The 70155-nt window shown below is 34.8% G+C and overlaps 9 protein-coding genes across 14 annotated transcripts in view; 4 read left to right on the plus strand and 5 right to left on the minus strand.

Annotated features, from left to right (window-relative positions):
* LOC137741408 (CRS1 / YhbY (CRM) domain-containing protein) overlaps positions 1–2992 on the minus strand; it is a 5359-nt gene extending 2367 nt beyond the window's left edge. The window contains exons 1-3 of one of the 4 annotated variants that reach the window (XM_068481130.2): positions 2702–2992; positions 698–2184; positions 1–459 (exon numbers count right to left, since the gene is read on the minus strand). The exon at positions 1–459 is cut by the window's left edge and continues 22 nt beyond it. In XM_068481130.2, the coding sequence (XP_068337231.2) occupies positions 1–459; positions 698–1990 (1752 nt within the window). In that variant the 5' untranslated portion in view covers positions 1991–2184; positions 2702–2992. The remainder of the gene's footprint in view (positions 460–697; positions 2185–2701) is intronic. The other 3 variants (XM_068481148.2, XM_068481141.2, XM_068481136.2) reach the window with 3 other exon arrangements.
* Positions 2993–7404: 4412 nt separating this feature from the next.
* LOC137719622 (cytokinin dehydrogenase 3-like) lies at positions 7405–10452 on the minus strand. The gene is made up of 5 exons (XM_068458658.2): positions 9817–10452; positions 9192–9319; positions 8521–8796; positions 8088–8356; positions 7405–7843 (listed from the first exon to the last, which is right to left on the minus strand). The coding sequence occupies exons 1-5, from the start codon at positions 10403–10405 to the stop codon at positions 7552–7554; spliced, it is 1554 nt and encodes a 517-aa protein (XP_068314759.2). The 5' UTR covers positions 10406–10452; the 3' UTR covers positions 7405–7551.
* A 15416-nt stretch (positions 10453–25868) lies between these two features.
* LOC137747098 (cytokinin dehydrogenase 2-like) lies at positions 25869–29288 on the minus strand. Its single transcript, XM_068487146.2, has 5 exons — positions 28688–29288; positions 27135–27262; positions 26768–27016; positions 26395–26663; positions 25869–26183 (listed from the first exon to the last, which is right to left on the minus strand). Exons 1-5 carry the CDS (start codon positions 29286–29288, stop codon positions 25889–25891), a joined length of 1542 nt encoding a protein of 513 aa, XP_068343247.1. The 3' UTR covers positions 25869–25888.
* A 1805-nt stretch (positions 29289–31093) lies between these two features.
* On the minus strand, positions 31094–33928 carry LOC137746950 (translation machinery-associated protein 22). The gene is made up of 7 exons (XM_068486955.2): positions 33670–33928; positions 33436–33525; positions 33060–33109; positions 32833–32914; positions 32668–32735; positions 32494–32577; positions 31094–31540 (listed from the first exon to the last, which is right to left on the minus strand). The coding sequence occupies exons 1-7, from the start codon at positions 33815–33817 to the stop codon at positions 31484–31486; spliced, it is 579 nt and encodes a 192-aa protein (XP_068343056.1). The 5' UTR covers positions 33818–33928; the 3' UTR covers positions 31094–31483.
* A 4269-nt stretch (positions 33929–38197) lies between these two features.
* Positions 38198–41033, plus strand: LOC137748559 (LOB domain-containing protein 22-like). The gene is made up of 3 exons (XM_088685017.1): positions 38198–38605; positions 38751–38887; positions 40976–41033. Exons 1-3 carry the CDS (start codon positions 38207–38209, stop codon positions 41031–41033), a joined length of 594 nt encoding a protein of 197 aa, XP_088541143.1. The 5' UTR covers positions 38198–38206.
* Positions 41034–43251: 2218 nt separating this feature from the next.
* Positions 43252–43906, plus strand: LOC148690834 (LOB domain-containing protein 22-like). Its single transcript, XM_088685018.1, has 2 exons — positions 43252–43551; positions 43796–43906. The coding sequence occupies exons 1-2, from the start codon at positions 43252–43254 to the stop codon at positions 43904–43906; spliced, it is 411 nt and encodes a 136-aa protein (XP_088541144.1).
* Positions 43907–47398: 3492 nt separating this feature from the next.
* On the minus strand, positions 47399–48590 carry LOC137724768 (pathogen-associated molecular patterns-induced protein A70-like). The gene has a single exon (XM_068463486.2). It carries the CDS (start codon positions 48480–48482, stop codon positions 47577–47579), a length of 906 nt encoding a protein of 301 aa, XP_068319587.2. The 5' UTR covers positions 48483–48590; the 3' UTR covers positions 47399–47576.
* An 8351-nt stretch (positions 48591–56941) lies between these two features.
* Positions 56942–60993, plus strand: LOC137734219 (zinc finger CCCH domain-containing protein 64-like). The gene is made up of 10 exons (XM_088686846.1): positions 56942–57136; positions 57230–57506; positions 58187–58314; positions 58461–58582; positions 58731–58848; positions 59028–59473; positions 59579–59864; positions 59941–60034; positions 60155–60300; positions 60396–60993. Exons 1-10 carry the CDS (start codon positions 57062–57064, stop codon positions 60522–60524), a joined length of 1821 nt encoding a protein of 606 aa, XP_088542972.1. The 5' UTR covers positions 56942–57061; the 3' UTR covers positions 60525–60993.
* Positions 60994–65483: 4490 nt separating this feature from the next.
* Positions 65484–70155, plus strand: part of LOC137734209 (receptor-like serine/threonine-protein kinase ALE2) — a 7375-nt gene continuing 2703 nt past the window's right edge. Inside the window, exons 1-13 of one of the 3 annotated variants that reach the window (XM_088686101.1) lie at positions 65484–66002; positions 66621–66746; positions 66822–67442; positions 67498–67694; positions 67779–67916; positions 68004–68093; positions 68200–68289; positions 68665–68784; positions 68874–68975; positions 69393–69464; positions 69563–69664; positions 69779–69874; positions 69990–70155. The exon at positions 69990–70155 is cut by the window's right edge and continues 206 nt beyond it. In XM_088686101.1, coding sequence (XP_088542227.1) covers positions 67625–67694; positions 67779–67916; positions 68004–68093; positions 68200–68289; positions 68665–68784; positions 68874–68975; positions 69393–69464; positions 69563–69664; positions 69779–69874; positions 69990–70155 — 1046 coding nt within the window. In that variant the 5' untranslated portion in view covers positions 65484–66002; positions 66621–66746; positions 66822–67442; positions 67498–67624. Of the gene's footprint in view, positions 66003–66620; positions 66747–66821; positions 67695–67778; positions 67917–68003; positions 68094–68199; positions 68290–68664; positions 68785–68873; positions 68976–69392; positions 69465–69562; positions 69665–69778; positions 69875–69989 lie in introns of all 3 variants that reach the window. The other 2 variants (XM_068473513.2, XM_088686099.1) reach the window with 2 other exon arrangements.

Consider the following 70155-nt stretch of genomic DNA (forward strand, 5'->3'; position numbering starts at 1 on the left):
AGTTCTAGCAAGCCTACGGAATTTTGTCATGTCCTTGTTTCTTAGACCAGGTCTTACCCCATAAGGGAGAAGTCTGAAAGGAGTTTTATATCCAGGAATCACGGGAGGAAGCAAGTCAGCATCAACAGGCAAAGGCTCACGGCCTATCCAATCCTTAAATCGTGGACCCAACTCATCTAACAAATGGTTTAGGACACTCAAGTCCATGAGTTCGCATTGAGATAAATCCTTCAAATACTCTGCAGACTCAAGACTTGGAAAATCTGAAGTCCTAGACACATCCTTTATTCCTACTTTGTGCATCCCATCCCTTGTAGCATCTTCTGTGTGGTGGAGCATATGTGAATTAGTCTGACTCTGTTTAGCATATGATTGTACACAAGGAATGTTATACGTCATTCCCCTGTAAAGCACTACCGAACTGCCTGATCTCCATATAACCAAACCTCCGGTTTTACTCTGGCAGAGAACAAATGATCAACTAAATAAGGTGCTAGCGGTAACCAATTCTTGCAAACAACTAAACAATATAAAAAGAGAGAAGAGCCTGCTATGATCAACATGATACATGAATCAATCTCCAATTTAAAATAGTTGAGCAGAAATTAATCATCAAACAGCTAAAGAATGATTCAATAACTCCATAGATATATTGGAAAGGGATAACAAAGAAAGTAAACAATGTACCAACACCAACCTCTAATATCTCATGGGTCCTTTTCATGTTAAGGGAAAACGGCTCTTCAAACTTCAACTTGACCACTTCATCGACCTTCCACTTCTCATGTATAGTATCCACCAATGCCTGTGTGATGCCAGAAACTCCGACTTTTATCCTCTCCAACATCCTCAAAGAAACATTTCTCAGCCTCTTCAACTCGTGATCCGGAAGCATTCGCTCCGCCAAATCTGTGTTGCTCCTCCTTTTCCTTGCCTTATCACCTTCCTCAGAATCCAACTCACTTTCTCTCTCCCAAGGCAACCGGATAGAATCACAAGAACCACTATGAATATGCACAAAATTTTCAACCTTTTCATTTTTAGCACCATCTCCAGATACAGTCTCATCAAAAGAAACACCATTTAAGCCTTTTGAAATCATTTTATCCTCTTTTTTCGAAACCCCAATTGAAGTTCCACCATTTTCCCCAATACTTTTACTCTCCAGCTTCCTTGTACCATCAAATCGTTGCTTAATGCTCTTCTCTTTTTCAATCTTTTCATCGTTTCCACCATCCACGGATAGAGTTTCATTGAAAGAAACACCATTTGGGCCATTTGAAATCATTTTCTCCTCTTTTTTTGAAAACCCATCTGAAATTCCACCATTTGCCCCAACACTTTCTCTCCCCAGTTTCTTATTACTATCAAACCGTTGCTCAAGTCTTTTCTCTTTTTCAACACCACCACTTGTAGTATCAATCTCAGAGTGCCTAACAAACCCACCAAGATTTTTCCCTTGTGCAACACTGTGTTGTGAGGTTGCAGACTCATAATCAACCTGGGGCTTAATGGGTTTGTTTCCATGAGACCAAGGAGCATAAACTCCACGGTTTGGCAAAGAAAAACTCACTGTCTGTTTCACTGGTTCAGAAGCAGAAACTCCAGAAGATTTCTGACCTTCCTCTTCCTCCTCCTCCTCTTCTTCTTCTTCCAATACTACATTTTGTTTTTGCCATGGAAAATTTTCTCTTGGGGAATTGACTTTCATAGACCATTTGTCCTGTATTTGCTCAAAGAAGCTTGGCTTGGGCTTCCTCTTCTTCTTTGTGGGCTCAAAAGCTACTTTGGTTCTTTGGGGTTGCTCCTGCGTGTCAATTTGGCCAGTCTTACACGAAACTCTGAACCTGAGAGATCTGAAACTTTTGGAATAATGGGCTTGAATCGTTTGATACGGTTGAAAAAAAAAGTAGCTAGATTGAGATGCATGGAAACTGCAAGCACAGGAACTAGTAGTAGATGGATTCACTGAGACCAGCAGCAGCGCCATGGTACTGGATGTCCCAATATCTTTAGTGTTCTAGCTATATATTATGGAAGGCATAACATGATAGTTTCCTGACAATGCAACTAGTTTGTATAACTTGATAAGATAACCCCAGGATAGCTAAGCTAGATGACAAACCAAATTGCAGCAATTGCCTAACGCCAAACACGATGCATTTGCCTTCTTTACTGCTGCTACTGACAATAGGAAGGTTGTAAACAACAAGGGCAAAGAATTACAAAATAGATAAACAAAAACCGGAATGTAAATAAACCCGAATCCAAAAGCAACAAAGATAGCTATTTGGAAGCAAACCCATCACTGCCATCCTATATTCCACTGAGATATGTTTCCTTCTCTCAGGAAATTCCACAAACAGAAAGTAGACATAAAACACTGGAACTTTTGTTACTATATATTTTGCACATGAATAAAATAAAAATTGTAACTACTGAATCAAGCAGTAAAAACTCATATAATTTCTCTATCTAATTCGACCCAATAAAACATAATCAATTGGGATATCCAATTGGCATTCAAATTTGCCACTACAAGCAAAGCTGAATTAAAGAAACAAAAAAAAAATGTAAGAAAATGATCCAATCTAACACAGAAAAAAAACTTGAATTAAATGAAATTAAATTGTGATAAATCAGATTAAATAAGTTTGGAAGAGAGGATGGAAGAGAGAAGGAGGAGAAAAGAGAAGAATACCTCAGGCTCAGGGCGGGAGAGGAGAAGTGTCTGCCAGTGAGAAACGAGTGAAGCTGAAAGTTGAAACTCTGTAGATAGCGGAGGGTCGATAGTGTCAGTAAAGCGGGTACTTTCAGTGAGGGGTATTTTTGACTTTTTACTCGGCGCCGAGTGCTAAACCTAAACGGGCTGGCAAATGAGTTTGGGTTGGGCTGATCCCATTCTATCCAAAGTTCTGGTGGCAAACGAGTTTTGTTCCATAAAATTTCTTCATCTAATTCGAATTTAGCAACACGTGAAAAAATGAGCGTAGGATAGGATTAGGAATAAGGATATCAGAGGTAAAGTAGAAGTTGTCACAATTAAAGATAAGATAAGAAAAAATTGGTTAAGGTGGTTTGAACATCTGAACTAAATTACATATGCTTCGGTTAGAAGATGTGACTATGGATGGAGGGTCAAGGCAAAAGGAGTAAAGGAAGACCTAGGAGAACTTTGAAATAGACCATAAGAAAAGATGTGAAGTACTTGGAGCTGAAGGAAGACAATGCAAAACCGAGCGTAGTAGTGTTCTAAGGTTTATGTAGCCGGCCTCACTTACTATAATAAAACGTAGTGGTGGTTGTTGCTGTTGTTGTTGTTAATCCGTTAACTTGTTATGTTGATTTCGTGTAAGAAATTCGTCAAATTTATCTTTTCATAACATATATTGTGCACGTTATCGTTTCATAGAAGACGTTAACTCATTAATTCACGAATATTCTTGAATTGGAGCAACTTTCTAACCATAAGAATGAAAAACGTGATGTGGAAAAAAACAAGGAATGAAAAACGTGGCTTGGGAAAAAAACAAATACTGCTACATAAACAAAAGGGGAGTGAGAGTTAGTTGCTTTCATTGGTGCTTACCATTAAATAATGACACGAAGACTAAATTTATAGATAAAATGATAAATTCAATGATGTGTCATTGATAAAAAAAAAATGAACATATTTATCAACACTTAAGTATTAATCCAATCACTAACTTCCAAGTAATTTAGTTTACAAATTTAATCTACAAATTTAGTCTGCTAACATTACCTTACAAATAGGGATGGCAATTTAACCCGTCAAATACAATCTCCGCAAGTAACCGATCCAAATGGTTCGGTTTTGGACATAAAATTTTGGGTATTTTAATGTTATGGGTAACTGTCGGGTAAATTTTTCGATTTCGGGTTCAGTTATGGTTATTGGGGTATCCGCCCCTAATCCATACCCAAAACTGAACCACTTCATCTATGAAGAAAACAAATATAAATATTTATTATATGAAAAGGGGTTGTTAATAATCATGCATTATTAAATATGAAATTAATTATTTGCTTTTATATCATTAATAATAGAAATTATATGCTTATAATTTCACGAGTGTAAATTTTTTCTTAGTAATAATTTTTTAATATTAATTATTAAATGCATTGTATCAATTGCATTAATAATAGCAATTTATTTAATATCGTTTTTTTAATATTCTTCATTTAGTTAATAATATAAATAAATATATAAATATCAAATGGGGAAAACCGTTTCTCAATCAAAAATTCGTCAACCGACGGGTTTTGTTATGGGGAAAACCTGTTCAGTGATTCTACAAGTTCAAATTTGGAGAAAATAAACGGGCTTGGATATGAAGATGACACATTCATACCCAATCCGCTCCGTTGCCATCCCTACTTACAAATTCTTTATGGAGCGTTTTGTGTTGCTTCATTTTCATGGAATAGCATTTTATAATGCAGCTGCCTCGAAGCTATGGAGAGGACAAAGTCATCATCTGTCTTTTTTTAATTATTATTATTATTATTATTTTTTCACTTTTAGTTCGCACAGTGTGTGAATGTCTGGATCCTGTCTAACAAAAATCAACGAAGACAGCCATAGAACACCATGGAAAAAGCTAACTTGATGACGGCCCTTTTGATGTCTCCTAGTTGCCTGCAAGCTGCAATTGAGTCGTACAGGAGCTTTTACACTGTGGGGTTTTAGAATATGAATTAATGAGATAATTGTGTACTTAGCTCATTCTTTAAGCATCCCGAAGTCTATTAATTGTGTTAATTATTGTCGGTTTTTGTCACTTTGCTTCAATGACGTAAGGGAAAGCAATATCATTACATGTTTCATCGCTTCTATGCTATTTTAAAGAGAAGGTTGTCATCAATTTTGACAAAATGTCAATTGTTCTTCTATTTATTTTCCATTCAATAAAAAATGTTAAAATAATACCAACAAAATAGTAATTAACAATTAACTTTTTATTAACAAACGATATTTTACAGTTATCTACACTAAAGTGAAGGGGGACGTTGAATTCATGAAGCAATGAGTTGAAAAGAAAAGTTCTAACCACCTGAATAAGTCACTACTTGCAACAAGTATGGGTTCGGTTTAAAAGTGTTTTTAAAATGATTGACATGTTTTTTTATGAAAATGTTTTTTGAACCAATATTTAGTAAAAATACAAGTGAATCCTAAAAAAGTATATGAAGTGCTAGAAGCACATAACTAATGCTTCTTGCAAGATGCACTATAAGTGCTTTTATAACCCATAAAACATTTTTTTTCTTCTAAAAACACTTTTAGTCATTTTAAAAGCACTTCTAAATGAGCCCTATTATTTTAGAAACAATATATATACTCATATTTTTCTCTTTGACTAGCCTGTAACTTCTCTAGCAAAAAGGGGTGTGATATCCACACATCCCATTTTACTTCTCACACACCTTTTTCATTTTCGACCGTCAGATCAGATGAATTGAAGAAGATCAACAGACATAAATTATCAAGAGGTGTGTGAGAAGTAAAATGTGGTGTGTGGATAGCACACCCCTAGTAAAAATTGTCCTGCATGTATAGCATGTCCAATATGGCGTTGTTTATTGATTAAAACGACAACATCAGAAAAATTATTGTATGTGCCGGTTACACCTAAAATTTCTAGATTGAGCTTGAATAAGGGACACTCTTTAGAAGTTCATTATGATAATCTAAGTAGTTTATTTTTAAGTTCACTCAAAATCATCTCCACAAAAATCATTCCAAATTGGCAATTATTCGACCATTTAGTTAAGTGCTTTCTGAAGGCTTCAGTTTAATTAGATGGCTCAATGGTTTCACAAATTTCTTTTTTGTTTCTTTTTTTTTTCTTTTTTTTTTTTGTAAGAATGACGCAAGGTGCAAATACAATGTGTGGTGAGTATAAGAAATCCCTGTACGTATGAACTTAAAATTACATAATGATAGTGAACTCCAGATATGAATGTGGAAACAAATTATTACAAAACCGACCATGCACATTATAAAAACTTTTGTGAGATATGATTTGCTTTATTGATTAACTAAAGGGGAAATTAATTAGTGCCTTTCTTTTTAGAAGTTTGTTTTATGTGAACGTGCGGATCGCAGAGCATTATCGAGTGCAAAGGGAAGGGACGGTGTCCTTTTTCCAAAAACGGAGCTTTAAAAAAAATGGATTGATGCATATTCTGCTAGCAATTATGTGCTTTTTCTTCTTGTCTGGGAAATTTAGTTGTAATTAAGTAGTTCAGAAAACATCTTAATTATATTGTTACTACTCATTAGTTAAGCATTAGCAGAGGATGCAAAGTCCAGATTTTATGGTGGCTTCTACTTTAATGTCTCCTGCTTGCCAGCAGGCTGCAATGAGAGAGTTGGAAAACAATCTAATTTGCCCTTCATTAACAAAACCCTAGCTGTCTTTCGGCATTGCAGTACTATAACTTTATTAAAAAAGCAGCATATATAGAGTTCTCAGCCAACAGTTTTGTCCAATTTTGGATGGGGAAATTCCTGAAAATAGTCACTCCTTTGTTCTAAATTGCTGTGTTGGGTGATTTTTACTTTTCTGGGCAAGTGACTCAAGTCATCGAATTTGGTTTTTTGGGTGATGAATGTGATATAATTTTTCATTATCCTGCTTCCGACACTGCATTAAAAGCTTTACTAAAGTTAGTCCAGCTTAGTTCCTAATTGTTTGGTACAACAAACACACCCTAGTTGTCTTTTATCACTGCAGTACTATAACTTTACTAAAAAGGCAGAATATCTAGAGTTCTCAGCCAACAGTTTTGTCCAATTTTGGATGGGGAAATTCCTGAAAATAGTTACTCCTTTATAATGGATTCAAATAGTTCGATGTGAGTGTATAGTATGTATACGAAAATCTCACTAAATTAAGCATTTAGTTTGGCTAAATGATTTTGATGAAAGGTTAGAAAGGGGATATTGATCATTCAGTCGAATAACTTATTCTTAGGTTTGTAAATTAAGTCATATTATGAGTTTTAAGGATGTATTAAATTTTTTGTTGATGACCATGAATTAATATAGTTTTCTTGTCGTTTTGGAGGACCATTTCGATGGAGCTGTTTAGAGGGGTCCCATGAGGGGTTGGCATGTTGACACTTAGCACTGTCTTGTTCCATATATCGTCCATTAAGTGCAGAAAAAACCGATTATCCTTTTTTGTATGTGAACTTCTATATTATTGACTACTAGATGTTAAATAGGGTTTCCGAACCCAGCCTGTTTTTCACTTTTGTAGGGCATACGTGGCAGGAATCTAACAACTACTGGGGTTACAGATAGCATATTGTACTGCACAACTTCATCTACATTCTCCAACATAATAAAAGAACAAGATCTAACAAATTAATTAGAAATGCTAAATTCATATTTTACCATATCATAACTAAGTTTACAAAAACTACTAGTAAAACAATTAAATTAAGATAACTTTAATAATTAATTTTAACAAATACTATAGCTAGCTACCTTAGCTTACTAAACGAACATAATATATAAGATTAATTATTGAAAATTCTTTGTCCCGGAGAGAGTATCCTCTTGGGGTCGAACAAAGCTTTCTTCTTCAGGAAGGCTTTCCATTTAGAGCCAAAGTGGTTTATCCAACCTTGCTGTGTTTTTATGTGAGGAAGGTACTGCTTAACCTCTAAACCAGCCCTGTCACAAAACCCTAATATCTCTTCGTTTTGCTCCTCAAATGCTTCCCAATCGTCAAACCCACTTGAATGCAAAAATCCTACGGTGTAGAAAACATCTTCTTGAGGTATAACCGCTGACATCCTATCATCCCATCTGCAATTTAAATAACATAAAAAGGTTAATTATTAATTTGTGTAAATATCAAGGCAGCGGAACTTACGATTTAATTGAGTAACACTTCTGTATGGACCACATTTATTTACCGGTCATTTTACTTGGCCTCTTTAAAAAAGACGAAGGTGTTCACTTTGTGAGATCACGAGGAAACCCGACCGTCTGTAAATGTGGTCCTAAATAATTCTATTCATTTTGCGTGCATCTTAGAAATTAATCTTACTTGGTCCGGTTCATTGGATAAACGAGGACTGGTCCTGTGGTAATGTTTCTCCTGAGAACAATGTCCTTGAACACTCCTGCATCAAAGTCCGAGATGCTACTTTTTGGAATAAAAAGATTCAGCCATGGATGAGGGACATCCCATTGTCCTTGTGAGTGAAGCTTTTCCTCTCCACTTCTAACTCTATTCAGAAAATCGACATAAGACACATCCTTCTCAAACAAAAATCCAGGAAGAAAGCTTAACCCTTTGAATAGAAGTTCAAGTTCCTACATCAAAACAAAATTTAGAGTCACTAAAAGTAAAATTTGGGTCGCGCGCACTTAATTTGACACATATATTTACTATACAAGGCATATATGAAATTATCACAGTGAACCATGTACTTAATATCGCATAATCTTTTATTTTATTTATTAAAACATTAACGTACCTTCTTCACGGTCGTTTCAGTGTGCTCGTCATAGTATTTGGATACTTCCAGACAATAAATGATGCCCCGTTTGGTTACAAGAGAAATAATTCTTGAGTGAGAAGATTGTGGAAAAAAGGAGGATCTCCAATTATCCGGAGGACCCTGGTTCAACATAAGTGAACCTTCCAAATAATCGAGGGCGTTGCTTTGTTTTCTTCCGTTGAGAGAAATTAAACGTTCTTGGTCTCTGGCAAAGGTAGAGAAGTCACTGTAAAGCATTCGTACCCACTTGACCTACAAACAAATTGATCACCAAATTTAATTGATTGAGACATATAAAATATAAATTATAATCAATCATGTAAACAACACTTTTATGTTAGGAGAAATGGTGTTAATAGGGTTCCACCACTAAACATAAAAAGGGAAAGAAAAGGGGATTAAATTAAGAGGTTAATTTAACTTAATTACGTGATGGCTTTGATGATCATGTCTCTAAGCAACATAGACAAGTCATTTTATATTGAAAAGTTGAAAAGTGCAATATTAATTTATTGAGTTCATCCGCATCACAAATTGGAATTCGTTTACTTAGGTGAAAGTGGGAACAAAATATATGACTAGGCTAGAGAAAGTCTAAGTCAATATGAATATGGCTGCAGCCGGCTGCTAAACTAGTATATACTTACCCTCTTAGGTGCTGGCTCTAGGGAAATTCTTGCCCTAGTTATAATCCCAAATTGACCTAATCCTCCGAGGACTCCAAAGAAGAGCTCGGAGTTTTTTTGTGGGGAGCAAGTCACAAAATCCCCTTGCCCTGCAAGACAAAAGAAAAATACACACAAACCTAATTAGTGCTTGCATGCAAAGTTACAAATTTGCATTAACTTTTATTCAAAAAATTATGCAGTAAGTTAGACTTAATTTTGAATGATTCTTCGATGCAACTGTCACACAAATTGTAAATCATTAATTGATAATAAGGATCAAGCTGGTGGTGTGAACTTATCCCTAACGTTTTCCAAACGTGTGGGACCATGGGACAAGCTTCAAACGTTAGTAAAATGCGTTCAGAAACAACTGTACATTCATGTTTCTTAACAACCATATTTTTGTATCTTAGTATTCCACAATGTTGTTTTTATGCTGTAACACATTAATATTATTACAAAAATGGAGATAACAATTAAGGAAACGATAATGACCAAAAACAGAAATTAGAAAATTAGCAATTACCAAAAAAGGATTAAGAAAACAATATATAAGTTAATTACCAAAAAAAACAATGAACAAATAAATTCACATAATTCATACCAGTGACAACATCCATTTCATAAACATTGGTAATCTGAGGACCAAACCGGAAGGCCGAGCCGCTGATGCCAGCGTTGGAGAGAGTCCCGCCAACGGTTAAGTAAAGGTAGTCGGTCCACGAGACCGGTGTAAGTCCATGTTCTAATGTGGCATGCAGCACATCAATCCAAAGCTGTCCACCTCCCACATCAGCATAATTATCATTATTATTAATATTAATACCCGAATTTTTAGAAGAATTAACACTAATTCCAGATACATGTGGACGGTAATTTTTCAGTGAGGTCATGTCCACCACAACACCGTTCGGGGCCATGGCCTGTCCTCTGGTGGAATGACCATGGCCTCGAGCAGCTATGCTGAAAGGAGTCGAAACTTTGTTTGAGAATTTGATCAAGCTTGAAATGTCGTTTATGGAAGCTGGGTACAAAACGGCTGCTGGGTTGTATCTATGAATGTGACCAAAATCACTAGAAGCTAATTTAATGGCTTCTGGATCGTCACGAAGTTTATAACCCATGGTGAAAATCAGACCGCTCAGAATGATCAAGAATATGAGTAATGTTGGGAAGGGAAAACTCTCAGCCATTTTAGGTTTTGTTGAGAGAGAGAGAGAGAGAGAGGTTTGGTTTTGGAGATAAAGGCAGAGGTGTGCATATAAATAGACAAATAAAGCTGCATGAGAACCAGGATAGAAATTTCGCAACGACGTCGTCATGGCGTAACTACTATATACCTTTTTCTTTCAAAGATACGCAAGGACGAGGCCTTGGATCTCACTGTTGTTTTTCCTTGCAATCTCACGAATTACTCGTGCAATGGAATCATGAAAATAAAACGGATAATGTTATTTAAATATATAAAATTAATATATTTATTGATACACAGTACTCTAATATAGGTGAAACCCGTATGCATATAATTATAATCATTGTGTCCATTTCTATTAAAGAGTACCAGTCAAATGTATCTAGATAGTTTTATTGAATTGCAATACTGGAGAAAATTGGAATACTTGCCTTTCAAACTTTTTATTTTGGATGAAATTTGTGATAGTGTTACTCAAAATTATCATTACTCCACATTGTAATATTTAAAAATAATTACTTTTGAATTTTTAGTTGAGAACTAATGCTCACATATCTGACACGTTTGTTTACACACTCCATAATAAACGTGAACTATACCAAATCTATCTATTTCAGCAACGCATATGAGTTTTGAAATAGGAATAAAAGTTTTCACTCTTTAACGTTTTGTATACGTTTTTTGAATGCATCAAAGAGCATGATGGCCACCCACAGAATTCCAACTCCATTAACCCTGTGGGCCATTTGGAGGGTTCAGATTTCTTCATCTGTGGGCCAATTGGAGACCAAGTTAGCTGCGTTTTGGCCGTTGGATTGTGATCTCTAGGTCAAGAAATGTCAAGGTTGGTCAATATATAATGGTTACTCAATCGTTATTTGTGTATTTGTTCTCTCTCCCCCTCTCCTTTTTATTAAGGATGGATGGCGGTCAAATTTTGGTAATCATCAAAAGAATCTATAAGATTTTCCATTCGGGGATACAGAGGAACTTTACGAATCAAGGCATCGATGGATTTTGTGATTCATAGATTTAATTTTAACAAAAACAAAAGTGGGAGACATAAATCAAAGTTTTTCTTCAATGAAAGATTTGTTGTGTGTATCTACAGCTACAAGTTAGGGGAAAAGTCAATTTGGGCATAATTACATGCAGCCCGTGTTTGTCTAATATGTCATTCGAACTTCCTTTGTGTTTCAATGCATATAACTATATAATCTCAATTTCTCAGCAAAAACACATGACATAACCATGCATGCTTATTTCTTGGCATATTAAATTAATCAAATTGTTTTCCATCATGAACGAGCAATGCTAAATATACCATAAATATAATGGCATAAATACTGTGCAAGTTCCAGCTCTATTTAACAGATGCCAGTAATAATTAAAAGGGTAAATTACACTTTCACACCTCAGGTTTGGGGTCTATTCAATTTCATACCTTAAGTACTATTTTATTTCAAAATAATACCTCCGTTACATTTTTCATCCATTGATCTGTTAAATGCTGACGTGGCTGCCACATATATGCCACGTGGCTGCCAAATGTCTGCCATGTGGCAATAAAATAATTTATTAATTTTTTTTTAAAAACCTGAATTTTCTCAGAAAAAGAAAAAAAATGAAACCAGTGTCTTCCCCACCCCCCCCCCCCCCGGCACGACCCTAACCCAAAACCCAAAAACCTGCAAGAAGAAGAAGAAGAGGGAGAAACAAAAAAAAAAAAAAAACCCAGTTCGTCCCACCTGAGCCACCCCCCTTTCTCCATCCCCCATCACCCCTCCCAAAAATCCCCCATCACCCACAAAAATTCCACGTGAGATTAGGTGGATCTACCACAAAACTAGTCCAAAAATCATCTCAAACTCAAAGTATTTTCAAAACCCACCAATACTGAAAATCATGAGATCCTGACCCGCGCGGGGGCGGGGAGGGGGAGACGAACTAGGTTTGGGGTTTTTTTTTCCTTCTTCTTCTTCCTGCTGCTGTTGCTGCAGGGTTTTTTTTGTTTTCAATTTTTTTGAGAAAATTTAGGTTTTAAAAAAAAAATTAAAAAATTGTTTTATTTGCCACATGGCAGTCATTTGGTAGCCACGTCAGCATTTAACAGATCAATTGATGAAAAATATAACGAAGGTATTATTTTGAAATAAAATAGTACTTAAGGTATGAAAGTGAAATGTTTTGAAGATGTTGTAAGAAATTGAAATAGACCCCAAACCTAAGGTATGAAAGTGTAATTTGCCCTAATTAAAATGATAAGATAATGTGTTCGACATGCAACATATTATAACTTTATTAATAAATTAATAACTTTTCAGCGTCTTGCATGCATTCATAAAAATAAAAAAAAATAAAAAAATAAAAAAATAAAAAAACAGCAAGAAAACAATTGCATGCCATTCACACGAGAGAATCTGATGTATAAAATTCACCAGAACTTGTCCCTGCCTGTTTAGTTATATCATAGAGTACAAGTTTATACATTGATGCTACGCAACAGAAATATACATATTATTATCATTATTCTTATATATAAAAGAATAAATCATATAGTAATTTATTTGTGTTCTGGGCAATTGTATTTTTGGGTCAGCTTTTTTACTCTCGCACTGTCGTGTTTGCATGTCGGGTGTGCTATCTGCACGTTCATTTTTACGTCCTATATACTTTTTGTTAATTTTTGTGATTTGACCTTCTTTAATTTATTCGAGTCTACGGTTGGAAATTAAAAAGATGTGTGAGAAGTAAAAAATAGTATGTGTATGACATCACCCTATATATAGCCAAAGATACTTCCAGATCGCAAAGATTTTCATTAAAAATGTGTGTTGGACTATACTCTAACAAATATATATCCTCATTCAACGGATAATCTTTGACCTATAGATCTCACAGGTAGGATGACCTATCGGGTGGCAAGACCTTCCACCATTCTCTGGTCCATGCATGGTACCATGCATCCATATTCTATTAGTTCTTTTTTTTTTTTTAAACAACCATATTCTATTAGTATTAATCATATAATTAAGAATGTAATCTTGAACACATATGCATATGCTCACCATGCTTGATGTCTAATCATATATTAGTACTATTCGTATAATTAAGAATGTAATCTTGAACACATGCATATACATATTCCTAATTATTGAAGCTAACTAAATTAATTTATAAATTAAAACAATAACTAATAATTAGAGAATCTATAGAATGTGTAGATATAAGTTGATAGATTGTCAGGTTAATTAGGTTATTATAGTGAGGAGAAATTTATAAAATCGCGAAACTTAATGGAAAAAACCAAGTACACCTTATCACATGAATAAACAGTGATAGTTAGGTCTTCTGCCTAACAAAAAGGGATGGAAAATATGGCAGAAAAGGTTGGTTGTATTATATTTCTCTTTTTTTATTGGAGCTATATATAGGCCAAAATCTATTATATACTACCGAAATAGTGATATTTAGCCATTACTTTAAGAATTCATATAAAGTTGAGAAGACAAATTAAAAATTTTAAGATCAATCCATTGCCAATACTTTAGGATTTTAAATATTGTAGATTACATAATATCTGTTGTCAAATGTAATCATAGTACAGGAGCTTTTCGAATGGAAGAGAGTGAGCATTATTAGATACGACTATACAACCGCTTACACTTGGTGCTCTTTGTTTGTTAATAACTTAATAGTGTGAACTTCACATTGAAAAATGAAGAAATTTTATAGTAGTGGAGCCATAAATTCACGTTAGGATTGAGGGCTCCTTTATACCATGTAAAATCATAATATATATATATATATATATGTATATGTACGTGTGTGTGTGTATATATATATATATATGTATATATATGTATATATTGAAAAAAGAGAAAATGGGAGAGAATTTCAGAATGCATGAATATCGCATTTTTTATTGGCAAGTTTGGTATCATCTTACCTAATATGCTTCACTAACCAAAGGTATTCAAAATTATTACTTAAGAATATGAATTTCACATTGGAGAAACAAGAGAAAGTAGATATTTTTAAAAGTAGTCGGACTAATCTTTATATTGTCAATTGATTTTATAATGGAATTTCAATCTTCTCTATGGTATCAAAGTAGGTTAGCCAACATGTGAAGCCTAGCAGTTACATGTGCTTCCCGTCATCAAATTTGTGTTAGTCACGTATTAGGTTTGAAAATTTGCTACACATGAAGGGAAGTGTTGAAAATATGAATCTTAGGTATGTTGAGAATATGAATCTTACATCAGAGAAATAAGAGACCTAATATACTGATAAGAATTAATTAAACTACTCCTTATATTATTAATGAAATATTACGACGAAATCTCAACATCTTTTGATGAATTCTGACTAATATACTCATATTAATTAAAGAACTATATGTCAATGAGGAAATATTGTAATTACATCTCTAGAAACAAAAATAATAATAAGCAAAAGCGGAGGAGGAGGTCTAAGGTTATGTTTGAATGGGGAAGATTTTATGTTAAATTTTTTATTTGGGACATTTCTTCACATCTTCATATGCCTTTTTACATATGACAAAGTTCAAACCTAACATGTAAACAAAACAAATTGGATGATGTGAAGCATGTGTGGTTGTTGGGTTCACATTTGCCAACCTGCTTTGAAGAAGTTGCGGTTTTACAATAAAACTAATTGACAACATGAGAAGTAACCCAACTCCTCATAAGCACATGCAAGGCTTACCAAACTTCCAATGCAGGACATTTCTTCAGATCAAACAACACAAGAGCTTTAGGCCAAGTGAGGAAGATATACACTATAACACTTTATGTCTTTGTAATACTCATGTGGTGTATTTCTATTCCTTCCTATCGACATTTTATGATCTATTTGTTACGAACTTGATCTCTATCTTGTGACTTGGAAGTTCCTCACCTAAACATAGCCTAAATTTTTTAAGGGATTTAGTTTTCATATATGTACACATGCAAAGACTTTGAGAAAAAAAATTCAAAAGGGTCGGAGTTTCCCCTTGTGGCTCCATGATTGGCTTTCATGTGCTTATAAGGATTTGGATTACTGTCACTCCAAAATAGTCAATATGTACTTCTCCTATATATGCAGAAATTTTGGATAGAAAAAAAGAGAAATTAGGTTCACATCCCTCTTTTTTCAACTCCATTAATTGAAACCTTATTCATTTTCAAATTTTAATCAAGGTCCCTTCGTTTTAATAAACATCATTAGTTATTTCAATAATAAAATATTTTATACATCAAGATAATTAAATTTTATTTCTAAATTATTCATTTAGTGTTAGAAACGTTACATTTGATATATTTATATTTATGGCTAAATTTTGTATCATATATTTTTATTTTTAGTTTGTACCCATTTTAATTTGCAACCCTTTTTTTAAATTGTGCCAATTTTCTATTCAGTTTTAGTTTGTACCCATATATTAATTTCTCTTTGTGTCCATATTTTTCAAACTTTTATTTGTACTCATATTTTTTTGACCTTTTGTTTGTACCCATAATTTATTAATAATGTACCCATTTGTCTTTAAAAAGGTACCACTTTGTTATATGTATAATGTACCCATTTTTTTTATATGAAATGTACCCATTATATAAAACGTATCACCTTTTTTTGTATAAAATGTACAAACTTTTTGTATGTAAAATGCATCGTATAAGAATTATCAATTTTTTGTATGTAAAATGCCATTAATATAAGTAATGAAAAATCATGGGTTTTATTTAAGTATAATTTCTTTTAATATTTTCAACAAATTATGGATTCAACAAATTATAAAATCTCATTAATATAAATAACTACAAATATCAAATTTTAATTTTAAAAATTATAATAACCTACATAGCAATGCATTATTGTATTAATTTTAGGGACTTCAATCAAACATAGAAAACCAATAAGGTTTCAATCAAATAACGTTAATAAATAAGGACCGCATCCAAAGTCACCCTAGAAAAAAAATACTATGGATGACTGTAGAAATCCTTAGTTTCTTCCTTTTTATAACATATAATCTCATTAAGTACTTTACATTAGAAATCCTTAGTTTAGTTTTGTTTATGTATAGAATATTTAATATAACTTGGTTAAGTATAGTACCAATTCACCTGCGTGATTTCAAAGCATTCAGGTGAACTTTGAGCTCATTTTGATCTCAATCAATATCAAGCAGATTTATCATGGAACGCACTCCATTGACCCAAGTCAATTCTCAATCTTGAACAATCTATGGCGACTTTGACGGAGTAGTTACGTTGATTAGTAAATTGGTGACAATTATATTTCACCCAATATATTCACTAATTTATTTGGTTGTCGAGCAGATATGAATCTGGACTAACCCTGTCAAATTGTGGACTTTGAGGGGATCTCAAGATTTTGCCTATCAGTTCTAACAACGAAATGGCAACGCAAACATTGAGTTTGTGGATATCTTTACGCTTCTTCAGCATTTAAACTCAAAGACTGAGTCACAGAGAGAGAGAGAGAGAGAGAGAGAGAAGGGTTTGTAGACAAAGATGTATATAGGCCTCGTGGAGGGGACTGTCTAAGATTCTGAAAATCTTTATCGGGATCTAAGTCAATTAGCACACAAGATCTCGTGGTCCAAAGAAACAAAAACCCATGGCATGCACACCTACCGCCAAAATCTACTGTCGTATTTTTTTGATTTTCTCTCACGTACCATACATTCATATCCGTCCATACGTGCATGAACCATGAAGTTCGAGCAGGACAGTATACGTAGTATATGATGTATGTTGAACAGGGGCTCCCACTAACGCAGTGAATGTTCATATGTACGGTCCAAAGTTAAAAGAAAGAAAACGGTAATTTTATGACCCGTTTGATAACCAAAATTTTTTTTGTTTTTTATTTCACTTTTTTGTGATTGAAGTATGAAAAGAGTATACATATAGAGAAAAACATAGATGAAGAAGGATAATGAAAGAGAAAGGGAGAGATAAAGAAGAATCAATGAAAACAAACATAGGAAGTTTAAACACCTCAACATTTGTTTTGGTTTTTGGTTTGGGAAGTGTTATTTACACTTCTACATTCCTCACAAGTGTTTTTTCCTTTACAAATATAGAAAATTTGAAGTGTAGAATAAGATTTTTGGAGTGCCAATAACAATTCATTTTGATTTTTATAATTTTCTTTTTGTGTCCTTGCATTTCTTCTGCATCTCTTTCACCATCCTTCATCCACTTTTTTCCTTTCATTTATAAATAAATAAATAAAAACAAAATGATTACTAAACGAACCTTCATAGTCTAGAAAATTATTTCTTAAAGTAGCAAGGTGATGAAAAGTTTGGAATGTGAGATCAAATGAATTGTAGCACATTTGGGCAGAAAAAGCAGAAGGGGAATGGTTTTATTGTTAGCTAGGCTTGTACTTTTATTCAAATTATCTTTATATAAAGCGAATTTTTGTCATGATAATGTAGTGTTTTCTTACCAATAGTCCGACAATAGAAAATCCTTATTTTGTTCACATTTCAAGAATCTAATCAGTGGTTTGTATCCATAGTAGTCCAACAAGATCAAGGAACATTTCGATCATATATATACACGTTTGGTTTAGGGTTTATAATTTTGATGTGCGTATAGAGAATAATGATTGGTTGTGGTTATTCAAAAAAATTAGGCCAAGCAAAATCAAACTGAACAAAGAATGGCACCCAATAGGGCTCCAGCAAAAACAAGACGAAAGTGCCGATGCAGAGAACATACAAAATCAGAACCAACAACGCCAAACAGGAGCTATAAAAACTTCTCTAGTACATACATTTTTTTTAAGTATGTGCATATAGAGAAGCTTGTATAGCTAGCTTATTGAGTATAAGTTGGGTGCACATGCATATACATGGTGTTTTACGCTTAAGTGATGGAGGAAAATAATCTTCAACAAATTTGACAAAACACAGCCACACGAGCAACTTGCTCATATAACTACATCATAGCTCCCGTACTATGAATACTATCTGTATTATACTATTATGGTGGTGTTGCTTTACGAAACAGTGATAATTGAGCGGCCAACATCGAGAGTATATTCTTTGTAAATATGGACCCCCCATATCCTCCTCTAGATGGGACGTGAGATGACCTGCACAATTGAGAATAATACTTGCATCTTCTCATAGAATCTATGTAATTCATTCTTGCGAATAAAGTATTTTTATTATATAAATTTTATGACTGGAATAGTTCGTTTTGTTAATTTTCATTTAAAAACAATCTTACAAAAAAATTATTTAAATCAGAGTATACATCTAAATGTATGGAACGTATAAATGATGTAAATATCAATTACCAAGTAACATATTCATGATAAACCATTTTTTTTCTTTTATACTTTTGAATTACTAAACGATTAAAAAATTATATAGTAAAAATACATTAACTATAAGAGGGGAGATTTGTGCATTTTCCATATGCGAGATGCAAGTATTATAATACAACTTTTAAGTCTTTTTTTTTTTCGGTAAATAAACGCAACGGAAATTCAACTATGATTTGGTGTAGGTAGGGCACACATCAGATAAATGAAGGATTGGAAATATGCAATTGATGATCCAACGCTAAAGATTCTGGTATGTAATTAATCGGTGTATTCATAGATTTTTATTTTATTTTGCAAGGTGAGGTGAACTTTGCTTGGTGGAGGCTGGACTGTAAGGCGTTCAGATGTTAGTTGTGGAATTTGCTTACAAAACATGTCAGTCAATCTATTGGAAATCAGAGTAGTCAGTTTGTATAGGAGAGTATCAATCCAATGTAGGATATAATCCAACGGTCCCCTTCAAGCAGTCCGATCGAGAGAGATTTGTTTCTATCAAATCCATGTACTTAGATACTGTGTGATCTTTTAGTGTGCCCTCATGTGTTCATGTCATGCATTTATCTCTATGGCCTACGTCTCTCAGTCAGTACCTTTGTGTTTGTTGTCTTGTGATTTTTCTACTCCAGTACATGACCTGATTTCAAGTGATTTGCTTCAAACCTACACTTAATGTACCTCAGTCTTGTTCTTTTGTGGACAAGTTACTTTTTTGGGTCCAGAGTAATATCTATCTTGTGTACAAAATATGTGCAAATCACTTAAGTGGTCTTTCTTGCTAGTAAAGCAAGAAAAGTAAAGGTTGTTGCACCAACAAGTTAAGGGTCTATGAGGTATTTTGAGGAGCAAATCTTTAACGTAGCCTGTTGTAACAACTGAGTTTATTTCTTTCATCACGCATACAAGTTATTTGATAAAAAAACTTGTCACCTTCAAGTGAGAGTTGTATGAATACAAATTAAACAGGTATAACATGCTTCTTATCACTTATGTTCCCATTTGCATGGAGTCTTTGGTTGCCTATTGGAAATTTATGTTAGATTGACTGGCCTGTCACAGTCCTTAACTGAGAAGTTTCCAGCTGACAACAAGATATTTCAAAATTGAAAGCTATCATTATTCAAAGATTTGAAGGATATACGAGTAGACTCTGTCTCGATTTACTTGGTCCGAACTGTATCTGGTCCCCAAGCCATAGAAGCTTCTCTTTTCCCTGGTCATTGGTGCGGATAATCCAGTTTTAAACAAAAATCACCAGTTATGTCAAGTGATTTCCACCTAGCGTAGAAAGAAAAGCAATTTTTGGATATTTTATATGCGAATATAAGACCCGATGTGTAAACATTTAATATGATTAATATTATTTTATTAGTGAAATTATAATTTTCCCCATATTTTATGAATAATTTGGGTTAATATTATTATGTTACTAACCTCATGCTACACGCGTGTACGAAGACAATCAACGTTGTTATTTCATTATTTATTATTCAATTTGAAGGAAAAACAAAAAACGAAAAAAGTAAAACAATAAATATATTTAAAAAAAGAAAAATTTAACGAAAAGCTCCTGTACGGTTCACTTTAACAAAAAAATCATATTTTTACACTAAAAAGTTAATCTTGTTACTATTCACTTTACCTCTTTATTTTATCATTATAATTATAATTTAAAGTTTTCAAACAATTTTCATTAGTTTTTCTTTTAAAAAATAATAAACTTACTAATCACCACCAGTCCCACTTCTTGGTGGTTTTAATTTTTGTATTTTTTTTAATACTTACGGTTGTCAGTTTTGGGATTATGAAAGTTTCAACATTTTTACCTTCTTCTTTTAAATACATAGATTATTCTTATATTATTTTGTTCGCTCATGAAGGATCTAGTTGGGTAAAGCTATATACAACTCATTGCTAGAAGAAATTTTTTATTATAACGGGAACATGAGTGGTACATTAAGTGTTTTTATGTAAATAGTGAAAATTTTTATTTTTTAAGTTATTAATTTTTTAACACGGGTGCATTTTTGTTCACTCACGTTAACTTTAGGGTATGCTCATCATACACCTTATATGGTGCCATGTGTCCATCCTTCTAACCTTAGTTACTTGCTAATTAAATATATCATTTTCAATTTTTAAAACTAATTTTAAACATTAAAATTAAAAATTAAAAATAAAAACTGAAGCCCTTCAAGTTCCCCACCCAGCCAAACACCAAAAACAACTACCCACCCACGCCACCCCTTCAATTGATTCTTCAAAGTCTACCCCTACCCAGCCAATCTTCTTCGTGCCATGGTGAATCACCATGTCTCCGTTCTCCTTCTTACATTGTAACTCTAATTTTATTTTAGTTTATAAAGAAACCCAACAAATGTCCTCGCCAAGAAAATAATCCCAAATTGGAAATTCAAATCTGTACGTGCACAAAAATATCCTCGCAAGAAATAGAAAGGGTTGATTCTTCAGGTGAGGTTGCTATGGAATTTCATGGCTGCAAAGGCGCAACCTTCGTGGTGGTCTCCGGCTGTTGTTACAGTGGAAGAAAAAGAAGGGAGGGTGGAGGACGAAGTCATGGCAAATTCGCCATGCACCCGAAGAAGAAGATTGGCTGGGTGGGTGGGTGGAACTTTGAAGAATCAATGGAATGGTTGGCGTGGGTGGGGAACGAAACACTGTTGGGCCCGGGCAAGGTTTGAGTTATTTATTTATTTTTAAGTTTAATGTTTAAAATTAGTTTTAAAAATTGAAAATGATATATATAATTAACAAGTAACTAAGGTTAGAAGAAGGGACACATGGCAGCTAATAAATTGTATGGTGAGCATACACCAAGTGTGAATGAGCAAAAATGCACTATTTTAACACATATATCTCACTATTTATATAGTCCGGTTACATTGAAAATTTTCTACATTGCTACCACTTATGTACGTATTCAAAATAAATAAATAAATAAATGTTGAAGTGAAACTAGGGATGGCAACAGGACGGGCAGGGTTGGAGTGCCCCTTCCATTCCCCATCTCCGATAGTGATTTTTCTCCTTATAACCAGATTCATAACCATGTTTTTTAACAGGAGATTCTCCTCCCGCGCCATTAGGGTCGGGTATCCACAAGGTACCGAACCTGTGAGGCTTTTGTCATCCCTAACTCAAACACATGTCAAGTGTTAACCCTCATGAGATAACAAACCTAATCAATTATTCAGATTTCTAGTCTTCTAAAAACAGTACTTCCGAATCCATAAGATTTCCCTTCTTACTACATTTTTTAACAGGTTCTAAGATATCTCCAACGTGGAGTTGCTAAAACCACTTTTGGGACAATAAAAACAAATTTTAGCTTCGAAATTTTTTTTTTTTTCCAACCCCGTAGTGCTAAAATTTAGCACGTCAACTATATTAAATTAGTTTTCATATATTCCATAGAATTGTAATGGAGTAGCTCATCGCTTTGCGAAGTCAGGCTTATATGGAGTTGATTCTAAATTATGGTTTGAGGAGCCCCTGAATGTTATAAGGAATGTACTCTATCAAAATTTGAAGTCAGGCTTATATGGAGTTGATTCTAAATTATGGTTTGAGAAGCCTGAATGTTATAAGGGATGTACTCTATCAAAATTTGTATTCGAGTTAAGTTTTTATCATCAATAAAGCTATCATTTTAGTTATTATTATTTTTATTTTTTTGAAGAGTTTTAGCCTCAATTTTTTTTCAAATAATTATTTTAGGTTGCCTTAATTTATTTTTAAGAACATGTAACTAAAAAGAAGTTCACATTCCAACGAAATATGAAAAATCACAAAGAACTTTAAATTCAATTTGCATTAGGACGGCTCTGCTCTCCTCCATTTAGTATACGTGGTTGAGTAGAAACTTTTTGTAGACACAACTCCAAATCTTTTTCATCAATTAATCGTTGCCGGTAAAACCTTGAATAAGGGAAACTCACGCCTTGCATAAAGCTTTTCATCTTCTTCTTGTTTCCAACTCAAATTCTAAATTTTGGATTCTAACAGCTTGGATATTGGAGTGGTCTAATGGGTTTTTGGCAGTATATGATAATTAGGAAACATATTCTCTTTTAGCAATAAAGTAGTGTGAATTTGATCTTGATATATAAAGATGAAGCATGATCATTTCGTGCAATCTGTAAGAATTATATATTCTCTAAAGATTATTGCAACAACAAAGCATATGATGATCTGTGTTTGCAGACTAGCAAGATGTGGAAATGTATGCAGCAACAGATAAGGAAATGTAGCAGAGAGTCGAAATATTTGTGAAAGACTTGCTTCATACATTGATTTGATCGTATATATACAGGGGCGGACCTACCTTGGGTATGTTGGATCAACTGACCCTTTATAAGCCTTGAAATCCTTTATATAAGAGATGGGTGTTGCCCTTTAAAAATCGGAGATGCCCTTAAAAATTGCCCTTCAACTGCTTGACAAATTGCCTCAATGGGCACTGGGCGAGATAGCTACTAGCTTAATTGCTTTGTATGCATTGCTATGGGCATCTATCGATAGGCTCACTCGACATATGTTGGCATTTGTCGGTATGCTCATTGGTCTTCACCTGAGAAGTGGTTTTGTTGCTCTCTTGGTGGGGATAAGGCAATGTAATCATAATCCTAGGAGAATTGGATATCTTATCCTATATTCTCTCCCAGATAATCTCCCGAAATGAATTGAGGTTACTTTCCGTACAAGGACTCTGAAAATCTCTATAAAATACCCTAGGTTGGGCATTTACCAAGGGGATCAATCAATGAAAGGACTGTTCACGATGTATTGCACATCACATCATTCTTTCTTAGAACTATACCCATGGTTTGATTCTCCTTCCCGAAGATATGTAGGCATTCCTTTTCACATTCAACCAACCCCCCCCCCCCCCCAAAGTCAACCTCATTTTTCCCTTGTTGGAGGTCATGTGCAATTTCGACTAGATTTCGCTTCTGTGTGCGGATGCGCGCGAATTTGGTTTCAACAACTAATCTAGACCAAGTTCATGTAGGATTGTGATGACAAGATCATCATTGTCGACTTTATGTCCAATGGTAGCAAGTCCATCCCAAAGCGCCTTGGCATAGCGAATGTATTATGACACTGTGCGAGAACCCTTGTGGAGATTGAGCAACTGAAAAAGAAAGTTTGCTGAAGCAACGGAGCTTTGGGAAAAATGCTACTGCAAGCACTCCTAAACAGCCTGGGCTTTATCATAACCAACAGTCAAGGCACTTAGTATTTCTCTTCACTTGTAAGTGAGAGATCTTAGGTTCGATTCTCATCAAAAACAAATTTAAACCACATTATTGCTAGCTCATTATAGCTCTCTTCCCCTTAGTATAGATAATATCATTTGCTAAAAAAAATATAAAAAAAAAAAAAAAAAAAATTCAAGACATCTAGAACTCTTGTATAACACAAATCGCCACAATCCCAATTGGGATGACATGCACGCACCTCTTCGAGGTTCACTTTTTTGGATGCCGAATAAAACTTTTGTTCGTCCAAATAAAGGAAGTGGACAGAGACTTTGGTGCAAACATCATAATTAAATTCTTTTCAGAATTCAAATTCCATTCATTCACACTAAAGAAACAAAATTTTTGGAAGAATCAAATTTCATGATACACAATATATGTATTATGGTGGAATGTGGATAGAATCGTGGAATCATAGAATCAAATTAAGAAGTAACAAACAAACACGCAAATATTAAATGATATTAGCAGAATTAGCAAGCAATATACACTAGTCTTGTGACTTGGTCCATATATTTCACATGTAAATGCAATCTCCCACAAAATCCAAACTAGTCTCCCTCTCAATGTCTTGTCCAAATCATGCAAGAGTGATCACTCCTTCAGTCCCACATAGGATTTCTTGTTGCTTCTGCTTTTGATTATTCAATTAAATCACATCCAAACTTTTTTTAAAAAAAATTATTAATTATGGACTCTACTCTTTCCATTCGTTTTCGAAATTCTGAAAACAAGGCCTGCCCTGAGCCTGAGGGTAGTCGAAGTAGGCATCCGCCTAGGGCCCTCACTTCGGAAGGCTCCCAAATTTTTTTAAAAATATATAATAATATATATTATATAAATTTTTACAGTTCAAATCCAATATAAGTATCAAAAATAAAATCATAGGCAATTGAAAAGAATTTGTTGAAAAAATAGATTATGTAAACTTAATTAGTACATCTGCATTGAAAAACGTGAGACGTGTAATATTTAAGTAATGTTTGTATACCTTTCTTTATTTTAATATTAATTTTTAATGATATTTGATATAGAAATAAACTTTTTCATGTATTTAGGGAATTTTTTTTTTCTGCGTATCAATACACAAAAAGTCGGGACTTAGAAAACTCTAGCGCCTCATGTCAAAGTCTTGCCTAGGACTCCCAAATTCTCAGGGCCGGTCTTGGAACTAAATTAACTAGTGTTGAGATAATTAGATTTTTTTCCATGATGGGTTGAAAAGCTAATCTGGCAGATATATATAATGTTTAGAACTAGTTTTTCAACTAGTGTTGAGATAATTAGGTTTTTTTCCATGATGGGTTCAAAAGCTAATCTAGCAGATATATGTAATGTTTAGAACTAGTTTTTTTAACTAGTGTTGAGATAATTAGGTTTTTTTCCATGATGGGTTGAAAACCTAATCCAGCGCATATATAATGTTTAGAACTAGTTTTTTTTTTTTTTTTGGAATAAAAAATACATTCAAATTTTCCTTTAGCAAGAATCGAACCCAATATCTCTCGCTTACCAGTGAAGAGGAATACTATTAGACTGTAGTACTAAGTGACCGTTTAGAACTAATTAATAATTTCAATTAAGTTTCTATATTAATAAAGTCCTGAATGAATGGGTTAACATTTAGATTAATTTCACATTTCTCGAATGAATGGGTTAACATTTAGATTAATTTCACATTTCTTAGCATAATTCGGATTTCACATTCTTAGATTTCAAACTTTTGGGGACAATTTATGACATGTAAAAAGTTACTAAACATTGTATATTATTTTTAAGTTCCCAGCTACTTCCAACTGCCACTACTTTAAACATACAATGCTTAATTACAAAACACTGAAAATCCTTTGTCCTGGTGCTAATATCTTGTTTGGATCAAACCTAACTTTCCTGTCTTGGAAACTTTGCCACTTTGTTCCGAAATGGTTTTTCCAATCCTCCTGTGTTTCATAGTGGGGAAGGTACTGCTTAACCAGAATGCCAGCATCATTACAAAATTGCAGTATTTGTCTGTTTACTTCATCAAATGCCTGCCAGTCATTGAATCCGCTTGCATGCAAGAGCCCTACAACATAGAAAACATCTTCATCTGGAATAACTGCAGACATCCTACCGTCCCACCTGCAACATTATTTAATACAAAATTCGTTCATTAGATTACCAAAAATAAAACAGAAACCCTAATTCTTTTGGTTCAAGGAAAGGGGCGGGATGCAGTAAGAGTCAAACTCCTTCCAAGAATAGTAAGTATTCTATCACTAGAGGCTAGAGCTGTATAGAAAGCGCACATATTTAACACAAGTACCATTAATTATGCTCACGGAAAACTCACTTTTTTCGGTTCATGGGGTAAATGAGGGTCACTGCCGTAGGAACATTTTGTTTGAGAAGAATGTTCCTGAAAACACCCGAATCAATGTCCAAAATTCGTGATTTTGGTACAAAGATATTCAGCCATGGATGAGCAATATCCCATAGTCCAAGTGATCGAAGTTTTTCCTCTTCAGTGTGCACTCTATCCAGAAAATCTATGTACAATACATCTTGATCGAATAAAAATCCCGGAACGAAGCTTAACCCGTTGATCAATTTTTCAACTACCTATATATACAAGGAAAAGTAATTTAAAATGGTACTAACTCTCTTAATTACCTTCAATATTAGTCATATAATAAATATAAAAAAATAGTAGAAAAATGGTGTACCTTGTCCACTGTTGTTCGAGTGCTATCATCATAATATTTAGCTGCTTCTATGTAGTAGATGAAGCCGTATTGATTTATTAAAGCTGTTATTCTTGGTTGATCGAGTAATGGGTAAAAGGAAAGGTCTAGAGGACCCTGCTTCATTAGAAGGAAACCTTCTAAATAATCGAATCCGTTGTTTGCCATTAAACGTTCTTGATCTTTTGAAAATGCAGAGAAGTTGCTGTACATCATTCGAACCCATTTAGCCTGCAGAGAATTAGTGTAGAACTTATTTAATTCAAATCATAGTTCAAGGAAAAAATAGTATATATTTTGTTACAACGATATTGTACTCTGAGGAGCAGAGGTATATTTTTGTTCATACCCTCTTCGGAGCTGGCTCTAGGGGAATCCTTGCTCTGGTTATTATACCAAATTGGCCCAAGCCTCCGAGAACAGCATAAAATAGCCCTGGCACCTTGTTTGAGGAGCATGTAACTAATTCCCCCTTCCCTGAATAAAATAAAATAAAATTCATAAGTGCCTGATAAACAACCAATTAAATTTATGTGTGAGGGGCTAATGTTTACATGCAAGCGTTACCCTTAATGAAATTTATTTTTGTTTTATATAAGATAATTTTTTTGACAAACAATAGCAGTATGAAGCGTTAAATGTTTGAGGAGAGAGAGATTAGTGGGAATCAAATTCGCAACAGTATGCATAAAATTATAACTTTCCGCCACTACAATAAAGCACCTACTTATAGAATATCACTTTAGTAACAATGCAATCATATATCGATACAAATAAAAATTTTAAAGCACCAATTGACTTGGTGGAATACTTTAAATGAATATGTAAACTTCATTCTTGTTCTATATCCACACTTTAAGCAAATGGCGTTTTAACACAATGGCATCATGTTTACGTGCCCTACTTTTCTCCTTAGTAATTAACTATCAAACCCACTAATGATATATCGTTCTACTAAAAATATATAGGCTTTTTAGCCAAAATGGTCCCTGAGAGTGCATAACACATCACTTTGGTCCTTGATATTTAAAATCAATAGAAGTGGTTCCTAAGATTGTCCACTATCAATCATTTTGGTCATTCTGTGCAAAATTATGCAATTTATGTTACATAAGGATCAAAATGACAAATAAACCCTCAATTTAATAAATAATGGGTCAAAATGATTTGACAAAAATTAACGATATTTTGGTCATTGTGTTCTTATTTAATGGAGATTTTTCTCGGAATAACCAAAATGATTAATGTGGACAAACTCAATGACCAATTCTATTGATTTAAAATCTCAGGGCTCAAAGTGAGGAGTTATGCAAATCTTATGGACCATTTTAGCTAAAAAGCCATATATATATTATTCATACTTTAAAGCCAATCTAAATAATCAAGAATAAGTTCGAGTTCTCACTTTCATTACCAGACCATGAGCTTGATTTGAAAAATTTGAGAAAGTTCGGTAGTTTTCACACACATGTGTTACAATTGTTGGCACTTTGAAAATGTGTACTCCAAATTTATAAAAATACAAGAAAAAAATTTATATACAAAGAATGAAAAATAACATTTTGGGAGTGCCAACTACTGAGGACAAACCCTAATAATAAATAGGAAAAATTAATAAATTTGTAAGTTAATGAGTGCGGTCCAATATTTTGCAACGCTTGCTGAGGTGCATTCATTTCCAGTGAATATGCATGCAATACAATGCAAAAGTAGTTGTTAGGACTTTTAAGTGAAAGAGCCAGATGAATATTTCAAATTCATTGAATACATATAGAACTTTCATTGAATACATATAGAACTAGAATGTGTCATAAAAATAAGGACAGAAAGAAAATGGAAAGAAGGTCAATGAGATAACACAATATGATAGAGTAGTACTGAGTTGTAAGAGAGTCCTCATACCTGTTACAACATCGAGTTCATAGACATTGTTGATTTGAGGTCCATAACGAAACGTTTGCCCGCTGATTCCGGCGTTACTGAGCGTGCCACCAACGCTGAGGTAGAGGTAGTCAGTCCATGAAACTGGAGTAAGACCACGGTCGAGTGTAGCACGCAACACATCGATCCAACGCTGCTCACCTCCAACATCAGCATAAGAACCCAAAGAAGGGCTCTCAGAGACTACAATTCTAGACCCATTACTGATCAAAGCTGTCATGTTTATGACAACGCCATCAGAGGTCAGGGCCTGTCCACGAACAGAATGGCCCTGGCCCCTAGCAGCTACACTGAAAGGTGCAGAATTGTTGTTTGCGGATAGGATTAAACTTGCGATGTCATTTGGCGACGTTGGATTAAGAACTGCAGATGCGTATTGATAAACTATATGGCCATAATCTGTTGAGGTTGAATTGATGGATTCGGTATCATTTCGAAGGAAGCCGGAGATATCCCCGAGTGCGGGTAGGAGTATACTTGTCCCGGTTGTGAATAACACCATAAACCCTAGGATTAAACTCATGGTTGTCAAGTATTTTGGAACTGCGAAATTCTCAGCCATTTTTTTTGTGGTGAAATGAGAGGAGAAGAGAAGTGTGTCGATATGTAGGAGTAAATTAAGTTGCATTATATATAGAGGAGAAATTACTTAAACAAAATTTATTAATGTGGGATAGTAGAGCATGGACTGCGTTAATTAACGTCGTTTAGTGGCCAGCCAAGTTGTATATGTACAGGCTTTTCCAAATGTACGCAAGAAGAAGACGACTTCATCAAATCAGTAAACACGCTTTTGCAAATTTAAGCAAAGATTATATAAGACCTTGAATATCTTAAATTTAACTTATCTATTTTCTACAAATTGTCGGTTGAATAGATACGAAAATTGAGTTAATTACTTGTGTTATATGATAAATTAATTTTCAAATTGCTAAGGATGGTCTGTACAAACATTCTTTTAACAAGTATGCAGATACATCGACGGATCATGGATTCTCATGATTATATGCATAGTTGCAACATTTTTTATTTCCTCATATTTCTTTGCTTTTTTTCATCTGATAATAAAAAGGGACTCAAAATAATATGTTCTTCGTGTATATCCTTTTCCCACTTTATTACATCTTTTGTTTGGTCTGGGTGTTTATAATTATTTAGGTCGGAATTTCAGTTTTTAAATCAATTTTTGGCTCATTTGATAATTATTTCGTTTTTAGTTTTTAGTTTTAATTTTTAATTTTTTGTGAAAGATAGAGGCGAAAATATATGAGAGAAGTGAGATGTGAAGAAGAGGTGGAAAGAAAGATGGTAAGAGGGATTTGAAATAAATGTATATGAAATGTTAGATATGAGAAATGAGATACGAGATATTAAGAGGCCGTTTGATAATCATTTTGTTTTTAGGTTTTATTCTGTTTCCATATGTTACCAAACAAGATATTTTTAGTAAAAAATTGAAAAAACTGAAATGGTTACTAAGTTTTTTTTGTTTTCGTGTTTTGGTTTTGTACTTTTTTTCCTTATTCTTCCCTCTCCCGCCACCCTCTCTCGACCCTTCTTCTTCGTCTTCTTTTTTTCATCCCTGATACTTTTCCTCAATCTATAGGGCAAAAACTGAATACGAAAAACTATAGATGAAATGGTTATACAACATTCACTTCAACCTTTATTAATATTTTTTGGAATGAAAGAACCAAGTGGGTTTATATTATATTAATCCACTCTTGGGATACGAAAAATTTTACTCCGTTTAAACCCTTCTTCACTATGCTTAACCCGCCAACAAATCCAATTTTAGATACGCTTCTCTTTGGGCGGTGACAATTGCAATCTTTGACATGGTTATAATATTGTTTGTTTATAATAATGTTCGATGAAACATTTAACCCAAAAAGACATGGAGTACAAAACGGCCTAACAACCAGATCTAGGCTGGCAAAGACAAGGATTTCCTGCTTGGGGAACACAGTTGGCTGCATCATTAAGGTTTTCAATCTAAAAAGCTTGCACCCTGTTTAGGCTGAAAAGGTCTCAAGGCAAGAGGGCAAAAGGTTATGGACTATAACTCAGTTGGTTAAGAACATTCATCATTTGCATTCGAAGGTCCCCAATTGATTTCCTTTTTGCGCAATATTGCCCGTGTACATCTAGAAAGGCCTTCAAGGTCTTGGAAAATTCACAGGCGTGATTTCAATCATAAGTAGCACTTAGCGCTACATGTGTTTTAGCCGATAACTTTGATTTCCACAATTGTTCGATCTTTTATTTTCAATCTCAACCATTAATTTTCTGTGTCACTCAATCCTACATAGTAGCATTGAGGAAAAATTGCAAATTCACTGCTAGAATATAAAATGTAAACGATAATTCGTAAACCAAAATTTTGAATATGTTTCTAATTTGTTAACTCACGGAAGCTAAAGATTACAGGAAGCAGCAGCTAGGTCTGCAACATGAGGATCAACCTTAGGTAATATGTGACACACAAGAACAGAGCAAGTGGCATATACCATTACCCCTACAAAGCAAAATACAGATCTCGAAATACAATTTAACTGCAAAAAATGTAAAATTCTTGCAACCAAGATAACTAGAGACTCGAGAGGGGCAAACATCTCACTGGCAATCGGACTCTTGGAACTTTAAGGAGTATGTTCACTGGTCCTTTACTTTGATAGCACACTGAATCGAGTTAAAGCTCGCACCAACAGGAAAAAGATACCATGCTCCATCTTATTTGTGTGCCACAGATACTGTTCAAGCAGCAGGGACCTTTCTGCCATCTTCAATAAAGAAAATTGCAGCTTCTGGGACCTAAAGGAGAAAAAGAAAAATTTTAGATACTTTAAACTAAGCATGTATAAAGTCGAAAACACAAGATTACCAAAACATGGCTAAAAAGGGGGACGAGGGGGCAATAATGCATAATCAACTCATATGGTTTCTTCAGATACATGTATGCTTTTGGCTTTTCGGTATAAATTAAAGTACATGTTCAATTCATGCCAATCAAAATTAAGAATACGTCTTCAATGGCGTTAACACTCCAGTTTCAACATTCATTAAAGTTTTTGGTGATGCTAAATACAACCCAGCCTTACCATTTGACCATTCTGTAAAACAATTAAAACTGAAAAATTACCATTCAATAGAAACAAAAATGAAACGAAAAATCAGACAAAAGTTGATATTAAGATTTTCTATTCAGGTTGAACACGGATCTCTACATGAACATATTTGAAGATTTGAAGGTTAAAGCAAAGGCCTTCGGCCTTCTATGGCGTATTAAATACCTCCCTTTGTACAAAAATAGAAAGAAAAAGAAAAACAAGCATAAAAGGATAATCCTTGATGCCCTGACTTTTTGAAGGATTCACTAAAAAAATTCCTAAGCATGGTGCTACCCCATGCAATCACCCAAGGACATGAAGTGTTAAAATCAAAATGACGACATAAAAATTTGACACTACATGGTACATACTTCCCAAAGCCAAAATTTAGCTAACTGTTTACATGTACCAATATTTAGTTTTAAATTTCACAACTTCCTCACCACATTTCAATTCTTCTTCCTCAGATAACATTTCAATTTATACCATATATTGCGATCCTCATTCATACAATATAGTAACTCCTCTTTGGTCTAATTCATTCATATACAAAGCTTTAAAGAGGTTAATGTTTTTACTGGAACTAAGAACTTCTGTTTTGAACAAAAGGTGAAAACACATATGGAAGAAAGAGAAACAATAAGCGAAGCAGCTTACATCAGGCCAAGTATCCGTAATGAACTCCACAATGTCATAGGCTATATCTCCTTGAACGTCAATTTGGTCCTTCTCAGTTGGCCCCTGCAACCAACCATTCAAAATAATTATAACAAACCATAATAACAGATGACAGACCAGATTTCAAAAACCATTTCTTAATATCTATCATACCTTAACAACAGAGGCTCCCGTAGCAAACTTTTTACCCAATTTCTTTGAAGCGTCACTAAGTTTGACACCTGAATTGTAATTAAAGAAACCAAGTTAATTATGGTAGAAACAAAATAAGGATATCCAAATAGAAGGACAAAAGATGTATAGCAGCAGATCGCTCACCAAAAAGCTCCAGTCCTTTCACAGTGGTGATACATTTTCGCTTATTACGTGTGACCTTTTCAATCGTAACTTCTTGCTTCTCCTAAAGAAAAACCCAATACCAAGTTTAGAAATTTTAATCTAAAGGGTCTCACAACAAATATTGTTATGCAACTAGTTCACCTAGAGAGCTTGTTTGCAAAGGGTTACACCTATTGGATAGAGAAAAACACTTTCAGAAGTCTCACCTTTTTCTTAATCTTCCCGCCTGGAAGGCGCTTGACTTCTTCTTTAGGTGCTGAAGTGCCACCGTCAAGCCAAATACAGAGGGCAGGGAGTGAAGAAAGTCGTTACAATTTGAATTCGCAAAGCGGAAAACAATCTTTCCAAATAAAATTAAAGCCGAAAAAAATATAACACAATTAACATCCCATTTCATCTCATTAGCAGCACAAACAAACACACAACAACAACACATGTTTACGCATTCCATATCTCCACACACGAAACACATATGCTCAGTATCCACACTCATAATTCATCCAATCCAGACCAGAAAAAGTAACAATGTTCAACTAAATACGTAAACACACACACACAACATATACATATTTATAGGATTACCTGAAGAAGCAGCTCCATCACCACCTCCAGAAGAAATACCAGTGGACTGCAACTGGTTGGCTACTTTATCAGTTTCCTTAGCATTAGCCTCTGCACAAATAAAATTAATACAAACAATTAAAACTTTTTCGTTAAGATAACAAATAAATCAAACAAAACAGATTGATCATAAAAAAATTTAACTTTAATTAAATTTGATTAAAAATAAACTATGGTTCGGGAGAAAGATTGAACCTTTAACGAGATCCGGGTAAAGGTCCGGGGCGTTTTGGATCAACCATGGCTTGCATTTCTCGAAATCAGGTCCGAATTCACAGTACTCTGCAGGCAAACTGCACACCGCGCAGTACAGTACGCGTACCGGTTGGGGCTTCCCCGCCATCAGAGCTCAGCCTCAAGCTCCTCTCTCTCTCTAACCCTCGCTCTGTAATTGGGAAAGTCAAAACGCTGCGTTTAGGTTACGCAAATTGGTGAACTGATGACGGTGTATTGCAGCTGATGACGACGATGAGATTATAGGGATTGTTGGATTACAGGTGTCAGATGTTGATGGCCGAAAAGCGGTTAGTCTTATTGATTGGGGCCCATTCTGTTATGAGTTTCTAAGTTTCTTGGGCCCAGTAAACCCACATACTTGAAATAAGTAATAAATATTTTAATAAGTATTGATATTGGCACTTCAAAAAAATCTCAATATGCAGTTGTAATAAATGTATTTTTCTTTTTAAATACAAAAAATTTGTAATACACAATGAAAATTTTGTAATACCAACAGCAGTTTTTCTTTTAAATTTTAAAGTTTTTACTTCTTTTTGTTTCAAAGACGAAAATAAAGATTTAAACTTGACACAATTTTCAACGCACATAAGCACAATTAGGCATTCAAGAAAAACGCGCACCAGATGAGAGAACATCAAATTTCGACTCTAAAACCAGTTATACTTTTATTTACTGGTAGAATCATAACAAATTCAAAGTACCCAAATTTTTTTTTTTTATTATTATTATGGAAAGTACGCAAATATTGTTGGTAATACTAGAAAGGGTAGAAATACCCAAACAAGAATGAAAAGAACAATTTTACTAGCATATGTAATTGTTTGACGTGACAAATTATATACCATGTAGGGCATGCAAACCATAGTAACATATTAATGTCATAATTTGAAGCTTTTTTTTTGTTTTCTAAATTTTTCGTGGTCCTTATGGTGATACTATATTGTTAATATGAGACTCGTGGTTAAAAAAAAAAAAAAAAAAAATTAGTTAAGCTTCTATGATGAGTCCGTCACAATTGAGGTTCAAATCTAAATCTCTTTTAGTTTTCCGTTTAAAAAAAAAAAAAAAAACACAGAATCTGTCTCACGTGGATAAGTTAACTTAATTTTTAACAATTTTTTAGGCAACAACGGTCATCAATAGCTTTTCGACGGTAGAAAGTCAACATCGAAGTCAAATTCGATATATCACAACTATAGCTCATCAGGTTACAAACTTGATAGTCCACAAACAAATAATTATTCCACATTTTATCATAATTAATTTAGTAACATCATTGATCATAATCTCTGTTCGGGCAAAGATTTCTCCGGAAATGGCTCCTCGATTCTCAGCACAGCTCCACAAGGGATTGGCACTTTGGATGTGTAGTCGGACTCTTGCTTGTTGATGTGCTGCAAGAAGAGGATAGAGTTAGTTCGGAAAGGTGCCTTTGTGGGGCCTTAGATGTAGGCCTTGAGGCTCGCAATCAAAACTAACTAAATGCTAGGCGTGCCACTGCTATCTTAGTATAGTAGATGTAGAACAAGATCGTGTTTAGTCGATTTCTTGCGCCCCAAGTTACTCGGACTTCTTGTTATCCAAGGATTGTCGTGGATGAGTTAAGTCCACATTAAGTTTTTTTTCTTACCTTGTGAACAAAGACTTTCAGTTCATAGTCTTGTATATTCGAATGAGGGGAGTCCATATCCCTTAAGTCATTTGTTTGGTTCTTGATTGGTTTTAAATGAAAGCATATCCGTTAAACTGGCCAGATCCAGATGCAAATGAGACTCTTAAAGTAGGAAAACAAATGGATATGACTTGAATACATGCTGAAGAATACATTAAGCAGTATATCTATTATCTTTGAAAACACACAAAGAACTTTAAGCAAGATTTCACCTTGTCGGGCAAGGTCGAACTTCTTACAATCACTTCTCCTTGAGTTTACAGAGGTTTCTATGTTAAAAAGGGATGGATGGTAAACCAGTTTACACAAGAAAATCGATATTGCGCCACTTAGGGTGATAGCAGAGCTTCTAAACAAGACAAAAGATAACTTTTGTGAAGGAGATATCCTGAAAATGGCTAAGATATGGGCTGATTACAGCTTTTAGATGCAAATATGGCTTGAGAGCAGAGTTTGTATGTTTGTTGGTTTGATTGGTTGAGTGTCTCTGGGGCCTCTTCCTCCTTTTATAAGCAGATTAGCTCGACTGCAGTGACTTTGCTCTTGCCTGAAAACAACTTGGAGGGTAGTGAGTCATCAGTTTTTTACTTGTATTGCCACTGAAAAGTGCTTTTTGGCTGATTGTGAGTTAGTCTCTATCACTTGACATTTAAATCATAGGCACATGACCTATGCATTAATGGGAAGTCACCAATTTGTCTTTGGATTTGATGCTTGGGCCTTGGGCAAGTCAACCTTTAATTGGTATCTTTGAGCTTCCACACATTTGCAGCCCAATGTTCAAATATTAACCCAAACAATCTCATTGTACTCTTCCAAGAGCAAATCACCATTGTTCCCACACTTTTTGCGTCCCCATTGTTTTTATGATCAAATCTTCAACTGGCTCAGTGGAGAGGACTTAGCCTCCAAGTAATTCTGTAGGCAACGAACAAGCAAACACCACCAAATCAAATGTTCTCGCCATCTTAGTTTAATTAAAAGGTCGATTTTAACATCACATGTGAGATTTATGTATTTGTTTTAATGGAACGAAGTTTAGGTTTGGATCGTAATTGCTAACGAAGTTTACCCCAAGTTTTTAATCCTTTCTTTAGTGGAACCTACCGCAGACAAATCAAAGTATTGTTTGCCTTCTATTAACAATTTTTTCAGCACGAGGGTTTCATTACATTGTCATTACAGGGACCACAAAAGAAATTTGGTCTTTTACTTACCACCTTTTGTTAACGATATATGAAATTAAACAACGAATCCGTTGAAGTAAATTTTGAATACCAATTTCCTTTCAGTCCAATATTTTCTTTTCAAAATTCAAAAATGATCATAATTTTAATCTTGCTTCCAGGTAGTGAAGAAAACTTATATTGGGGAATTAGAGCTCCTAATACAACAATTAGTAGAGACAAATTTTAGTATTTGTCCACCTCATCATTCAATGCTTAAACATCATCTCTTAATGTTGGCAAAGTCATCACTTGTCGTTTCGTCGGTGATTTAACAGATGTCTAATTTTTAAAACGTTAGGTAGTTATTTAGAATGTTTTAAAAGGTTAAGGCTAATTTGAAATCACCCCAAAAAGGTTAGATAGTTATCTATATTTAACCTCGTTTTGAATTTTGGAGTGTTTATTCTATGAGTAATGTTGTTCATACCATGTTTTTGTACCACATTTTCATACCACCTTATGTGGCATTTGATGTGAACATCCACATCATTTGAATTAATCAGATTTTTTAATTTAGTTCATTATTTAATAAACTAATAATTAGGAAAAACTAGTTAATTAAATGATGATTGTGGTATACGAGGAGTCTTTCTTCTTCCTTTTCTTGGGTTTTGTAAATTTTTTAAATGATATGGTTGTCCACATCAGATGTCATCTAAGGTGATATAGAAATATGGTATAAAAACATGGCATGAATATCATTACTCTTTTTTTTTTTTTTTTAGGCCTTGAGAATGAGGACTCCAACTTAACACATCTTTTAATGTTTTTTTTTTTTTTTTTTTTGGGGGGGGGGGGGTAAACTTACATCTTTTAATGTTTAGAAGATAAGTACAATTAGATATTTAAGGAAAGTGCATGCGACATAAGTTAACATCGAATTTGGACCGTACAAGCAAATTCTATTTTCATGGACTGGCAGAATCATAACAAATTCAAATAACCAACCATATTTGGTAGTGCTAGCATTCTCAAGAATAGAGAAAGAACAAATTTAGTAGCATATTTAATCGTTTGGAGTGACAAATTACATACCATATAGGCATGTAAACAATAATAACATATTATTATCATAATTAGAGGTTTCTTTTAAGATTTTTTACTAAAATTTTGTTTAACCATGTACATAAAATTGAATAACAAATCAGCTGAAATAACTCATACAATACCAACTAACTTTCGGTCTAATATTTTCTTTTCAAAATTCAAAACGGAACATAGTTTGAATTTTGCTTCCCCACTAGTGAATAAAAACGTATATTATTAGTAATCAGGGTAAAATGAGCCAATATTAATCCACTTGGATTTGAGTTGTCATAACTAATCACTCAAAGATTTTCAATTCCAACACAACCGTTACATGCTTGTATAGACAAGGCACATTTCCTAATGCCAATTGGCTTTCACACCCTTAACCAAAATTGTATATATACACCCTATTTACACATATATACATACAGCATTTGTTTAGAGAACTCATGTATTTACACATATACACATAAACACATATATACATACAGCATTTATTTACACATATATACATACAGCATTTCGTAATCCCTACCCTCATCTGTTCCTCAGCAAAGAACTCATGGCAAATTCTAAAGCTTGTGCTGCCTGCAAATACCAAAGGAGAAAATGTACCCAAACCTGTGAATTGGCCTCATACTTCCCGGCCAGCAGGTTTGTAGAGTTTGTAAATGCGCAGCATACGTTCGGTATGAGCAACATTGAAAAGATTCTGGCTACGGTAGAGCCGGATCAAAGACCAGCAGCGGCTGAGACTATACTCTTTGAAGGGAATATATGGAGGAATAATCCTTCTGTTGGTTGCCTTGGTGTTACCAGATTCCTCCGCGAACAAGTAGATTTCCATGAGAAAGAACTTGAGATAACAAATCTATATCTAGCATTTTACAGGGAATTAAAACAGCAGCTTGATTCGCTCAAAATACAATCAGCACGAGAAGCACCGGTCGTCCCTGATCAAGTAAGCCATGATTTTAATTTTTATTCTTGCTGTCTACTTATCTTCTTACTGAATTATTGTTAATTGATCTATCTTTTTCGGACAAAAACAACATATGTAGACTAAAATAAAATAGCTGATTTACTATTTATTTTGTGTAATGTAGTTCCCTCGGATCACGGCTGAGATGAAAAAGTATGAAGAAGGGTACATCTACATGTCGAGTTTGGAAGACGCACAAGAGAAAGCCTTCGTCATCGGGCTCATGCAACCAGCAAGTTTCAGTGGACCTGGAGAGTCCAGGTACTGAAATTTTTTACCTTTTTTATTTGTAATGTTCCTTTTCTTTTTATTTATATTCTTGATTTAAACGGAGGTGTGGGGAAGAGAAAAAGGAGATGAGGTAGATCGCTAGGGAAGAGTGATGGGGGAGACGAAGATAATTTGTAAGAAGCGCGCCATGAGTTGGTTTTTGAAAAGCATTAGGATTAACATCCACGTTATGTTATTTGACTCTCATACTTTTGCGGAGATGCATATAACGTAAATGTCATGTTATTTGATTTCCATTTTGATGTGTATGAATGTATACATGCGTGCGAATAACTTTGTCCTTTAAAAGCTCAAACTTCAAATCACTTTTACTTGAAAAATAATGATAATAAATTCTTTTAAAACAAGTACATGGACAAATCTTTTTTTACCGAATTTACAAGAGATCTCCATTTACAAACCTCTTATGTGGACAATGAGATGAAATGCCAAGTCATTTAATGCAATTAAGTGAGTTTTCATTTTTTTAAGGAGAAATTTGGTTCTCGTCCCTTTCCTTTTATTTCATTGATTGAATTTTTTTAAAATTTTTGATCAAGACCGTTTCGTTTTTTCTACGTAATTATTCTAATAATAAAATATTTACATGTCAGCATTTTAAACCTTACTCTCTACTAACAACCACCCCACCCCTCCCATGACTTTCTCGTTGTTGTCGGACTCATTTTGCGTTTGCTTAGTATTGATTTATGAGCGCGAGGCTTAGAGTTACGATGATCTCGCATTCCAGTATTGTAAAATGAGTGTGCATTATGGTATTGTTAATGGGCCTTGATGTTTCGTGAGATGGATTTTGAGCATCTGGTAGAGCAAGAGAGGAGGGCAATTGCCGACGGAGGAGTTGCCGGCCCGATGGTGGAGTGGGGATGCTGATGGGGTAGGTTAGAGTGGCTCGGGGGAGCTTCGGTGGCTTAGGGTACTTTGGCTGACGAGGAACTTGGGGCCATTGGTGGAGTGGTGTTGGTGGTTAATTTTTTTGGTAATTAACTGTGTTTTAATTCGGAGGTTAAAAAATTAAATTCACCTAATCGCACTTAATGACTTTGCATACCATATCATTTTGTCGCATGAAATATTTTGTGAATGTGATGTAAGAAGCTGTTCACTTTTTTTTTTTTTTTTTTTTTTTTTTTTTTACAAATAATATTATATACCCTAAGAGGAAGAGATTGAGTTTAGCTTCACAATAAGCTTGCAATAATGTGATTTATGGAGATGTATTTTATTAGGAATTTGAGAGATTTTAATAGATTTATAAATTCATAGATTTTTATGAAGTTTAATTGATTTGTAGAGATTCCATGTAAAATTTTGATTCAATTCCCTTGAAATTTCATGAAAAGATGTGAGATTTGTGGATACTTAAAATACACTACGAAATCTCTCCAATTCCATATGATTCCTCAACTTTTTCAAATTTTTTAAAATCAAATTCTAATTGAATACATTTGAAATGTTATAAACTTCTTTAATATCCTAATTGAATACACCCAGATTTCTAAGGATTTTAATAAACTATTTTAAAATCTTGATTGAATACACATTAAATTTCAGATAATCATTTCAAATCCTAATTGAATACTCCTAGATTCATTAAAAAATTTAAATCCCTCAAAATCCCAATTGAATACACCTAATTAAATTCACCTAATCGCACTTAATGACTTTGCATACCATATCATTATGTCGCATGAAATAGTTTGTACATGTGATGTAAGAAGCTATTCTCTTTTTTATTTTTTTATTTTACAAATAATATTATCTACCTAAGAGGGAGATGTTGGATTTAGCTTCACAATAGGCTAGCAATAATGTGATTTAAATTTGCCTTATTTCTAACCCATTGTGAGACTAAGCTCAACCCCCTCCTTCTTAACAATTTTCTCCTTTTAATTATTTCACTTTTTAAGTTGAACTATCATATACCTTTCTCCCACTTCTCACAAAAAATTATTCATTTTCATAATAAAAATAAAAGAAACGTCCTCGGATAAAAGTAAATAATGTTTTGCCCTTTGGTAATTTACTTTGAATTGATCTTCTTTCCATGAAATGCAGTGCTGGAGCTATCTCGAAGTCGAAGGCCAAGGGAAAACAACCGTTGGATCAAGAATGAGTTTTAGACCTGGTTTGGTACTGAGGTGATTCTGAAAAAAAATCTGATATAAAAAAAAGCTGGGAGCTGTTTTTGTGTTTGGTAAACATTCAACTTCAGTTTTTTTTCACAGTTTTGGGTGAAAAAAAGCCAAAAACAAGAAGCTGCAAACCCCAGCTTTGAAAAATCGGCTTTTTTTTCATATCTGTTTTACATAAAAGTTTAGCAAACACTATAATACTGTTTTTTTTTTTCAAAAGCACTTTTACAAAAAAGTTTACCAAACACTCTGCTGCTTTATTTCACAGCCGCTTATTCTCACAGCACAGCAGAATCAGTTTTTTTTCAAAGTATAGCAATACCAAACCAACCCTTACTCAGTGTGGAGTCTGTCAATGCTGGTGCCCCCCATTTGGCAAACTCAGTAGTACTTATGCTAGTTATCAAACTCAATGTCGCTGGATAATTGTTTCGTTTTTAATTTTTAACATTTAATTTCAATTTCTCCTCTTGTTTTTTTTTTTTTTCAATTGGAAATTTGTTTTGTTAATAATTGTAATTTTCAGATTTCAAAATCTAGTCAAATTTTGAAATCTCTCTAAAATTGATTTTAACTTTTATTCTTTAATACTATGTATCAAAACATGCATGACACTCAGAGTCTCAAATTTCGGCACCTATGCACTACCGACTGGTCAGTATTTACCAAAAATCATTCTACCTAAATGCTACAAACTTTTGGTCACATTTGCATCCATTTTTTTGGTGTGACAGATTCATTGTATTGACATAATTGACTCATTTGAGATAAAAACGATAATATTACATGATGGATCAATAATCCTTTTCAGCAATCAAGTTATTCACAAAATATTAGTAGGGAGACTGGAGACACACGAAAGAGGAGAACAGACCTAGAGCCCAAAAAAAAGAGCGTACTTAATTAAAAAAAAAACAATTGACTTAGTGGTCTTTCGTACCGAACATACGCAGCATGGAGGAAACATCGTTGAACTTTGTGCATCGGGAAGTAAACAAAGTAGCACACAGGCTAGCTAGTGCTGGTTTGGGTGTTTCTAGTGAAGATAGGTGGGTTGAATCTCCCCCAGATTTTATTTTAGATGTTTTGTTAGAAGACAATCAAGTGTAACCATTTACGTTACAGTGAAGATAGCTACTTGTGTGGGACATTATTTTTCACTTAGACCGGGTTGAAATCCCGGCAAGGTTTTTACTAAGGCCCATTTTAGCACCATATCCTATCTTTGTACGTGTTTTTTGTATTAATGAATATCGTACTTTTTTCAAAAAAATGTTGGCAAAGTCATCACTTACTATCGGTGATCTAACAGATGTCTAATTTTTAAAACGTTGGGTAGTTATTAAGAATATTTTAAAAGATTAAGACTAATTTAAAATCACCCCAAAAAATTAGATAGTTATCTATGTTTAACCTCATTTTGAAATTTTGGAGTTTTTATTCTGTTGGGCATTGAGAACAAGGACTCGAACTTGATACATCTTTTTAATGTTCTTTTTAATGTTTAGAAGATAAGTACAAATAGATATTTAAGGAAAGTTCATGCCAGATAAGTTAACATCGAATTTGGACCGTACAAGCATTCTATTTTCATTGACTGGCAGAATCATAAGAAATTCAAAGAACCAACCATATTTGGTAGTGCTAGAATTCTCAAGAATAGAGAAGGAACAACTTTAGTAGCATATTTATTGTTTGGAGTGACAAATTACATACCATATAGGCATGTAAACAATAGTAACATATTATTATCATAATTAGAGGTTTCTTTTAAGATTTTTTCACCAAAATTTTGTTTAACCGTGTACATAAAATTAAATAACAAATCGGTTGAAATAAATTATACAATACTTTCAGTCTAGTGTTTTCTTTTCAAAATTCAAAACGAAACATAGTTTGAATTCTGCTCCCCCACTAGTGAATAAAAACGTATATTATTAGTAATTAGGGTAAAATCGAAGAGAACCAATGTTAATCCACTTGGATTTGAGTTGTCATAACTAGTCACTCAAGGATTTTCAATTCCAACACAACCCGTTACATGCATTTACAGACAAGGCACATTTCCTAATGTCAATTGGATTTAACACCCTTAACCAAAATTGTATATATACCCCCTATATACACATTTATACGTACAGCACTTGTTTAATTGCATTTCTTAATCCCTACCCTCATCTCTTCCTCAGCAAAGAACTCATGGCAAATTCTAAAGCTTGTGCTGCCTGCAAATACCAAAGGAGAAAATGTAACCAAACCTGTGAGCTGGCTGCATACTTCCCGGCCAGCAGGTTCGTAGAGTTTGTAAACGCGCAGCATATGTTCGGTATGAGCAACATTGAAAAGATTATAGCTACAGTTGAGCCGGATCAAAGACCAGCAGCAGCTGAGACTATACTCTTTGAAGGGAATATATGGAGGAATAATCCTTCAGTTGGTTGCCTTGTTGTTACCAGATTCGTCCTTGAACGGGTAGATTTCTATGAGAAAGAACTTGAGGTGACAAATCGAAATCTAGCATTTTACAGGGAATTAAAACAGCAGCTCAATTCGCTCAAAATACAATCAGCACAAGAAGCATCATCCCTGATCAAGTAAGCCATGATTTTAATTTTTATTGCTGTTGTGTACTTATCTTCTTACCGAATTATTGTTAATTAATCTAATCTTTTTCGAACAAAAAAATAGCACATGTAGACTAAAATAACTGATTTATTGTTATTAATTATTCTGTGTAATGTAGTTTCCTCGGATCACGGCTGAGATGAAAAAGTATGAAGAAAGGTACATCTACATGTCAAGTTTGGAAGACGCGCAAGAGAAAGCCTTCGACATCGGGCTTATGCAATACTGAAATTTTTTACCCTTTTTATTTATAATGTTTCTTTCTTTTTATTTATTTTCTTGATTTAAACGGAGGTGTGGGGAAGAGAAAAAGGAGATGAGGTATCGTAGAGGAGAGAGATGAGGGAGACAAAGATGATTTGTAAGGAGCGCGCCATGAGATGGCTTTGAAAAGCATTAGGGTTAACATCCACGTTATGTTCTTTGACTCCTACGCTTGCACGGGAATGCATATAACGTAAACGTCACGTTATTTGATTTCTAATTTGGTGTGTGCAAATGTATACGTGGCGTGCGAATAACTTTATCTTTTAAAATTACAATCTTCAAATGATTTCAAATCACTTTTACTTAAAAATAATAGTCATAATTTAAAAAAAAAATGCAAAGAGACAATCGTTTTAGACTGAATTTACAAGAGATCTCCATTTACAAACTTCTTATTGATACGAAATGCCAAGTCATTTAGTGCAATTAAGTGGGTTTTCGTTTTTTTAAGGAGAAATGAGGTTTTCATTTCTTTTATTTTATTTCAATGATTGAAATTTTATTTATTTTTTATCCACATTCTTATTTCAATAATAAAATATTTACATATCTATATTTTTTATTTTACAATTAAATATTATAGAACTAACAAATGTTCTGGCCATCTTACTTTAATTAAAAGGTCGATTTTAACCTCACATGTGAGATTTATATACTTTGTTTTAACGGAAGACTAACGAAGTTTAGGTTTGGATCTCAATTGCTAACGAAACTTACCATAAGATTTTAATCCTTTCTTCAATGGACTCTACCGCAGACGAATCAAAATATTGTTTACCCTCTGTTAGCAACTTTTTCAGCACAAGGATTTCTTTGCATTGTCATTACAGGACCACAAAAGAAATTTGGTCTTTTACTTACCAACTTTTGTTTAACAATATATAAAATTAAACAATGAATCCGCTGAATAAAATTTTGAATACCAATTTCCTTTCAGTCAAGCATTTTCTTTTCAAAATTCAAAAAGAAACATAATTTTAATCTCGCTTCTAGTTAGTGAAGAAAACTTACATTGGGGAATTAGAGCTCCAAATACGATAATTTAGAGACTAATTTTAGTATTTGTCCACTTCATCATTCATTGCTGAAACACCAAGTAAAGCTCAGACACGACAACAGTGGACTAAACCAAGCTCATGAGGGTTGAAGTGTAATTTTGATGGAGCGTGGTATGAAAGGTCGCATCGGGGAGGATATGGTGTGGTTATACGTGATTGGGTGGCCATTTTTATCGCTGCAGTTTCTAGGCATTTTTGCCATGTTAATTCACCCCTACATGATGAGTTGCTTACGGCTAGAAGAGCAACAAAACTCCTAATGGAATTCAAAGTGCTAGTTCGAATTCCATTTTGGAGGGAGACTTAAGTGTTGTGCTTGTAGCCGTGGATCGTTCAAAGGATGATTGTTCATTATTGGGACCTATAATTAACGACATCAAAGAAGTTTTACGCAGCACGGAGGGAACATCGTTGAACTTTGTGCATCGGGAAGCAAACAAAGTAGCACACAGGCTAGCTAGTGCTAGTTTGGGTGTTTCTAGTGAAGATAGGTGGGTTAAATCTCCCCCAGATTTTATTTTCAATGCTTTGTTAGAAGACAATCAAGTGTAACCATTTACGTTATGGTGAAGATAGCTACTTGTGCAGGACACTATTTTTCCCTTAGACCGGGTTGAAATCTCGGCAAGGTTTTTACTGAGGCCCATTTTAGCACCCTATCCTATCTTTGTACGTGTTTTTCGTATTAATGAATATCATACCTTCTTCAAAAAAAAATATTGGCAAAGTCATCACTTACCGTCGGTGATCTAACGGATGTTTAGTTTTTAAAACGTTAGGTAGTTATTAAGAATATTTTAAAAGATTAAGACTAATTTAAAATCACCCAAAAAAATTAGATAATTATCTATATTTAACCTCATTTTGAAATTTTGGAGTTTTTATTCTGTTGGGCATTGAGAACAAGGACTCAAACTTGATACATCTTTTTAATGTTTAGAAGATAAGTACAAATAGATATTTAAGGAAAGTTCATGCCAGATTTTTAATGGTCCGGAACCAAAGAGTTCATGGAAGCATTGCAAGCCGGAGCTAACGTGAGCATGATTGGGCAGTTTGGTGTTGGTTTCTACTTGGCCTATCTTGCTGCCGAGAAGGTTATTGTGACCACCAAGCACAACGACGATGAGCAATACATCTGGGAGTCACAGGCTAGTGGTTCCTTCACTGTCACAAGGGATGTTAGCCGCGAACAGCTTGGCAGAGGCACCAAGATCACCCTCTTCCTCAAGGAGGATCAGGTAAAGAACCATGCTAATTGATTAAGTATTTCCTTTATATGATTAAAGAGAAAAATTGGGTACTAATTTTTTGTTGGGTTGTGATCAGTTGGAGTATTTGGAAGAGATCAAGGACCTTGTGAAGAAGCACTTTGAGTTAGTTCATCAGCTATCCAACCTATCTTTGGACTGAGAAGACTACCAAGAAAGAAATCAGCGACGACGAAGAAGAGGAAACCAAGAAGGAAGAGGAAGGAGATGTTGAGGAGGTTGATAAGGACAGGGATAACAAATCAAAGAAGAAAAATATAAAGTTGAAAGGATCACATAGAGGCTTCAAGAAATAGAATAGTGACAAGTTAGATGAATGCATCTAATTAGACTACTTTCAAGTACATTAACAATATTATACTAAAGAATTCTAGCTAGTCAGTCTAAAATATTTCAATTGAAGTAGTTTGTCATACTAATTAATATTTAAGATAAAGTTTATAAATATTTTTCTTTTAAAAATAAAGTATATTTAATAATTCATCTTTATTTGTTAAGAAAATTAAATTAATAGCTATTATGCATTTTTTGGTCATTTTACACAGTTACAATTGTTTTACATAAAAGTTTACCAAACACTATCATACTAGTTTTTTTCTTTTCGAAAAGCACTTTTACAAAAATGTTTACCAAACACTATGCTGCTTTATTTCACAGCTGTTTATTCTCACAGCACAGCAAAAACATCTTTTTTTTTAAATACAGCAATACCAAACCAGCCCTGAGTCCCACATTAATGAAAAAAGGGACCTTGCATGGACTTATAAGAGGTTGCGCTACTCCCCATATTGCCAATTAGTTTTATAGTAGAATCTCAACTTTCTTCATTGTATCAGAGCAAGTTGTCCCACGTGTGAAGCCAAACGGCCACGTCATCCCGTTGTGTTATCCACGTATTATGCTCGAAATTCACCATACGTGAGAGGATGTGTTGAGAATGAGTTATACATTAATGAGAGGAAGGATATTACATGAGCTTATAAAAGGTTGAACTACTTTCTATATTGCCAATTGGTTTTATAATGTAACCTCAACTTTATTATCATTTAACATACCAGTTTTACGTAAGCCTTTCAATGCTTTGCTTGAGAATTAAATATGTTTATAGTTATATATTTCATAAAATACTCATTAATTACTTCAACTTACTACCAAATGCATGTTACCAAAATAATCCACAAAACTGGACAAATACCATTACATTCACAAACCCACAGCCAAAAAAAAAAAAAAAAAAAAAGCCCCGATAATTTAAATTTAAAAAAGGAAAAAAAACTTACTTATTATTAGCTACTTTTTTTTTTTAATTTCTTTTAAGCATTTCTTTGTAACGTAAGAGCGAGTCGAGCCTCTGCAGTCTCAGCTGCTGCTTAAACCTGTTTATGAAGTCGTCAGCTTTCGCGTCAACCGCTTCATCGCCTCCAAACGACCTCGTTTTCTCCATCCGACGTGTCGCAGGCCTTTCGTCGTCGTTTCCTTCAACCCCTCCTCGGAGCCGCGATTTCTCGCTAGTCGACTTTTTTATCTTCTCGTGCTGGTTTACCCGAGCCCCATTACTCGGGTTCGACTTACTCCGATGAACCAAGTTTTCTTGTCTCGAAATGAGGTCGCGGCCCTCACGTTCGGACTCCTCCGGTTCGTAAATTTTATTCTCTGGATCAGCATGTTCGGACCGGTAGAATGGGAAATCCATCGACTTGAGCCGCTCCAAAAGCGAGGGTGTCCTAGCTAACCCGACCGGACTATCGCAGACTATCGGACGCGAACCAGGTTGTTGTTCTGCTGATTCGCCGGACTGGGGTTCTGGATTGGTGGATTGTTCGAATTTGTGGTGGGAAAAGTTGATGGACCGGATCCGGTCCAGCAGCGAAGGACTTCTTTCGAGTTGGTGTGAGGGAGTCCGGTTTAACTCGGTCGAATTATCTAAATTTGCATGTTGTGGCGCCGCGTACTGGGTTTCCGGGTTCGGTTGCTCGAATTTGTAGTGGGAGAAGTTTATCGACCTGACCCGGTCCAAGAATGAGGGGGCTCGTTCGAGTTGGGGCGAGTTGAACAGGCCGAGTTGCTCTTCTTGCTGCTGCAGTTGTTGTTGATGCTGAGGCCTTTTGTGGGTCCCATGGCGGGAGCTGAGGACTATGATGCCGATGATGAGGTTGAGGAGGAGGAAGAGCGAGGTGGGCGTGAACCAGCTGAGCATCGATGTCAACATGGCCAAAGACGACTACGGGTCCTCTATGTTGCGGCGTCTCAGCTGCTTTGAGCTTCTAGAGAGAGAGAGAGAGAGGGGTTGTTTTTGCCGACGAAAACGGAGGAGCTTTTCGGCGAGTAGGATAAAGCAGACAGATTAATATATATAATGGCGAGAGGTGACGTCTTTTTTGTTTGGGAGTGTGTGGTGATCACAGGGCGTATCAACGTGTTGCACGCGTCTTCATTGTTTTCACACGTAAGTTGATTTGATAAGTGCACAAGTTATAACTTAATACAAATAAAAAAATTCTTAAGCTTTATTAAGTAGAAATGAATGTTTTTTTTTTGTTGTTACTTACCCTTAAGTTTAACTCCACCTATCATCTAACATAATATTGAAAGAGAGATTTAATCACAACATTTAGGGTAACAATATGAGATAGGATAACAGTATTCTTCATTTTTGTTTATTGAAAAAACAAAATTTAAGTAGAAACTCGCACTTGCATGTTATTAATTTTGCAGTATCAAATCTTCGTTTTATTATAGAAAATCATGAGTAATACTTCATTTAATTAGATATTCTGAAACTTGATGTCATAAGGCTTAAATTAATGTTGGAAAGACTAAAGTTTTAGGCCATGTTATTTAACTCTATTAAATACACAAGAGTTGATGAGTACACAAAACATTGATTTTCATATGATATGTAAGATATTGTACAAGCTTTGTTGCCATTCACTTAATTAAACAATTTCATTCACCAAGAATTGCCAAGCCTTTTGGAGTATTAACATCATCTCCTCCAAGGATATTAACTTAAATTATCTCTAATTATTGGTACTTCACACGTGTTACTGACTTGTACTAACATACTTTTTAACAACAGAAACAAGGTAGTGCCGATTATGGATCAGATGTATGCACATGAACTAAAGTAATTAACAAAGAGATTACAACGATAAATCAATAATTTGTTACGAAATAAATTTTTTATCTCTTAAACAATAATTGTTGATAATTTTTGTTGTTGTAACTATAACACATAAATCAACAAAGTCTCTCAATCGAGCCTAACTTTGAATCAAATTGACATGGCCTTGTTTACACCAAAATAAATAGAACGATAATAGGGAGATCATTTTTTAGATCATATTTTAGACACCACATAATGTGATGGTTAATTATGATTGAAATTCTTCAATAAAGGAAACTTAACCATCAACTGTCACATTACGTAATTTACAATATATGATAAAAATATGGTTTCCTTTGTATTTTCCAAATAGAAAACATTGCCTTATAATTATACCTGATAATTTCTTACACCACCTGTTAACATGACACGAAAAAGATAAAAAAATAATGTATTTCATATCAATACGATAACTAATTGGATCTTTATCAGTCACTCATTAAAAATCTGATAATACTAAATTCTTAAAAGATTTTTACGCGAGCAACTCATTTTAATCCATTAAAATAAGTAAATTTAAGATTTTAAACTATTAGAAAAACCTTACTAAATACTGCAATAGTCATAGTGCTTAATCCAACATAGGATCCACAATTCAGACAATAAAAAAGACCTATAATTGTTATAAAAGGTCAATTTCATCGATTATAACGCTGAAGACTTTTGCAGTATGTTGGAAAACAATGACTTTTATTACTTGAGCAGTGGACATGCAATTGTTTATCGGAGGCAGATGCTCAGCCCTTTCATTTTTCGTGTGTTTCTGTGTGGTCACGATTAAGTCATGTCAATATTTCATTTTTTTTTTTTATAAAGATAATAATATAAAAAAAAAATAATAATATAAAATATTGACGTAACTTATCCGTAACTACACAAACAGCAAAACACGAAAAATGAAAGAGCAGAGAATCTACCTCTTTATTTATCTCCGGTTGCTGATGGCAGTGACAAAGGGCCAGCGTTTACCAGCGCACCACAGGCAAAATTATCCAACGAAAATTACCCATTGGAAAACGTTAATTAAGATTTATTTTCTTCTTTTTCTTAATTTCTTTTGTTAATGTGTTAGGATAATACCAAGGAGGTTAATTTTTAGACTAAATTTTGTAAATCAATTGATAGTAGTGTAGTCAGAATTTTCAAATAATGAGATCATAATATCAACAAAAAAAGTTTTATTGGGTCATTTTGACGAGCACCAATAGGCATCTTCCAATTTTTGTCAACATATGCTGAAAGTTTATGCTGACATATATTGACATTTGTTGAGACTTGTTGAGAATGAATGCAGGATACTGAAGAATAATATTTGTTAACATACGCTGAAAGTTTATGTCGACATATGTCAACTTAGATGAGTATATCTAACACAAGCTTTTTAACATAATCTTTATAATATGGAAATGCTCTAATCTAACATTATTATTGTTCTAAGTGAGTGGAATGTCACTGAAGCAACCAACTTATCTATTTTTGTTCGATACAATAGTGATGTTCCGTTCACTGTAAACAGTGTGAGTAAAAGAGTTGTTTTATATATGTACCTTTTGTTTTAAGAAAAATTAATGAAAAATATTTGAAAACTTTGACTTTTAACGATAATGACAAAATAAAGGATAAAGTGAATAGTATCAGGATTGACTTTTTAGTATAAAAATATAATTTTTCATTAAAATAAACAGTATCATAAACTTTTCGTTAAAGTTTTCTTATTCTTATCTATCTCTTGAAACCCTAAGCCCTAATCATAACTCATACCAACAGAGCCATGTGATAACTTTCACCTTGTATGCTTTAAGCATATAATAATCCCAAGGCTTTCGTTGTTAGTTCCACTTAAACTTTTAATTAAACATATGTTTTTTTTTTTTTTTTGAAAACAATATTTGAACATATGTTTAAGTGTAATGTTAGGAAGATTAAATTTGTAAACAAAAATTTAAAAAATAAAAGACATGGAAGTTAATGACTGGTTTATTACTTTACCGTTAATAAACTTGCTCATTTTTTTTGGTGACACATTATTTAGCTTATAAATTTTGTCTTCAAATTTAATCTCCCTAACATTATCCTTTAAAAAAAAATAAAAAATGGACGACCAACCATCATACCATTGTATCGATTATTACGAAAGTAAGAGTCCTATTAACAAAGAGAACATAAGAGAAGCAAGCAATATTATTGGTCAATTAGCATGTGGCCTGTTAATCATGATTAGTAGATAAATTTTGAAGAATTTAACACACGCAAGCATGATTAGAACAAAATGTTTTACTTAAGAAAGAAGACCAAGACTTGAGTCAGCAGTCAATGTGATCAAATCGCGTCTAGTCAACATTATGGTGAAGGTTTCATATTCAAGTTTATGTACGTTCACACATGTTCATCAGCATGGCAGCAGTCAGCAATGCATGTGCCCTAATTGAAAGAGTTGGTATAAAGTCGCAAAATCAACGTGTGAGAGTTTTCTGATTGGATCGTTGGCTGGACCCCCTTGTAATTCGTGATGGTGGACCGACCCAAACCGGTTCCCGGATTCATGAAATTGTTCTTCCTATTGCGGGATGAAGTACGCATCTCACTTTGGTTAGTTGCGGCCTTTAGCTACCTATTACGCCAAATAGAGAAATTTAACTTATTTATTTAATTTTTCTCTATCAAAAAAGTCACGTTTGATAAAATTGTATTTACCCAAAGAAAATTAAAAGCCGCCTTCATGAAATTTGGAAATTTATGGTAACATTGAATGGAAAATATTCTTTAGTAAAATTATCGATTAGAATTGAAGCCATGAAAAGTCAGATATGTAGAACCACCATCCTTTTTCTTTCAATTTTTTTAGGGTTACTGATCACATATTCTTATCAAATTAATTTTGAGATAGAACTTTTTACAAATCTTCAATTAAAAGTATAACTTTTTACATTAAACAGACAAAAAAGAGACACTAAAACGTGAATGAAAATTGACATAAATTCTGCCAAAGTTCAATAGAGTTTCAACGTCAGACTAGCTTCTTTCCCGTGCAACAGCTCCTCCGTCTCAGGGATTGCTTCGAAGCCTATTAAGTAGCATATTCATGTTTGTCGATGCAAAGGATTGGAGGGAAAGAAGATGCTCAAATTATTTGCTTGCTCACTTAACTCACAAGCACAATCAACTTGGACCTATCGAGTGATATATATATATATATATATATATATGTGCGCGCGCGTGCGCGCTCGCATGCAGCAGTCAGACTGACCAGCTATATTGATCTTTGTCATGAATCTCCTAACTTCAATGGGCACTTTTATGTCACGTTTATGTAATAAGGGTAATCAAAATAAAAAAACGGAATTGAATTTGTATTATGGAATATTTCAATGTTTACCAAATATTGGAGAATCAGAAATTTGGTGTGACTCACGCAAATTTTGAAATCCAACTCTAAATTTGGAGGAATTGGAAGTAATTGAATAATGGAGTATTGGGGAATGGTAATAATTTTTTCCTTCCCGTTATATCCTTAGTTATTTCCAAAATTTCAAGATTGCCCTTCACATGAACCCAACACCAAATTGTATTCTCTTAGAGTAAAAAAATCAAAAATAAAAAAGTGAAAAAGAATTAAAGTTTTTTTCTCACAATGTTAAACTAAAATAAAATAAAGTTTTACCAAAAAAAGAATTAGCATATAAAATAGATTACTAGAATAGGGGCATTTTAGTAATCAAATTGATTTTTATTCCAATTCATGTGAATTATTAAACAATTTATGATTCATAACTATTTAAACTCCGATTTCTGAAAATTTTTAGTAAACAATTTCAACAGGAATCTGATTTTGATTCCACCCCATTCCAACTCCTCAATTCAATTCATCTCATTCTGATTACGAAAAAGTAAACAAGCGACACATATTCTTATATTTGCAGGACGAACCTATGGTAAGGGCTAGCTAGGTTGTAAGAATATTTCAATATTATAGTGTGATATATTCAGCTTAATGAATATTGTTTTGGAAGCAATTATGTTAGTCAAATTATGAGAATTGATTTCCTATTTTATTCATGTGAAGGGCGGTAATTAATTATTGGTTTCATAAGAAAACGTATCATTTATTTGCATATAATAGTGCACATAGCTATCTAATGTGACCCTAATGAAAAACATGTATTCAAGTTTAACGTGTAAGCAAGGCTAAAGAAAAACCTAATTTCCTCTACACCTACAACTCGTATACAGATCGCTCAATATTGAGATTGTAGATGACATTTAACTGTTAATTATCAAGGTAAGTGATTTACGTATTCCGCAATAATTGCTTGTGAAAATCATGGAGTGCAAAATATTGGCTCATGGCTTTATCCAATTATAAGTTTATATTGGTAATAACTATCACGCCCCAATCCCGACCTACGTCCAAAATTGACACGTGACCCGTATATCTAACATTCCCCACCTCCGGGATATGTACAAAGCATATATCAAGATTCGAATTTCATAGCATTTTTTGTATATTTTATGGCTGCATCTAACCTCCTCGTTAGACTGCCTACGTACCCTTAACAGGGATCAAACCATTCATAGTTCACAATTCGTCAATCTCTAATCTTTTCGTAAAATACTTCTCGCAAAAAATCTTAGAGCACCACACTACACATCAACCTTAAGCCAAACAACAATTATCATATTTCCATGCACACAGGTAAGCCATTCTCACACAGATGCTTTCCAATTCATCCACGTGGACCCAGATTGACACGTGACGCCCAATCATTGTCCATGTGGGTGCCACATCATTAGTTAACGGAAGACTTAACAGCCAGACTAACGGATGTATGAAACTATCTCAAAATTAACACTTTAGGTATGACTCTAGGACGAAAAAAACTTCATGTACTAAATGTTGAAATCCACAAAACATGACGGTAATAAACAGAGTTTAACCCTTGAAAAAAATATAAACAAAGGCAGAAGAGGAACTTATAGCAGTAAGCTTTCTGATTCTATGGAATTTGGGCAGCCATACCTTGCAACGGCATAGTTTGGCGGCACAGAACGGCATCCAAGGAAAAGGGAATGATGGGTCTGGTCCATAATCCCCGACCGGAGAGAACCCCCTCCTTGCTTCTCGATAGATCTTCCCTTTTTTTTTAATTTTTTATCCTTCTTTCTTATATTTTGTTTTATTATTATTTTTCTTCTTCTCATCTTTCCATCTCAACCGTCCATCTCTATCCTTCTTTCAATCACAGCCACACACGTGGCACAAGACTGATGCTCCAACAAATCTGGAGCTTCTAGATTTATGGTCAAATGACTAATTTGCCCTCAACTTTGTTCATTTATAACACCTTCGTTAAAACTCCAAATTACGTTCCGTTTGGGTCCACGCGTTCGTATCAATATGTACTGTCCAAATATGCAAAAAAATCTTAAAAATTATGGAAAGGTCAAGTATGTCCACAAAGAATCTCATTTAACACAAGAGGGGCAATTTCGTCATTTTACTTATCAAATAAAATTTTTATATGCCGTAAATATAAACGCGTCAAAACTACTAATATGAATACGAAATATAGAATACGTAATTCTAAATAGTAACATCCGGGGACGGGATTTCACAATAGCTGCATCAATTTTTTTTTATAAAAAAAGAACTTACACATAATTTTGTGGAGAAGAAATATGTAAAACTATAGTATACCGCAGAGGTTTCTTCCTACTATGTATTAGAAAGTAGTAGAGATCTCATTTTAGTAAATATGGGTGGATTCAGAAAACTAAAAATCGAAAAAAACTGAACCAAACACCAAATTGAAATCGAAACAAAAAAAGCTAAACCGAATTAAAAAAACTGAACTGAACCGAAATCTTTTGGTTCGGTTTCAGTGGTTCAAAAACCACGGTAATATACTAATATTGCGCATAAAACGTTCATGGAAAGGGAATATTTGATTATTGGAACCTACAGAAGTCAGAAATGCACATCAACTTTCCACATTGCCCTATTTGTTTTCTCTATCAAAAAAGTCATCCCTATTTTTTTCTCTATCAAAAAAGTCGTTTGATAAAATTTTATTTGCCCATAGAAAATTAAAAGCCACCTTCATGATGAAATTTGGAAATTTATGGTAATATTGAATGGATAATATTCTTTAGTAAAATTATTGATTAGAATTGAAGCCATGAAAAGTCAGATATGAGGAACCACCGCCCTTTTTTTAGGGTTACTGATCATGTATTCTTATAAAATTAATTTTGAGATACATGCATATAGATGGAATTTTTTACAATTCTTCAATTAAAAATAGAACTTCTTACACTGAAAAGACAATAAACAAATAAAAAAGAGACATTACGACGTGAGTGAAAATTGACACAAGTTCCACGAAAGTTCAATTGAGTCTCGATGTCGGACTAGCTTCTTTCCGAAGATGTGGAATGACTCGTCGTCTCAAGGATCGCTTAGAAGCCTATTAAGTTAGCATTGAGTGATGTCTATGCATGCAGTAGTCGGACTGACGAGATATACTTAGGATGATGTTATCTGCATACCCATTTTTATCTCTTATACATTTTTTGTTAGTTTATGTCATTTATTCTTCATCAATTCATTTAATACAATAATAAAAAATTAAAAAAAAAATGCATAAAAGATAAAAATAAGCATATGAATAGCATCACTATATATTTATCGTAGTCATGAATCCCCTAACTTCGACGGGCCCTTTGAAGGATATTTTCGATGCAAGACTTAATATCCTAGACACCTATTCCTAACCCATGACAAGGGCTGGTCACGCTGAAAGAATATTTTAATATTTTAGTTTGGCCCAATATGAAATGGTTCATGTTCATGTGTGATACATTCGATTTAATGAATATTGTTTTGGAAGCATTCATGTTAGTCAAATTATGAGAATTAATTTTCTAATTCATTACTGTGATAAGTGATAATAAATTATGGACTTTATTAGAAAATGGGTCATTTTTTTTGCATATAATAGTGCACTTACTTATCTATGTGACAGTAATGAAAAACACGTAATAAAGTTTTAATGTGCAAGCAAGGCTAAAGAGAAACCTAAATTTCCTCTACACCTACGGTTCGTCTACAAATCGTTGAAGATATATATATTGTAAATCACATTTAATGGTTAATTATCAAGGTGTATGATTTACGTACTCTACAATAATTGTTTGTAAAAATCATAGAGTTGAAAATCTTGAAGCATGAATCATGATTGACTTTTTAGCGTAAAAATGTAGGTTTTCATTAAAAAAAATAGTACCGAAACCTTTTCATTAAAATACCATTGATTATTATGGCTTTATCAAATTTTAAGTTTACAACAACAACAGGCGTGTCAAAATTTTTCAATAAAAAAAGAATTACATGTAAATTTTGTAGAGTAGAAATACGTAAAACAATAGTATAGCGCAGAGGGTTTGGATTTTTTTATGTTTTTTTTTTTTTTTTTTTTGGGACGAAGAGGAACTGAAAAATTGAGCCACTCTGCCACTGACCTTGAAAGCCCAAAAAAAGGAAAGCCCAAAATACTAGAAGCTTAAGCGCGCCCAGTCCGTCGTCAACCTCCCAACCCCGCCTCTTTCTGTCAACACTCTCACTCATGGCTCCCCCCAAAATTCTGCTCTCCGGCGACGTTTCCGGCAACCTCAAGCAGCTCTTCAAACGCGTCGTTTCGGTATGTCTCTCTCTCTCTACCTCTACCTCTGTATCCGTTTTTCTAGCTCCACTAGTTTTCAATTTCTGATTTTACTGAGTTAACTCGTTCTAGGTCAACAAATCGGCGGCGGGTCCATTCGACGCGCTGTTATGCGTGGGCCAGTTCTTCCCCGACTCGGCGGACCAGCTCGACGAGTTCAACGACTACATCGAAGGCCGGGCCCAAATTCCCCTCCCGACCTACTTCATCGGCGACTACGGCGTCAGCGCCGCTAAGGTCCTCCTGGCTGCGACGAGAGACGCCGGTAATCAAGGCTTCAAATTGGACGGCTTGAAGATTTGCGACAATCTATACTGGTTGAAAGGCAGTGGCAAATTTACGCTCCACGGTATAGTCCAATGTGCTTTAAATTCCGGCTTATTTTTGTCGCTTACGTTTCTGTTTGGTTACTGTGAAAATAAAGGAGGGAAATCTGTGGTTCTGTTTGGTTACTGGGAAAAAGGAGTGAACTGGAGGTTAAAAATTTTGGTTTAGAATTGTGCTTAATTAGAATTCGGTAGTTTACTTTGTTTTGCTAATGAATTGCATTAAGCTTAAGTTAGTTTGCGGTTTCTGTTTTTAGCTAATCTTTACTATATTTTTCCTAAAATCGGCTTGATTAAGATTATCCAAAGGGAAGTGTTATTGGCACTCCAAAAATCTCATTCTCCACTCCTCATAAGTGTATTTTTCTTTCTAAATATAGAAAGTTTGGAGTGATTAATGCACAACTTAGGGATTGAACTTTTTGAGTGTGGTAAGCAGTGAGGAATGTGTGAATGGTTGTGATAGTTTACGATAGTGATGTAGGACAGAATTGGGCAGCGGAATGTAGATAGTTTAGCAGAAGCGAAAACTCAGAAAACTTAAAGTAAAACAATAATAAAAGGTAACTGGAATCTCTCTACCAAAAACCACATCAATAGTTTGCTTATATATATTTTAAGGTATTTACTAATAGACTGATTGACTGATAGTTGATATCCGATCATTTATGTTTATAACTGATTATGGTCCTCCATTGTTTAGGGTTATCTGTGGCGTATTTATCCGGTCAGCAATATTCAGATAGTCAACAGTTCGGGACGTATAATCAGGACGATGTTGATGTGTTGCGAGCAATTGCTGAGGAGCCTGGAATTATTGACTTGTTTCTAACATATCCTTGTTTTGCTATAAATTTCTTCTTTTTTATCTTTTAAAATGAAAAAGACGCTCAATTGGTATCTGTTACATGCATTTTTTTTTTTGGCTGCATGTTTTCGTTTATAGACCTTTTATGTGATTTCTTTAACTGATTGTTACTAATAAATGGCCCAGCGGGATCACTAATAGAGCAAATACATCTGATGTTCCCCCTGTAGCCTATGAGCCTTTTGGCAGTGACAATATTGTGGCGGAGCTAGTAGCTGAGATCAAACCACGGTATGAATTTTTTGGAGATTATTGCATGACATGTCACTTTTAGTACTCTCCTCAATTGCATCTAGTAGCAAACAGAATAATTTTAGTGTTTGCTTTGGATAGTAGCAACAACTCTATGATTCTGATCAAAGTTCGTCTTCTGTGGTAGCTATCATATTGCAGGCACGAAAGGTGTGTTCTATGCACGTGAACCATACTCTAATGTCGAGGCTGTACATGTGACCCGCTTTTTGGGTCTTGCTCCAGTTGGAAACAAAGATAAACAGGTATGTTCATCAAGACTAACATCTTTGTTTTCCTTATAATTTGGTCTTGGGAGGAATTGATGTGCGTCTGTCCCTTGTTTTGGATAAAATCCTTCAGTTTTTTATCGTTATATTACATCTTCATTTTCTGTAGCTTCTAGGCATTAATAACCTATTGCGTATTTGTACTTGCTCCTCAGAAATTTATTCATGCGCTTTCTCCAACTCCAGCATCTACAATGTCTGCTATGGAGATTAGGACAAAGTCGACGAGCACTACCTTATCTCCATACACATATGAGGAGAAAACAGCTCATTCAATGGAAGCTGGGAAGAGGTCTAGCGACAGTATTTCTGATTCACAGTACTGGAGATATGATGTCTCCCAGAAAAGGCAGAAACATGGAGATGGTAATAGGCTGTGTTTTAAGTTTGTATCGTCTGGCTCTTGTCCTCGAGGCGAAAGTTGCAACTTTCAGCATGATGTAGATGCAAGAGAACAGTCGTTGAGAGGTGTTTGTTTCGAATTTATGAACAAAGGAAAATGTGAAAGGGGTCCAGATTGCAAATTCAAGCACAGCTTACAGGATGAAGGTGAGAGCAATTCTCAACAGAGACGTGGATCTGGAAATGCTAACAGTAACAGGTCGGTCTCTGAATTACACTTTTATGCTTACTGAGCAGGCCAGTCAGACGGATTCAAGATGTTATTTCTTTTGGTTGTAATACTTAAGTTTGATCCCACATGCAGGTCAACAGAGTGTTGGTTTTGTTTGTCAAGCCCCAAAGTTGAATCACATCTAATTATCAGCATAGGGGAGCATTTCTATTGTGCCCTTGCTAAAGGCCCACTTGTTGAAGATCACGTGTTGCTAATCCCTATAGGCCATTCACCGAATACTGTTTCTCTACCCTCAGAATGTGAAATTGAGCTTGATAAGTTTCAGAATGCTCTGAAGAAGTATTATAACAAACAAGGAAAGGAAGTTGTTTTCTTCGAATGGGCTTCAAGACGTACCACTCATGCTAATCTTCAGGTAAGGATCTGTGTTGCAAATGTTTATGTAAGAAGTTTCTTGGGTGAATTACTTACCTCATCTTTCTTTTGTATAGGCTGTTCCTGTTCCTTCAGCCAAAGCAGCTGACGTTAAAAATATATTTAACTTAGCAGCTGAAAGGCAGGGCTTCAAGTTAACGACCATGAAATGTAAAAACCCATTTATATTGTGTTCAATCTGCAAGGAACTTTTCAAGTACAATTTTTGAGAAACTTCCGATATTCCTTCGCTTCTACTGTACCTTTAACTGATGCTTCTCTTCGTTGCAGCAAGTAATAATCATGATGGGAGAACACTGTTAGGGGAACAGTTCGACATAAACTTTAGTTTTTTCTATGCTCAGCTCCCTGATGGTACAATCCTATCACATTCGATTGAAGAGAATGAGAAATTCTTACCTCAATTTGGACGTCAAGTAAGGACATAGTTCAACCGATTGTTTATAATCTGCCAATGTGTTTCCTGACATTCAGAAGGTTGAAATCCAACGACAAATGATATATTTTGCAGGTTATGGCGGGTCTGTTGAAGAAGGCTGACAGGGATGATTGGAAGAATTGTACAGATAGCAAAGAAGAGGAAACCAAGATGGTGGAAGATTTCAAGAGTGGATTTGGAGAATTCGATCCAAATAAGTAATTTCTCTCGAAGGTAAGTAACCACCGAGAGTCATAAACTTGTGACCTGTGGTTTTATCAAATGTACTTTTGCATTTCTCTGTCTATGCTCGAGGTCCTCTGTATTCTTGCAATTTTGAGAACCAAATCCAAGGTTGCCCCGTATAGGTCATTTTTGTCACTTCAAGGTGGATAGCTAGCTACCACTTTTGGATGAGAACTAACCACAGATGTTCTCTAGTGCTTCCCAAACCGAACAACTTGTCAGTGGTTCATTCTCTCTGCAACAAGTGAGATCAAGAGGTGGCCTTCAAAGATGAGACATTGTCCAGTAAGTTAACCCAAGTACCGATTGGTGTCGATTATTGTTCATCCGTTTTTGTATTTTTGGATTCGGAATCTGAGTTCTGTTATAAATCTACATCCAGAATTGTAATTCTCTGCTATCTTCACCGAATTAGACGGCTTCAATGTGAAAACACATTCTTTAATTAGCACTTTCCAGTTTTGTGGCATTTGAAACTCAATCATTGCACTCCACTTTGCAGTCGCGAGACATTTCTTTTCGTGTTTTCGGTTTGTCGATTGAGTGATGCAAGCAGAAACGGCCCTGACCCGCATCTGTTGGAATGTGATCAAGAAAACAAAAATTATGCATCTAATAATTGTTACAATGATTAGTCTTATGCTTATGATAGAAGGGGCAAAGGGTCACACTCTCAGGGTCCATACAATTATTACAATCCCTGATTGCCGCTGAAGACCTTGTTGAGTGGGACTCCAGTTTGGTAAAACTTACTAGGAGTGAGGAGCCTACTAGTGTGCCTTTTCAGCCTTTAGCAAAGCTGCAGCCTCAAAAAGAAACAAACCAATGTTGAAATAAAGAGTGCAAAGTTGAACCCTACGGGGCGAGAAAGACTTACATGGCATGGGACGTTATGATGGTAGTGTACCGGTGTCATGTAATTTGATCTCCGACTAGATGCAAAAAATCTCTCATCCACGTTGAATGTCATGTTGGCGGTATCTCAAACCATTCACGCACTGTCGGGAGGTTTCTCTCTGGTCCCAAGTGCCAACCTTCTTTGTTCTTGTTGCAATAAGTGATGCACGATTGAATTGTCTTTGTCGGAAGTGAAGGCTTGGCCTACAAGCTATCTAGTTAGATGGTCATAAAGAAGCTTTGTGGCAGAACAGTCACGTTACCTTTGCTTTTTAGGTCGTGATGGAAATATTGCAGGCCAGTGCTCGAACAAAGATGGAGTCAGCGACAAGAAAACTATTGGATCACAAGATTGCTCTAACTACTGAGTAGAGAAATCATTGTGATAATGAAACCCAACTTTTAAACTCTCTATTATTACGCGGGGCTCATGGCCTCGAGAGAAACTTCCTGCAACGAAAATGTCATTATGAATCACGTTTTATCACGTATTTTAACTTTTACAACAGTACGTGACTGATTTGAAATATCGACCCAAGGACATTTCCATTTCATCGAAGTCGTTATCGGTGGCCTCAAACAGACGCGTTATAGTCTTGGTCCGTGAAGTGAGGAGTAGGAGGGACCCAAGTAAAAAAGAAGACGCAGAAATGTGTTTGGAACAATGTTTGGATGGTGATATAGATTCGAATGGTCCACTCAGCATGTGGGGTGGGAGTTTCAGTGGTTTGTCTACATCCCACGATGCCATAATGTCTGATTAAATCCATGGTTGATCATGATAATTTTTTTTTATCACAAAGTCAATTAGAACAAGTGAACGAGTTGAGCTTCAAGTATATTTCCAGCAACTGGGAGAAAAGAGAATTTGTGCGTCCACTCGATGGGTAAGGTGTGTCTCAGAGTTTTATGACATGTTTATTAATTCATAGTTTGATGAGGATGAATATAATTGAAAATGAGTCAGAATTATGATTCTCATTGAAACTGTTTACTAAACTATTTAAAATTGAAAAAATAATATAAATTCCACGTAAGTTGTTTACTAACTGTCTGATAAATAAGTAGTTTGTAGGTGATTAAAATGACTTTTAAATTATTGACACATTTGAAGCCAAGGTTGAGAGGTGTGGGCATGGTAGAAGCATATTCTGTAGAAATATTTGCATCATCAACAAACTAGTCCACAAAGTTGGATGATCGGTCAAAATCAGCTCTAAGTTTGGACAAACTAAACCAGCAGATTAGGGCTCCACTTTGGCAATGTTTGAATTTTGTGGCTGATTTTGTTTGTAATTCCATTACAAGAGAATTACGGGGGAGTTGATGAACGTTAAATACAGACAACGGATCAAATATTGATGACATATTTATATTTTTAAAAGGGTTTGATTTATAAATTATTCATTTTAGTCAATTTCCCAAAATTATAGGTTTATGATTTTATGAGCTTTTCATATGTTGTATTGTATTGATAAAGCGATATTTGAACCTATTGTGATGGAACTACAAACAAAATCAGCCACACGCTTTTGTGGCACCACTTTTTTTACACAGTCATTATATACATTAAACTATGGGTACATTGTCATAACATGCCCAAAATTAGAGGTACATTGTCATAATATTTTTTGTTTCTTTTGATAAACCATAGGAAATATACATTAAACTATGGAAAGAGAGGTTCGAACATGAGATGGATCTATGACACCATTTTTTTTACACAACTTTTGACACACGTTTTTGTGAGGCCCATTTTGTAATGTATTTTAACGATCCGAACTGTATCTTTTAGAACATCATTCATAGACCATCCTTATAAGAAATTAGGTAAATGCAAAACCAAAGACATTCATTTGTAGTAAAAAAATAGACGAATAAGGTTCTACAAAGAAGCCCTAAACCCTTAATCCAACGGTTATATGATTTTAGATTTAGATGTTTTTTAGTAAACATTATCTTTGAAGAAAAATCCAAAAGATAGACAGTTTGATTCATTAAAACAGATTACAAAGTTCGCCCCATAAAAACTTGTGTAAAAAATTATCTAAAAAAAATGATACCACGGTCCGCCCCCTTTATTGATAAAGGGACGTTTGAACCTACTTAATTTACATGAATTGGGATTTGAATTCAGATCCAAAGGAGTAGGCACACTATCATAACAAATTTTTGTTTTTTTTTTTTAATTTTTTTAACAAATGATAGGAAATTTACATCAAAATATGAGGAGGGAGATTTGAACACGGGACCTTAAGTGTAAAGACAAAAACTTTTAACCAATTGAGTTACAAATCACTTACCACTGTCATAACAAATTGACTTCAACCACATTTGCTCCATAATTAGCCATGAATTACCAAAACCTGAAATTAGGTATGAATGGATTAGCATAACCTATCTATGGATGCTTCTGTTTCAAAAGTAATGGAAGGCAGCCATTTAAGAAGAGACATAATCTTAAATATTCCATTCACGTCTTCAAGTAAGTTTTTCCAAAGTAGGGTTGAGGACTTATGAGTACGGACCCATGAATAAATATTGAGGTCAACCCTTTTTAGAAGGATTAAATGGTTTCTCATAAATTGCAGCATATGTTAGGAATGTATTGACCGAGACCAAATCTTCTACATCTAAAATAGATGTAATCTTTGTGCGGTCTCAATTATTAACTCACACGTGTTTATAATTTTTTTTCTTAAGTTTGTTGTCATAAATTTAATAGGTGTCGAACAATGATTGAGGCCATAGAGAGGCCACACCCATTTTGGTTACAGAAGATTTAAAGGAAAACTAATGAAAATGGCTTGAAAACTTTGAGTTTTAACGATAAGGACAAAATAAAGGGTAAAGTGAATAGTACAAGGATTGACTTTTTAGTGTAAAAATGTGGTTTTTCGTTAAAGTGAACAGTATCAGAAGCTTTTCGTTAAAATTCTCAAGATTTAAACTCCATCAATACATTCCTAACCTATACTGCTATTTGTCATAAGACATTTATATCCTTCTTAAAAGTGTTGATTGGGGACAGTTTGGGTGCTGAAGATTTAATCTTATATCGACTACTTGTCACAATACATAAATAAATTCAACTAAAAAACACGTTTATTGTAATATATTTTTTCATTTTCTTAATCCAAGAATTGCATTTGGTGAAATTTTGTATTATGAATCTAACGTTGGGAAAGAATTTTCCGTGTGATAGTTGCACTTAGAAAACTATATTATTAGTGTATGATTATATATGCAACTAATAAAAAGTACTTGACTTTGTTTCTTTTTACTTTGTAGCCCACCAAGGAAAAAGAATAAAGAAGAAAGGCTTCTACTTCAATCCATCAAAATATTCTACGTTTGCCAAAATGATCTTATCATATATTTCTATTTTCCAACCAAAAAGAAAATTACTTTTTATCTTATGAGGATGCTGATTGCTAAACCATACACTTGTAGAATATAATATAGATAGTCTTTTTTTTTTTTTTTGGTAAAATAATATAGATAGTCTTTTATCTTGTATTAAAATAAGGTTTTTGAAATTGAAAACATCCAGATCATAGAGGGAGGGTGATGTGTCAAACCCTTGATGTTGACACCTCACACTCAAAAGGTTATCCTCTATTAAATTTCGAGTGTAACTAGGTGCATGATTATTTGTGTTTAATACTATTTCCAAAGGAAATTAGATAAAAACACAAAAAACAAGTCCAATTATGCTTGTGTTATATACAAGAGTAAAAATAGAGTCGAGTACATGTAAATTTTTCTCTAAAATTTATTATTACCATGGCCGACAGGAAAATCTTCAAATCAAAGAAGAAAATGAAAGTCAAGTAAAATCCCATTAAAAACAACAAGAATTTCAACCCCAGACAAATGTTTTGCACTTTTAACATAATCCCTTCCCCACTAAAATATTAACCAAGAATCTCTCTCTCTAGAAATCAACAAGAATCTCTCTCTCTCTCTCTCTCTCTCTCTCTCTCTCTCTCTCTCTCTCCCACTCAAATACACCTCTCCTTCTCTCACTCTCTCTCCTCTCACAAAATCCGTTACTTTGGCACTGTAAGTTTTCTGTGTATGTGTATATAAGTTATAAAATATTTGTTTTTCCGGTTAATTTCCAAATTTCCCTGTTGGGTTTTGCACCTCGTGTCTGTTGAAAAGTTTCTATCTTTCATGGACCTCTCAAAGCTCTGCAAATTCCAGAGCTTTTGTTCTCAGAAAGCTAGAGTTTTGCTTCTCCTAGCTGTTTTCACCAAACCTTTTCTGGGTTGCCTTCTCCTTGCTTTGCTCTCACTGCTTGTGGGAATTTTTTAATCCATTAAAATCACCCCCTTTTTATTTTTGCTTCAAGTTACAACTCATTAATACGGTGATTAATTTATTCATTTAATTGTTGTGATTGTTATTATTTTATTGCTCTCTAATTACTTCTTACTCTGGAGGAGTTCTTTGGGTGTGGAGATTTTTGAGATTTGGTGATGATGCCAGCCATTCTCCAGCTGGTGAATCTCTGTGTCATTGGCTGTGCTTTTGCTCTTCAAGGATCTGCAGGTAAACTTTTAATCTTTGCAAATCTCTGTTGAAGTGTTAATGTTTCACATAAACATGTTAGTAATTTAGAACTGTTGGATCGAGTTGTTAATTTTGATATGATTTGGAAGATTTTGTGATTTTGTGATTTAGTAACATTGTAGTGATCTTAGTGTCTGAATTGTTTCGTGCTTGTAGTGTTTGTGATCAAATTCTGCATTCACATTTGTGTTCTCAATGAGTCGAATTTCGGCATGTTCTTCGACCTGAACATGTTCTCGTCTTGTTTAATTGTCTTCTGCATGCTGCCCGAGTGTAATTTTATGACCAGAGCTCACAGCTAGTGGGTCACCTAGTGCATGCTGATGGCCAGAAATTGTAATGCTCTGTTTTTGAAATGACAATGTCCTGAGAAGTTTGGTGGTTTAGCAAATCCTAGTTCCGGTTTCATCTTGATCTGGGAAATTCCTTACCATACGTTTCATCTGATGAAATGCTGTTTTAAGTATAAATCGTACTGCACCTGTAAAGTATAATCTTTTCAATAATAAGAATGGATAATATAATAGGGCTGTGAAGATATCAGGCTTTCATAGCTTGCTTTAGTTTTCTTACGAGCACCAGCGTTTACCTTCTCAGGGTTAAATATATCACCATCACCAGAACCTCTCTCCGTGAATCCTCCTGTTGAAACAGCTCCCCCTCCTTTTCCCGACAGAAAGCCATTCACAAGCAATGCTCCAATCCCCGGTTTACAGCCAAATGGTAAGTCCCATAACTCTGCTGTTATAGATTAGAAGTTATGATCATCTGATTAAGCTCATAATTTTGATATCGCAGGGTCCAATTTGCACCCGTCACCCAAAAAGCCACCTCTTATGTCCACCCCACTGCCCCCAAATAATGCTCCTCCACCACCAAATATTGAAGGTCAAGTCCCGTCTGTGCCACCAAAAGATGCTCCTCCACCACTAGGCATTGAAGTTCATGTACCGTCTGCGCTACCAAATAATGCCCCTCCATCACCAACTGTTGGAGGTCAAGCACCACCTATGACACCAAATAATGCTCCACCACCACTAAGTATTGAAGTTCATACACCTTCGGCCCTACCCAATAATGCTTCCTCACCACCAACTGTTGAAGGTCATGCAGCATCTATGCCACCAACTAATTCTCCACCACCACCAAGTGTTGAAGATCATGCACCACCTATGCTACCAAATAATGCTCCTCCTCCTCCAAGTGTTGAAGGTCATGTACCGTCTATGCCACCAACTAATGCTCCTCCACCACCGAGTGTTGAAGGTCATGTACAGCGTATGCCACCAAATAATGCTCCTCCACCACTAAGCATTGAAGTTCAGGTGCCGTCTGCACCACCAAATGATGCTCCTCCACCACCAAGTGTTAAAGGTCATGTACCATCTACACCACAAAATAATGCTCCTCCACCACCAAGTGTCGAAGGCCATGTATGGCCTATGCCACCAAATAATGCTCCTCCACCATTAAGTATTGAAGTTCATGTGCCATCTGCACCACCAAAAAATGCTCCTCCACCACCAAGTGTTAAAGATCAGGTACCATCTACACTACCAACTAATGCCCCACCACCACCAAGTGTTGGTCATGTACCGTCTATGCCACCAACTGTTCCTCAAACAAAGCCAGCGATCAATAAGAGTCCTAGCTCAGTGCCAATTGCTCCAGGTATATAAACCAGCAGAGCTATTTATGTGATGGATTTCTGTTAAATTGGTTCCAACCAGATATTTTTTGTATGATATTGTCCAGTCCCTGTTGAAATACCTTCGAGGAATTTGCCACAAATTTCACCGGCCATGCATGCAAGTACACCAGAAACTTCGCCATTTGCTCATCAAAGACATGTGCCAAACAATAAGGTTCCCATACCACAGCCAATTGCTCCAGGTAGATGTTGCATTTTGCTATGACATTACTAGTTCTCAGATGATGGTTGCAAGCAGTAATTAGTTTACTTATGTTTTCAAAATACAGCACCTATTTCATCCCTGCCGAGGACATTGGGACCAAATCCACCTGTAGTCCATCCGATCACACCGAATGTACCACCACCTACATTACCTGGTGCGCCTTCCACCCACCCCCATTTTTCTCCTGAAACGATCACATTTAAATTTTACAATTTAGGAACTAGTGAGAATGACCAATTTGTTCTTCTCTGAAAATGCAGCACCAGTTGCATCACCAACTAGCAATTTGCCACTAAATCCACCATCCGTTCACCCAGTTACACCTGGAGAATCACCATCCACTTTTCCTGGTACTACTTTAAAAAGAGCATGATATACAACTTTAGTTTTAATTTTCACACTGTGATACCGATTTGAATCAGTTCCATACCTCATTGAATCATGATTTTTTTAGCAGTTAACGTTGAACCTTTAGTCTTCTGTATCCAAACTTAATTTCAATAACATTATTCATGTTTTGACTGTTTGTGACAATGTGCCACCTGAGCGCGTTTGATCATTCTTATCTTTTGAATAACTAAAAATTTGTTTATTCACTGACCCCAATATGAGGTTACAGAAAATCAGTGTTATATTGGTCTTCAATTGTGACGCTGCTGAAGCAGTCAATAACAATTATATTCTAACCATTGTAATAATTGACTGACCCTAATATGAGTTTGCAGATCCTCCTGTATCATCTACTCCACCCACCATCAACGGGAAAAGGGGTCGTTTTCCAGTTGTTGCACCGCCATACGAAGCTCCCAAGCCATCACTACCTGTGGACCGCACCCCAGCTGAAGGTATAGAAAAACTGCGTATTTCATATTTTTCTGTGCTTGAAAGTTTGTATTGTCAAAATTTTGGTTCTACATATTGTTTTCTGCTGTAGCTCCATCTGTCCACAAACCTGTGGTATCATCTCATCCCCCGGTTGGACCAGCATATGAAGCTCCCAGGCCGTCACTGCCCAAGGTCCATACTCCAGCTGAAGGTATAAAGAACAAAAAACTATGCTTCATATTATTTGCTACTTGAAAGTTTGTGTTGTCAAGTGTATAAGTCTAGGTTCTGTTTTCCGTTTTGGCTCCTTCTGTCCACAAACCTGTGAGACATTATAAACTTGCTCCTGCACCGTCTATTTCATCCCCTGAACCTTCTTTTGATAAGGGGCAACAATCTCCTGCATCTTCCCCTTCGACATTCCATAAGTATCATCATTCTAGGTTGAAAAAAAAAGAGTCCGGCTCAAGGGCCATCATATCTGGTTTCTCATCCCAGTTCAGAACATCAAGGTTTCATGTTTCACCTGAATTAAATGAGCCTAAATCACACTAGAAAAAAATTTATTATACCATGGCTTATCATGTTCTTTGACATTATTAAATTATCATTTGAATACTTAATGCAGGTCCAGTGATGCCACCGGTATCATTTAGAACAGGCAGGCAAAGACACTATGCTCCTCCACCCCTAAATCCAGGTATCAAAGCATTGAAATTTTGGTGTTTTATTCCATCCCTCAACTGAGAAATGGACCAAACTTTGGTTTTCAACGCTAACACGATTTCTACATGTCAGGGTCTTCGGTTCCTCCATCCCATTTACCTGAAGCTCCGTCAGTGAGCCATGTTTCGCCCGTTCCTTCTCCATCTTTAGAAGGCGCTACTCACGAAACCAAATGTAAGAAATGATCTTGCCTCTGGTTCTCTGTAATGATTTTATTTCTGAACTTACTGATTTATCTTATTGTCTACTGAATACGTTACCTAATAATTACATGGTTGGAATCACAAGTGCGCCCTAAGATTTCTCCATCTGGGTCTTTGGCAAAGAGCCCAAAAGCACCACCACCACTGCAACTAGTATTCCCACCGCCACCTCCCAATCAAGGTATATAAGCTAGCAATTTTCTTTAACCGGTGTTCCTGCTCTCTTTATTGATCCTACGACATTCTTCTTCAGTTTTCATACTAAAATGTAATACAAACGTTCTTCTTGTTTTCAGATTGTTCATCAACTATTTGCACTGATCCATATACAAATACTCCTCCTGGGTCACCTTGTGGCTGTGTCTTGCCTCTGCAAGTTGGACTGCGACTTAGTGTTGCACTGTATACGTTCTTCCCCTTGGTTTCAGAGCTAGCCCAGGAAATTGCTGTCGGGGTTTTTAT

This window comes from Pyrus communis, chromosome 15 (assembly GCF_041283825.1).
Source record: "Pyrus communis isolate YQ-2024b chromosome 15, ASM4128382v1, whole genome shotgun sequence".
NCBI lineage: Eukaryota > Viridiplantae > Streptophyta > Magnoliopsida > Rosales > Rosaceae > Pyrus > Pyrus communis.

Excerpts from the sequence above, each read along its gene's own strand:
- LOC137724768 (XM_068463486.2), bottom strand. The coding sequence starts at position 48,482 with ATGTTGACATCGATGCTCAGCTGGTTCACGCCCACCTCGCTCTTCCTC.
- LOC137746950 (XM_068486955.2), bottom strand. The coding sequence starts at position 33,817 with ATGGCGGGGAAGCCCCAACCGGTACGCGTACTGTACTGCGCGGTGTGC. Across the intron at positions 33,526-33,669 it reads TTACCCGGATCTCGTTAAAG|AGGCTAATGCTAAGGAAACT; the intron begins GTTCAATCTTTC and ends TTATTTGTGCAG. Across the intron at positions 32,578-32,667 it reads CGGGAGCCTCTGTTGTTAAG|GGGCCAACTGAGAAGGACCA; the intron begins GTATGATAGATA and ends GGTTGGTTGCAG.
- LOC148690834 (XM_088685018.1), top strand. The coding sequence starts at position 43,252 with ATGGCAAATTCTAAAGCTTGTGCTGCCTGCAAATACCAAAGGAGAAAA. Across the intron at positions 43,552-43,795 it reads TCTATGAGAAAGAACTTGAG|TTTCCTCGGATCACGGCTGA; the intron begins GTGACAAATCGA and ends TGTGTAATGTAG.
- LOC137719622 (XM_068458658.2), bottom strand. The coding sequence starts at position 10,405 with ATGGCTGAGAGTTTTCCCTTCCCAACATTACTCATATTCTTGATCATT. Across the intron at positions 9,320-9,816 it reads TGAAATGGATGTTGTCACTG|GGCAAGGGGATTTTGTGACT; the intron begins GTATGAATTATG and ends TTTGTCTTGCAG. Across the intron at positions 8,357-8,520 it reads CTGAAACGACCGTGAAGAAG|GAACTTGAACTTCTATTCAA; the intron begins GTACGTTAATGT and ends GTTTTGATGTAG.
- LOC137748559 (XM_088685017.1), top strand. The coding sequence starts at position 38,207 with ATGGCAAATTCTAAAGCTTGTGCTGCCTGCAAATACCAAAGGAGAAAA. Across the intron at positions 38,606-38,750 it reads CACCGGTCGTCCCTGATCAA|TTCCCTCGGATCACGGCTGA; the intron begins GTAAGCCATGAT and ends TGTGTAATGTAG. Across the intron at positions 38,888-40,975 it reads AGTGGACCTGGAGAGTCCAG|TGCTGGAGCTATCTCGAAGT; the intron begins GTACTGAAATTT and ends CATGAAATGCAG.
- LOC137747098 (XM_068487146.2), bottom strand. The coding sequence starts at position 29,288 with ATGGCTGAGAATTTCGCAGTTCCAAAATACTTGACAACCATGAGTTTA. Across the intron at positions 27,263-28,687 it reads TGAACTCGATGTTGTAACAG|GGAAGGGGGAATTAGTTACA; the intron begins GTATGAGGACTC and ends TATTTTATTCAG. Across the intron at positions 26,184-26,394 it reads TACCCCATGAACCGAAAAAA|GTGGGACGGTAGGATGTCTG; the intron begins GTGAGTTTTCCG and ends ATAATGTTGCAG.
- LOC137734219 (XM_088686846.1), top strand. The coding sequence starts at position 57,062 with ATGGCTCCCCCCAAAATTCTGCTCTCCGGCGACGTTTCCGGCAACCTC. Across the intron at positions 57,507-58,186 it reads TGGCAAATTTACGCTCCACG|GGTTATCTGTGGCGTATTTA; the intron begins GTATAGTCCAAT and ends TCCATTGTTTAG. Across the intron at positions 58,583-58,730 it reads GTAGCTGAGATCAAACCACG|CTATCATATTGCAGGCACGA; the intron begins GTATGAATTTTT and ends CTTCTGTGGTAG.